Here is a 71,639-nt window from a genome sequence, read left to right on the forward strand (position 1 = left end):
TGACTCATTCTCAGGCATCGTGTCATTTAATGAGTCTCCAAATTATCTCAATCTATCTCTTTAGAGATTGTTTATTCAAACCAGGATCTAACAGAGTCCAAATCCTGCATTCAGTTGTTCTGTTTATAATCTAGCAATACACATACTGTCTCTTTTCACCCCTATCTGAAAGAAATGGGGCTGGTTATCCTACATTAACGGTGACTTTGAGTGTTCAAGATAGAAAGGACCAGAGCTTGGGCTACTGTCATGGAAGACAGATGGGTTTAGTAGAGTATCTTAGAATGAAACCCTATTTCTTGGAGCCATCTGTCACTAGATCCCTCACTTTGCCCTCTGGGATTTGATCAGAAAGAAAGAACATCTGTGAGTGATACAGACTACAGACACTTAGGGAAATCAGGTCCCACACAATTGTAAGAATTTGTTAATTCATCTACATACTATGACAGTTTCCATGCCTGGTGCATAGGTCTTCAAGGCTAGGAGTTGGGAAGGAAAGATGGATGTGAAGTGGACAAAACAAGAACAAACCAGACTCCACAAAGACACTAGCATTCCAAAGACCATTTTGAAGTTCTTTTTATCTCACTGGCCTGTGGTGACCTGTAGGACCAGTTGGTACTCATAGAACCCAATTCAACCTGGCCCAGGACTAGAAGTAACTAAGAGCCAAGGCTATGGACTCAGGCAAGACAGAAGAGCAGCAGCAGCATGCTTGAGCCTGTGACAACTCTCAAGGCTTAAAAAATGGTGGCTGTTTCAAATTCTACAAGTCTCTCTGTGGCCAGCCCCCAAACCTGGGACCACACAGGAATATTCCTTTGTGTTTTTGACTAAGTGACATTAACATAATAAACAGTCATTAAACTGTCTTATACCCCACCCCCGACACCAGTGGTGCTATGGACTAAACACAGCTAGACCATCTCTATACACTGAGCCTCATTCCCAGCCTTAACCTACCATTCTGAGGATGACCTTCATAGAAATGTGGCCAAGCTAATAGACAGTCACCCCTACTTATCATAGGCAATATGTTCTAACACCCCCAATCTTAGGATGCCCAAAACTTCAATCGGTAGCAAACCCTATGGTGTGATGCCTTTTGGTATTTATCATGCAGTGCAGTTGTGATGTTTGCAGGTTGAAGTCTGTTAATTAAAGCTACCATGGATTTCTTCTATTGTCCTTAAAATCTCATGGTGGGAAGATTCATCCTTACCTCAGATCTTAGCAACTTCCGAATGGCTTTTTTAAGTCAACACCTTTCCACATTTTGCATAAAGGATATACTTTCTGACTTCTCTTTGGCATGTCTGGATTCCAGATTGGCCACACCTTAGGGTCGTTATTTAGAAGATTAAGGGTGCTTTAACATCAGCCACTTGTGGGAAAATGGAATACGAAGTGGCGCATTCAACAAGGAGATTCTGCACACATTTGGGCTGGTGGAGCTGGAGGGCACAGGAGCTCCTCACGTGAGTCAGAACGGTGTGTGAATTAAAACATATGAAAGGTTTGTTTCTGGAATTTTCCATCTGACATGTCCGAGTCGGGGTTAACCTCAGGCAATTGAAGCTGCGGGAAGCAAAACAGCAGGTGCTGGAGTAGCTCACAGGTGTGCGGCTGGGGTCTTCAAGGCCCCTTCAGTTCAAACTCCTGCTTCCTTTGCCCTGAGGACTGGCAATGCATGTTACAAATGAACGCTATTAGATGTGCCAGGGCCGTCTTAGTGGAGACATAAGTCACTTTGAGAACTCGTTCCTCTTTCCAGCAGGAACCTGGCCAGCATCCCTGTGACAAGAGAAGTATATAGACACGTGACCAGGCAAGTATATAGACACGTGACCCTTCTTCTAACTCAACTAGGCAGCAAGGACCCTGGGGTGGCTTTCTCCCAGGCAGCAGAATTTTTGGATTTTATTTTTGTTTTTGTTTTGAGACAGCATCTCAATATATAGCTCTGGCTGTCCTAGCACTGACTATGTAGACCAGGCTGGCCACAAACTCACAGAGATCTGCTTGCCTCTGTCTCCTACTCTGCCTGGCTTAAAGCTGTATTTTTAAATCTGCCCATTGCCTCAGTATCTTATTTCCTTCCAGGGCCTCCTTTTGTCAATTAAAAAAAAAAAATCAGGCCTTTCCATGTGCTAGACAAACACTGTACTACTGAGCTATAACCCCAGCCCTAAGGCCCTTTCTGCAAACCAATGGAGTCACCTCTGACCCTTCATGATGGATAGGATTTAAGGAACCCCATTTTAGACAAATTGATTTTCCTCTTTTTAACAAATACAGTTTTTATTCTGAGAGGAAGTCATAGTAAATAAAGAAGACATTAAATAAAAAATAAAGAAACAAGAAACACAATTAAATAATCCACAAAAGGTACAGTTCACATTTATAATTTTTTTTATTTTAGAATATTTTCAACTATGTATAATAGGTAAAATATATAAACATATACGTATTCCACTCTTTCTCTCCACATGATTCTTATACATCCTTGATCATTAAAATTATCACAAGCATAACTTCTAATGAGTATGCCTGACCATCATAAATGCATGTCATTACTGAACTTCCCTTCATGGTAAACATTTATACTGTTCCAGTTGCTTTGCTATCATAAGTGGCAATGACTTGAGTAACTGTATATCTTTGCTCATATTCCTGAGTAGGACGTCAGGAATACAGACTTACTGGGTTAAGCACAGGGAATATTTAGTGCTCTATAGCATATAGAAACCATAATCCAACCGTCTAGGAAGAACGGCTACAGAAAGAAAGGGTTTGTTTAGACACTTGACATTCAAGCATGGAGGGACATTGATTCGTTTGGCTGGGATGATGTCAGAGCTGAGCAGTTGCTGGGTAGCGGGTGAAGCCATGAAGGTATGAGTCTGGGCATTCCATTCCATCCAGGGGCTGCAGCTCGCTGCTCATGGCCGAACTGCTTAAAGACCCCTCTTGGCTCTTCAGCTGTGTTTCTTTAAACTGCAGAGGTAATGAGAAGACCCTGCGCCCGGCTCAGGAGCCCTTTGCTCTCCACCTGGCTTCCCAGCACCTTGTTCTCCCTCCAGCTAGGAGGCCTGCCAGGCACTGAGGAACCGATGTTCCCAAGGCCAGTACATCTGATTTTTGCTCTTGGCTAGAATTCAGAGTAGGGGAGAGTAAACTACAGCTGGATGAAGGTGAGTCTGTCTCGACGCCGTCCTTGGGCTGAGTGGATAAGGTATGAGGGGCTGAAGCCAAGTATGGTGGTGAGGGACTTTGTGAACTTGGTGAACAGCGAAATGCTGAGGTGAACAACAGACATGGGAGCTCTGCTGGAGAGATCCTTCAGCCCCAGATCCCAGTCCTCAGCTGAGGGAGGCTACTCTCTTCTGGGTCCTATCAATGGTGCAGACCTAAACCTCCTTACTGTACACAAAGTTAGTTAGGATCCATTGGAGCATTTGCTCTGTACCAGGCACCTTTTAAAACCCAGAGTCTTGTTATTTTCTGCTTCTCAAAACGAACAAGCCATGAGAAACAAAAGGTTTTGCTTAAGGTTACAGGGCTAATTAATTAGAGTTGAGACTAAAACTGAGTGCTTTTCGATTTCTGGGAACTGAGGCAGATTCATCCGGTAGATCACTAACCTTGGACTCCGTCCAAGCTTTGCCTCTTATGAATTCCTAGAATGTGGGCATGGTTACTCATCTTTCTGAGTTTCAGCTTCTTCTATAAATCCAGCCCCTCTGCCCGCCTTGCAGGATCCTGTCAGAGAGCTTGCAAACGGACTATTGTCATTCTCAGCCTCCAGGAGGACCTCACTATGGTCAGTTGGGTCATACACCACTTTTGCATACACCTGGGTTCTTCCAAGAACCCAGAGGAGGAAACCCATCCAGCTCCCCATCTCAAGGATTTCGGGAGACCTTGCTGTCCGGAGTGAATGCCCCCTCTGACTAATCATGCTCACCATGACTGGATCTGCCTTGACATGCTGGCTGTGTGCTTCTTATGGCAGAATGACTTCTCTGTGAGATATAACCTGCTGGGAACAGCAGCAATAAGGCTCAACACTCTTCAAGCGTTTCCTGGAACCTCAGCTAGAGGAAGGGTGAGGTGATGATGGCTCAGGCCTCGCTCAGACCTGGCAGGGCAGTAACTGTACAACATGTCCTATATCTGGGTGCCAGCTCATCCTGCCTTGCCAGAAAACCCTCCAGTGAGCAGCAGGGGCTCCCTCGGCTCACCTTGCTGGCGTTTTCAGATCCTCCCCAAGTTTCCTCTAGGGGCCTGACTGAGGCCACCTGCTGAATCACTGCACCCTGGTGTTTCCTTTAAAGGCTGTGGACTGAGCACAGCCACCTCAGATGGGACCACAGAGGACTAACCAAGCCAACCAGAGCCGCTTCCCAGCCAGCCTGGGAAACATTTCATTTTCTATTTGCAGAATCACAGATGTTGACTTTTGATCTCTCTCTCTCTCCCTCAGGGCCTCAAATCAGTGGTGACAGCTATTTCGTTTCTCTGTCCCATTTTCTTCTTATAAAGAGAAAATGTCAGGAGGAAAGAGGAAGGTTTCTGAAAATGCTGGAAGAGTTACAGACCAGCTACTGGGTCAAGAAAGAAGGTGCTTGCCATTGAGAGCCTGTGGCAGTCACATGACCACACAGTAGCTGAGCTCTGCAGTTTCTGAGGTCATGCTACTTAACCATTAAGGTGTTTGTAAATCACCTAGTATGATTTTTTTTAAAAAGTATCATTTTTATTACACAGTTCTAAATATAATTAGCACACACACACTCTATTATCTATTATCTGTACATACATACATATATATATATATACATATTCTGCTCAGTCTATATGTTACTTGTATGTATATTTTCAAGGCTGACCACTTGGTATTGGATAACCAGTTGGTGTGTTTTTCTTTGGGACTGACCGTTTCTCCATTTTTCCAGCTCTCAGTGTTCCTTAGTTGTTTGTAGCCCTTTGTCTAATGTTAGGCTTCACGGCCTTTCCCACTTCCACAATAACATGTCTATTAAGGCCAGATCAACCAGTGAGAAATCAAGCCTGCTGCTGGAAACCTAGCTGACTACCTGGGGGCTACTGAAGTCATGTTGGAAAAGAACGTACAGCCACCACTTTACTAAGCCAAATATACTCCAAATATGTATCCTTACACCCACAGATACGTGTGGTCCTCACCCCTCATCAAGGAAACTTCACTTTGCAACAAACAGAGACCGCTATAGGAAACCACAGCTGATCAAGACGCAGAGTTGTGGATCCCAGCCCCAATGGAGACCTCCACAAAACACTCCTGCTCAGGGAACATTACAGAAGAGTCCAGGAGAGCCAGAGGATCAAGAACTGTACTGTGAGACAGTGTCTCTTAGAAACGTCAGAGAAGCTATGCCCGTGAAGTCTCACCAACATGGCTGCCTAAACATAAGTGGAACAAAGGTGACACCAATAAGACACACTGACCTGGGTAATTTCTTGATGTGGGAATGCTAACCCTGCCCTGTCAGTGACAGGAGTCCCTATATAATAATAATAATAATAATAATAATAATAATAATAATAATAATAAAAGTGCAGGTCCCAGTCAGCCTCATCAGCCCCTCCCCCAAGCTCTACTTTCTGAGGTGTCTCCAGCCTCTCAGACACTTTTCTCTCTCTCTCCTCTCAGTACCTCCCTCATTATTTGAAGTCCTAGTCCTTGCAACCTTACCCGCTCCCAAGGACGTTGTATTACTTCTCTTTCTTATTGCTTTCACAAAATGCCAGATGAAAGCAACTTTTGGAAGGAAGGGTTTGTGAGGCTCCAATCCGAGGCAATGACAGCAGTCTGAGGGAGCTGGTCACATTGCCTCCCCAGTCGTGAAGTACGGAAAGGAGTGTGCTGATTCCAGGCTCACTTTCTCCTTTTCCTATAGTCCAGGACCCCAGCCCGTAGAATGGTGCCATTCGCGTTTACGGCTCATCTTCCTAACTCAATTACTCAATTAATTTAATCTAGAGCCCTCCTCCCCACAGAAACATGCTCAGAAGTTTGTCTTTTAGATAATTCCAGATACTTTCAAGTTGAGAATCAATATTAGTCACTGTTGATCTCTTCCAGGATGCAGCTCTCAGCCTTGGTGCTTCAGGTATCTGTTGGCAGGGCTGACACTCACACCCAGAGAGAATGGCAGGCAGCAGCTCACAAACTCTTGATTGGAAGATGGGAGCCTGCTATTCCCAAAGAGACACGAGAGTGGGGAAATTCATAAAGAAATGTATTTTTTATTTTTAAAAATTATTGTTTGAGAATTTCACACAGTATACTTTATCACATTCTTTTCTATCCTCCAACACCCCCAGAAAAAAATCTTTTGTTTTGTTTTGTTTTTTTGTTTTGTTTTGTTTTGTTTTCAAGACAAGGTTTCTCTGTGTAGCTTTGGCTGTTCCAGAACTCACTCTAGTCCAGGCCGCCTCAAACTCATAGAGATCCATCTGCCTCTGCCTCCCTGAGTGCTGGGATTAAAGGCGTGAACCACCTCTGCCCAGCGACAAAATATGTTACCAAATGCAAAATCAGGCAGTCCGCAATCTAAATTCACTCACTGAAGAATGAAGTAGATGGATTTGGAGAGAAAACATCCCATGCCTGCAAGCTTGAAATGCATCCCATGCATGCATGCTTGAAAGCCTGCCCCTGGACCTTACATTTGGGCCTCAGGAGGTGTGGTATGCCCTGCCACAGAGAAAAGAGCTTGCTTGTGGCGTCCTGAGGATGGGGGGTGGGGGGGGGCAGGACTATTGGAGCAGTAAATGAACCTCTAACTTTCCTGGCTTGCCTTTAATTACCTTCCAATCATTTGGACAGAATTCAGGCCTCAGGCAACTGGGTCAGGGAGCCGCAACAACCTCAGAGAACCCTGAATATCAACGCATGTAACCAAGGCTTCTCCTTGGTCCAGGCTCTGTGACACTCCAAATATGCCTCCTCTTCAACCCTCACGTCCACCGCAAAGGGTAAATCTTGTTATACCCATTTTACAATTTTGAAAACAGGCCCATTGAAGCTGAGAGATTAGCCCAATACAACACAAAAGACACGGGGCTGGAAGTGGGGTTTCCTGGCCTTCAGTCTGGAGCGCATAGCGTAATTTGTATTCTGGTCAGATACAGAGGAGAGCTGCTGCATGGTGCTCAGGTTACTAATCTTCAAGCAGCAAAGCGATCTTCATAGGGATTTGTTGGTTGGAGTGCTGTTTGAGCAATGCCCAGGCACTGCCAATAGGGGGCAGGAGCCTGCCACTCCAGAGATTTACGTCCTTCCAAGTCCTGTGGGGGGCGCGAGGCGGGGGTGGGAGTCGGGGAGCGGAGGAGCGCTGAGTCCTCTCCTTCCCTTCAGAGCGGAAGGTGCCAAAATGGGCTGCAGAGTCCCTTGGTCGGAGGAGGTGGAGACCATGCAAGACACTGAAACATTCCTGGAATTTAAACAGGAACAACTCCTCCTGCCCTTTTCTAACCTGAGTCCATTTCCCTCTACACCTGATTCTGCATCCAGGAAGAGAGCATCCTCCCTTCTGCCCTTGGGAGTGTGGGAACACTCAGAGTAAAAACCCTTTGCGGACATGATGGTGCATGCAGGTCAGTCGAGGTGAGTTCAGGGGCATTTAGCATGCAGTTATCTCTCACTAGGACATGAGCTGGTGAAGCAAAGGGATGGCCCAGGGAGTAGGGAAAGGAAGAAGGAAATGCCGCCGTTTCCGTCTGATTGGGTCACTGGGACATCAGCACAACATCCCAGCGTAATCTTCAGGTGGGCTGCCTGTTCTTTGGGGGCCTACGTTGAATCTTACGAGCAGCAGATGAGGGCCCCCAGGGTTTGGAGACATCTTCTGCAGCCAAGACAGTTCAGAACTACAAATACTGCTGTGAGGCTGAGCGCGAGGACCCAGAAACCCAGGAACCCTTCAACTGTCACTCCTAGCCAACACCAAGTCTCAGTGTCCAGGGAGGACACAGCTTATTATTGTTCCCCAAGCCCGCATGCCTGTGAAGCAGGTGAAGACAGAGGTGCTGCTTGGATTGTGTTTGATAAGACCAAGAAGCTTAACAGATTCACAACAGAACCAAACTCTCCCGTCCTGCAGCACTAAAGCTTCAGCGATTTACGTCATCAATTCAGTTATCAGTATTGGATATTCAAAGGCCCCATTTTGGTTTTTTCCCCTCCCCATTTTCTTTCTCTTTCAATCTTTCTTTCCTTTCTTCCCTTTTTCTTTTTTTTCTTTCGTCTTCCTTTTCTTTCTTTCTTTCTTTCTTTCTTTCTTTCTTTCTTTCTCTCTCTTTCTTTCTTTCCTTCTTTTCTCTTTCTCTTTCTTTCTCTCTTTCTTTTCTTTCTGGTTTTTTGAGGCAGGGTTTCTCTGTCTTGGGGCTCGCTTTGTAGACCAGGCTGGCCTCTAACTCAGAGATACACTTGCCTCTGCCTCCTGAGTGCTGGGATTAAGAGGGGATGCAACCACTGCCTGGCATATTTATATATGTGCCTCACATTGTACCTTACGCTGACCTTGAACCCATGACAATTGTTTTTCCTTAGCCTCCCAAACCCTGGGATTGAAGGTGTGAGTCACCATTGCCTGGCCTAATTTGACCTTTTGCAATTGCCCTACATCATTTAACATAGTGGTTCTCAACCTTCTGACCCTTAATGCAGTTCCTTGCATTGTGGTGACCCCAACCATGAAATTATTTTGTTGCTACTTCGTAACTATAATTTGGCTACTGTTAAGAATTATAACATAAATATATGATATCTGATATGTGACCCCTGTGAAAGGGTCTGTAGACCCCAAGGGCTTGCGACCCACTGGTTGAGAACCACTGGGTTAGCATCAAGTCCTTGTGTTCTTCCGTGTTGTAGCATGTGCTAGAGTGTGCTTCTTTTCTAAAGCTGGCTAGTAGTCCAGGGGATGGATACTGGACGGCAAATCTTACCAACCCTCCCATCTTTCTGCAAATGACATAATTTTATTTATTTTTATTTTTTTTGGCTGAAGAAAACATATAACAAATTTACCTATTTTTGTGTCAGGTTATTTGATCCTTTGTTATTGTGCTATAGAAATTCTTTACGTATCCAGATATGAAGTCATCAGATATAATTATATGAAATATATTTGCAAATATCACCTACCACTCCATGTTGTCCTCTCACTCTGTGGATTGCATGCTTTGCTACACACACACACACACACACACACACACACACACACATAAATTTAGTTTGACGGACTCTTAGTTTTATGTTTTGGTTTTGTTACCTGTACTTTTGGTGTTACACCCAAGAAATAGTTGCCAAATTCAATATTGAATTGTATGATAAGCTTTCTTCCAGACATTTTATAATTCGTTAGTTTTGTTGCTTTGTTTTGTTTTTTGGATCAGCCTTTCATTCATTCGAGTTTCGTCTTGAACATGGTGTAAGGTACCGGCCCATCATCACCAACGGTTGTGACACAGTACGGTTAAAGCCAGCTCTTCCCCACTTACCGGTGTTTATGCTTGTGCAACAATGTTTTCATTCATGTATGTTTGCAAAATGTTTTGAAAGTGTGTGTCTTCCAGGCTTGCTCTTCTTCGCAGATTGTTATTTGGGCACCGTAAGATTCCGTGTTAGTTTTGCCATGAATAGAAAATTATTTCTACAGAAAAATACTGTTGGAATTTTGCTAGGGTTACGTTGACTATGTAGATCCCTTTAAGCAACACGACCATCTTAACATTTGAACTGCCAGCATACACACATGTGTCTTTCAATTCCTTTTTAAATTTTTTTCTTTAGCAATATTTTTTAGTTTTTGTGAAAGTAACTTATGCTATCACAGTTAATTTTCTTAGAAATATTTAATGATTTTTGACACTGTGGTAATTGGAATTGATGTTTTAACTTCCTTATCAGATTGCTCATTATTAGTGTATAGAAACACTTTTCTGACTATTGGTTTTTTTTTTTTTTAATGAAATCCCCAATTCATTTTTAAGATGTAATCACATTGATATTGTTACTTCTGACCACTTCCTTGTATGTCACTGTGGGTCTTGGTTCATTTTCCTAGAATTCCTACTCCTGGGTATAGGCCATAAGGAAACATTGCACTTAGCTATAACGGGACACAGACATGTGTCCCTTTCTGGAAGACATTTAAGGTTGCATCACTAAGGGAAGAGACCAGTAGAAAGAGAGGAAAATGAATGAAGACCCACGGTGACATACAAAAAAAAAGGTCAAAAGTTACAACACATACATAAAGATAAAAATAAATTGTGTGAATAGTTTAATTATTCCGTCAAAGAACATACTGTCTTATTTTTCTTCAGGTCTCTCTTACGCCAGTGTAATGCTTTTCTTCTTAAAAGGGGCAACACTTCTTGTAAAGATGACTCCAGATGCACCGGGGTTTGCTTTCATTTTGCATTTACTATTCGGAAAGTCTTGTATGTTTTATATTTTAATATACCTTCTATTGCTGGTATTGAGGAGTGACATTCATCTTTGTAATATGATTGGTATATAGAAAACCTGCTGAAATTTGATTGGCTGGTTGAGTTTTGTTGTAACTAATAGTTTATTGGTTGAGTTTTGATTGTATACCATCAGGCTTTACTTCCTCCATAGAGCTGTTATTATTATTTGTATATTTGGTTTTATTGTTTTGATTAGACCTCTTGAACCGTGGCAGTAAGAACAGGCACCTTTGTTGCAGGCATAAGCCTGAAGTTTTTCCATGTCCCCACTGGGCAGAGACATTCAATAAATAGCCTCATCCAATTAAGATAATAAAATATCGAGTTCTATGATATTTCTTAGAAATCAAAGTTTCTTAAACTTATTAAATTTAAGAGAAAAAAAACTTTACTGAGATAATCATGAACTTTTTATCCATGAGTCCATTAATGGTGAAAAATCATGTTTCTTTCTCATATCAGACTTTCCTATTTAAAAAAAAATAAGCTTTGACTCAGTTATAGCTTTTAAGGTTTATTTATTTTGATTTTATGTGTATGAGTGTTTTGCCTGCATATATGCCTGTGCGTTCAGTGCCCTCAGAGGCCAGAAGAGGGCATCAGATCTCCTGTGACTAAAGTTATTATTGGAGGTTGAGATGGGCTGTGCAGATTCTGGGAATCCAACTTGGGCCCCCTGCAAGAGCAGCAAGCGCTCTAAACCACTGTGCCGTCTCTCCATCTCTAGTTGTAACTATTTTATTTGTATCACTTTTATTACCATTTATTTATTTGTTTGTTTATGTTGAGACCACGTCTCACCGGGTCACTCTGGCTGTCCTGGAGCTTGCTATGCTGTAGACCAGGCCGGCTTAGAACCCACAGATATCTGTGTGCCTCTGCCTCCAGAGCACTGTGATCAAAGGTGTCTGTCAGGATGCCTGGCCTGGCTTATTAGCATTTATTAGCTGTAGAAAATAATGGGTTTCACTATGACATTTCATACATATTTCTGATGCACTTTGATCATCTTCAGTCACCTCATATCACATCCTGCTCCCCCCTACCCCCACCCACTGTTTTCTTTCTGTGCCTCTGAGCACCGATACTTTCATGTATTATCTCTGCTGGACTTTTTTATCTTAGATACATACAGTTAGCTAATATTTTATTTAGAAATTGGAAGCATGAAGTATTTCTTAACCTTTTCTGTTTCTACCATCCTTATCTGACTTTGCAATAAAGGTTTGTCTTACAATGGAGTAACTCAGTTCTCTTTTCTGGAACAGCTTGTGTTTGTCTAGGGATTATCTCTTCCTCTAACAAGAACAGAACTTATCTCTGGCCTGAGTCTAGGGCTTTTCAGGAAGGGGAGGGTCTTTGATTAGACTGCAGTTCTTTATTGAATGCTTGAAAAGTTGGCTTACTATTTAATTCCAATTTTGGAATTTTATAGTTTTCAAAAGAACATCATCAATATTAATAAGCTTCCAAAGTATAATTTTAATAATATTGTCAGCCTAAAACTTTGGTTAGATCTGTGGAAACTTTCAGTATTTAGCATATGGATTTAACTTCTCTTTTTAATCTCTCCAGCAACCTTACCAGGCATTTGTGTACATAAATATGTAATTTAAAGCTTATTATTATCATGCATGTGCATGCATGATTATGATGTATATGTATGGGCTCTCATGTGCCATGGTGTGCATGGAGAGGCCAGAGGACACCTTTGTGAGTTGATTCTCTTCTTGCACCTTTATGTGGGTTCTGGGACTTATACCCAGGTTATTGGGTATGTGGGTATGTGAGTGTGTGTGTGTGTGTGTGTGTGTGTGTGTGTGTGTGTTTTCCAGGAGGACACACATACATGGTTGTGCTGAAATAAGGTTTCACTGTAGCAGCAACTACACAGGCCCTCCATAGTTCAGGCTTCCTTTGAACTCCTGGAGATCCTCCTGCTTTAGCCTCCCAGTTGCTGAAATTGCAGATATGAGCTGCCATACCTGGTTTATGCATATGTTTGCTTTTAGTTTATTCCGGATTTTTTTGTTGTTACTGTTTTGTTTGTCAAAATATGCTTTTGGACATTTAGCTACAAGAATGTTTCCAGAAGAGATTTAGGATAAAGTTATCTAAAACCTTAAATACTTGATTCTGTTAGTGTTTTGCTTTTATTTAAGTGGTGGTTTGTCTGGATATAAAGCTACAGGTATGAAATTCTCTTCCATGAACACCTTAAATATTACTTAATTGCTGCATTCAAATTTATCATCAAGCTTTGTGGTGTCCTGGTGTTTTTCATCTTAAGTTTACCTAGCGTTTATCAGCATTTTGAGAATTCTCTTTGTCATCTATGTTCTCAAATTTCACTACAGAGATCAGGGTTTCTTTTATACCTCTCATATTTAACACTAGGAATCCATTCAATTTAATGCTTCACATTTTGTTTCCAAGACATGCTTAGTCATTATGCCTTCAGATGTATTCTCCCTTCATTATTTGTTTTCTTTCTCTGGCTCCAAAGCCTGTGCTCCTAACCACCACACCCTCTGGAAAGAGCAATCTTTCTAGCATTTGTGGAGGCCTTGCTGCCCTACAAGGCACTGTGAAGGGCAGAAATAGGTCCAACTTGATGTCTGTGTGCACAGTGCTGCCTTGTCTATTGTGTGAGCAAACGTCTTAATGAATGAACCAAGAGAATAGAGGGCTGGAGCAGGAGGTGTGGAGTACACACTGGGAGCCGAGTCATCACTGTAGCCTATACCCACACCCGGGGCATGACCTCTGCCAGGGTGGTAGCTCCTTCAGCAGGCCCCACCCAGAGGGAGGGAGCACCTGAGCCAACCTGCCCAGCCCAATCCTGAGATTATGACCTCCACCAGCTCCTGACTTGGTCCATGTTCCATCCTGACGGTCTGATTTGACTTCTTGGTTTCTTCTTGAACCTTGTTCTCTCTTCTGTAATTGGAGAGGAAACTCGTACTGCCCATGCAGGTCCCAGGGACAAGAGGAAGCAAAAGAGGCCCCCTGTGCTCTATACACACAAAAACGCTGCACACAGTTTGGTGCTGCTCTAACCACAGCCCAGACTGACACAGATACACAGAAACCTCTGCCCTGAAGTCTGAGGGACTAACCAGAAATCCACAGGTGGTGTGGAGCTCTTGCTTTCATCCTGTCTTGTTGGAGGAGGGAGGTAAGGGTACAAGATTTCCCACAGGTCTGCAACTGTTTGGGATTTCTGGAGACTTTCTAGGGACTTAACACTAACGAGAAGTAACTTCATGGCAGTGATCCCAACCACACTTCGACTCTCCTTTTCTGTACTATCATCCATGGTTTCCCGAGCAGCCTCTGCTAATTTCACTGGATCTCCCTCCACTGGCCTTCCCTGATGCTAAAGGGCCCAACACCTTGAGTCTTCCCTTCCCCTCTGCCCAGAAGAACTTGTTATATATGACATTATCATAGCACTGCTCTCTAGGCCCACAGGGAAGAATTCAAACTAAGGCTGTCACGGTGATACATTTCTACCCCGTGTGTGTTTGCGCGTGTGTGCGCGCGCATGCATGCACGTGCGCCCCGTAGACCACTTAGGAGTAATAAAGACTCAGACTTTTCCCTGCTAAGTCTGTTTCTCCAGGACCCCAGCCATCAGCTCTTGAGAAACAAATCCTCCCCTTCTCTCCCAGAAGCCTCCGATCTCTTGTTGATCTGTGCTATTTTATTTCTTCAGTTTGTTTGTTTAAGTAGGTATGATGATCTCTCAAGGTTCCAGCCTTGTTGGTTTTCTCTCATAACCCCTGCCTCTTCTTCAGATTTATCCTAAGGGCTATCAAGCACAAAGCAGGAAATTGGATTAGATGATCTTGAGTGGCCATTTAATCCTGAGCTTGACGAATCTGAAATTCAAAAACATGGTCAAAACCAAGCAAGCACCACTGGGGCTGCTGATGATTACATCAACTCATCAACTGGAGGGACAGAGACCTGCTGCCTATTGAGGAGATTCAGTGCTGGCCAGCACGGCTGTTGGGAGGTAGAGGCAGATGGATCTCTGTGAATTGGAGGCCAGCCGGGTCTGTAAAGTGAGTCTGAGGACAGCCAGGCCTACACAAAGGGGGGAAAAAGATTACTCGATTATTCTGTCATTACCGATGTAAACATTCAAGCTAATCCTATTCTGAGTGTGGATTAGATGCTCTGTCTCAGTAATGATAATGACAGGCAGCACATCAATGGCACCTGTAATGTGCCATTCAGTGTCCCAAGTGCTTGACTCACTTTAACTCTTATTTCCGACAGTTATGAGCACAAGAAAATTAATATTTTCAATACTCCATCACAGGGGGGAAACAGATGCAATGAGGTTATCTATTTTTCCCAAGATCTGATTTGGTAAATGATACAGCTGGAGTTCAGAAGCCCCAGACCACACCCTGGGTGTGTTAAATATAATACAGACTATATTCTAAAGCTTAGAGGGCGTGAATGTGCACCCCTTACATGTCATCACGCTTCTGTATCTCCTCGCCGGGGACTGCCAGAGCTTATTCTTCCCCAACCGTATCATTACTGCATGTCTGGGTTTTATCTCTTGCACACCCAGAAGAGGGAGATGAATGTGGAAACTTCTGAAAGAGATGGATGGTGCCACAAGGAAAGATAAGAAAGCAATAAGAAGAAATTGGACATGATGCTTAAGCCCAAGAAGGGTTGGAAAAAGGAAAGAAGGAAGTTAAGTATCTTTTATAAGCCTAAGAAATCATAAGTGCACACTCCATAAAGGTATTTTCAAAGGAGATTCAAAAAGAAATATCATTTCTTTCGAAATTAACCTATAGAATGTCAGTGGAGTTTAATAGTTTTTGGGGGAGGGTTGTTTTTGTTTGATTTGGAACTAGATAATATCATTACAAAATTCCTTTTGAAAAGCAACGGGCCAAGAATAACTGAGAAGCAATTTTGAAAAGGTACAAGCTAAGAGAACTTGCCATACCAGCTGTCAACATTTAGTCTCAAAATATTTAGTAAGAAGACAACGCGGTTTGAGCACAGGATAGACTAGTAGAGGAGGGTGGAGAAGGCAGCTGCGGCTCATCTGTGTTCAGAAATAGTACAGGGGACCCGTGGCAAAGGTGCTCTGCCGACTAGGAATAGCTTCCATCTATCGGGAAAACACAAAAGTAGATTTCTATGTTAGATTGATCTCAGTAAGATTAAAGAACAAAAAGAGAAAGAAAGAAAGAAAAAGAAAGGGTGAAACTTTAAAGGACAACAACAGCAGCAACAACATAATAATAATGATGATGATGATGCCATCATCTTAAGATAAAAATTTCACTACATAAAAAAACATACAAACAGAAAGTTAGAGGCAAAAAAGTTCACAACTTTAGCTGCATTTAAATCTATGCAAAAAAAAAAAAGTCATTCCGACAAATAGAAAAACAAACTATATTGTCTGGGGAGAAGATAGTTGTAATTACCATAATATGTAAATAAATTTCTCAAACTAACAAAAAGTCAATATGTGGAAGAGGAATGGACAAAGAATTTGGAAAAATAATAGAATAACTCCAGAAGGTCAATAAATACAAAAAGATGCACACTTTCACTATTAGAGAAATACAATGCAAAACAGCAGAGAGTTACTGTTCCACCCACCTGGCCAGTAAAAATATGCAGTGCATGCCAACTATTGGGAAAGAGCAGTTAAATCTCCCAGTCTCCTGCTTCGCTGGTGGGGTTGTCAGTTGATCCAAATGCTCTGTAGAGAGAGATCCGGCAACAACTCATGAAGATGAAAGTGAACATGCCTAGAAATTCCACTCTTAGTCAGTCAGTCAGGAAGACATGTTTGAAGATGTTTGCTGCCACGCTGGAAACAACCGGAATATCCATCAGCAAGAGAACAGATAAGCAAGTTCTATTGTAGTTATACAATGGAATACAATGGCATGTGTCACCAGGGATTATGATCTCACAAGTATAATGCCAAGGCAGAAGCACATTGCAGAAGATTATAATTCTCTCTATGCTTATGGCCTGTGTGATAGAAAGGGTTATAATTCTTTATCGGTAAATAATACTTTACAATGTTTGTGAATATACATACATGCAATAAAAAGAAAAGGCGGGAGAGAAGATGATTAAGGTGAAATTCAAAACCAGTTCTGACAGCTGAGGGAAGAGACTGGGATAAAGTGTTCAGAGAGGAGCCTAGTTGTATCGCTTGTATTTACTGCGTTTCTTACGTGCTTTTGAGAATGCTTTGTTTCAGAGATTGGGTCTCGATGTGTATACTGGCCTGGTAACGCCTTGTAGCTCAGGCTGGCCTTGAACTTGCAGCAAGCAGCCTTTCTGCTTCTGTCTCTGCATGCTGGGATGACAGATGTGCACTACCACTTAAGGCTTTTACTATTTACTTTCTTTGAAATAAAAAGACATGAAGCAAAAAAGGGTAATGTGTTAATATTTGCTAACGCTCATGTGGCCATCATAAATGCTGTCCACTCAGTATTTTCTGGCTTTCTGCCTTCCAGGCAGATGATTGTATTTCCTATCCACTTTGAAGTTAGAGGTGGCCTGGAGGCTTCCTCTACCCAATAAAATATGAGTGTGGCTCATATCTATGACCTCACAGGCTAGTTAGCAAAAAGCTTTGGCCAACATGGCAGCCCAGAGACAAAGCTTTTATCTTCCCTGGCCTCTGAGGAAGCGTGGCACATACAGGCTACTGGTGGAGAACATGAGGATAAGTGAGAAAGGAACCTTTGTTGGATTTGGCCAGAGATTGGGGTGGGGACTTTGTTGTTACTGCAGCACAACCGAGTCCATTCTGTAGCCACTGCAGGATGGAGAAGCCTAGTTTGAAAGCTCAGCTCTGCCCCAGTCTGTGGAGCTCAGGCTGACCTTAGACGTGCAGACATCATTCTGCTTCAGCATCCTAGGTGCTGGGCCCCAGGTGTGTGTTACCATGCACAACTTCTACTAGTTTCTTTAAAAGAAAAGGATGTGAGGTGAATAGGTTGGTGTGTTAATATTTTAAGCAAGAATTATGATGGATGCAATTGCTGTGGACCCTGTGTGGCTTTGGGAAACATCTTTTTACCATTCATTTTCTGTTCTCTGAAAACAACTGGCCCACTGAACACCAAACTATTTGCCAAGTTGTAGTTCACTTCCGAGAGAAATATCAAGGAAACAGCACCTCACCTCCCAGACTGAGGTTCCTTTTCAAGGCTGCTCTCGAGTTCTCTAGAAGGTTAAAGCCCCAGCTGGGGGTGACAGGCAGAGTAGGGGAAGAAGGAAGGGAAACTTGCACCCTTGGCTAGTTCTGTTCCATAGGTACGGTGCAGAGAAACCCAAGCAGTGCCTGGAAGTAGCTGTGACATGCGATGCCTTTGAGAAGTTCCGTGGAAAGAGTGACATCACCACCAACCCCTCTCCCCCACCTTTTTTTCCAGTGGGAGTGAGAAATAAATAGACGGACACATTTTCCAGTCAGGGAGCAATTCTGGAGAGCAAGTTTACCTTGGCAGAGGGGCCCAGGTGGAGTTGTGAGAAACCTTATCTGTGCCTCCCAGTAAACAGGAGCTGCAGTCTCCCCAGAGCCTTGGCTGCTGAGCAGGTGATAGGAGAGGCAGGTGAGCAGAGGGGAGCCTTGGTCTGGACAGAGCCACTGCAGAACCAGCCTGACCTGGGATCACCTGTGTTAGGTCAATATTGTCTCAATTGGATGGGCAGACTCATTTGACTGACTGTTGCCAAGAGATGCACCATTAAACCCACGAGGTTCAAAGGTGAGGCTCCTGATTTTAAATTGACAAGTCTCAAATTGTAATGTACCCAGGACCACCTAGAGAATCCCATTAAAATGCAGGTTCTGAGTCAGTGGGTGATGGACAGGATTGCTAGCAATGTAAGCTGCAGAAAGGGCTGACCTTCAGGCCTCTCTGAAATAGTAAGTATTGAGACTTCAGATGACAGTCTGTGTTTGCAGAAACTGGTTTACCATCTTAAGGAGACAGTGCACAGGTGCCACGCCAGGTGTTTCCTATCATTTCTTTTAACTCTTCACCTCTGCAAGGTGGGTGTTCTTATCCCCACCTCCGCTTGGCAAGCAAAAGGCCTGAAGCTGAGAAAGGTTAATACATGTTTTCAACATGCTATTTCCAAGAGATTTCATTGCTACCTTCGCTCCTTTCCCAGTGATCTAAAATAACCCAGAGACAAAGGGTAATAGACACCCTGTGGCAGACAGGCGTTGTCTGCTCCTGGTGATTGGACCTCTCAACACCTGGGGATGAGTCATCCCTTCAGTATAAAACCCTGGGCCAAACACAGGACTTTAGAGATGCCGGTATCAGCGTTTGGCCTAGGAAGCTTTGGCTTCAAAACCGGCAGAAAGGTGGACACGTCTGGTTTTCAAATCTCTCTGGTGCTGATGTGTTCAGCCTAAGGACATGAAGTTGGAGAAAATTCTTTATACCGGGAGGAGCTGTGTTGATGTGTCAGCTTGGAAAGAATGCCTCAGGCAGGCCATTGAGGATTGCAGGAGAAAAGCAAGAACAGAAGTGCCCAGCCTGTGGAAACGTCAACAGAAAGGCAACGGTGGCCAGATGGAGCATTCTAGACAGACGTAAATGCTGAGAAGATCTGAGATGTGCAAAATAAACGCAGCTGTGCCCAGGGAGAAGCTTCATCATGTGTGGTCCATACCGGGTGAAGCCAGCCTTCCAGATCCTGGCCATGCATTACCTTCTAGATAACTGGGAACTGTAAAACCCTCCCCAAGACACACCCTGGGAGGACCTGACTTGTGCTCCCTGCTGTCCAGCTGCCCTGAGACTCCATTTGCGTTCTAACCTCACTCACAGTGGCTCTCAAGTGCTACCATGATTTGCACTGCAGTGGGAGATGCATGCTCAGGGGCCCCCTAAAAAGTCTAGTACACCATCCCTAAAGAGTGATTCCACAATAGAAAATGAGAGGTTAAACCCCAAGACACATGGAAAGCTTCCCCAAAAGGCATGACTTGATTTTATTACCTACGTATTACATCATTCTGGAAAGTATTCAAGTTTCCAACAACCACAGAGAGCAGAGCACAGGTGTCTAGAAAGTGAGAGACTTTGGAGACCAGGAGACAGAGGAGGCAGGGGCAGAGCAAGCCCAGAGCAGTTGCTCCTTTGGTGTGGCACTTGCACTGGGGTGTTATCAATACAGACCAGATTTCCTGACTTATACAGCAACCTATGGGTCTCCTCATCTAAGTTCAAAGCAGAGCTTCCTCAGGCAAGCATGATCGTTCCAGTGCCCAGGCTCCCAATGGGGCTTCTAAGGAAGAACATTCAATCAGACTGTCATGGAGAGGCCTCAACCACAGCCCTGCAAGAAGCCTCAGAGGGAGTTTCCTAGGATGCATCCCATAATACCTTCCGTGAAGATGAAAGGCCAGGTTTATGCCTACTCCAGCAAGAGCAGTTATGGGATACTCTAGAATGACTTCTCCTAGCTTGGCTTAACACCAGGATAAAAGCCAGAAGAAAGAAGCTGTTTGGGGGCTCCTGGAAACCTGGATTCAGACTTCGCCTGTTCTTGTGCTCACCTTGCTTCAGGAAGAAGGCTGTTGGGGCTTCCTGCAGTGGCTGTACACATGGAAGATGGGACACAGCATCTGCCATTCCACAAATGGGAGCTGTGGCCTTTATGATTCTCAGAGCACTAGACTGTCTCCAACAAGGAGTTGAGAAGAGACTGAGGGGAGGTGGGACCACATGATAGCAGCCCTAGGCTCACCATGCTCTCACTGTTGAACCTGGCTGGGGAAAGCAGAGTTTCCTGGGCTTTTATTCTGTCTGCCGCAAGGTGGGAGAACAAGGTGAACAGATATCAGGTGCTTCCCTGAGGAGCCAATCAGCTACAGGGCTGTGCAGAGCACGGCTATGTGAAGAAAAGCAACGGGGCAGGGCTGCATGCCTTGGGGTCTGTGGAAGACATCAAATGAGCCACCCAGATCTCCTCCTATGGAAGAGTCTGCTGCCTGGCTGCAAGTGTGGGGTCAGCAGACTGCCTACCTGTCACCTTCCAGGTGTGCCTCTCCAATGTTCATACCCTTTCAAGACAGCCCAAACTTTGGACTGAGCGAGACAAGGCAATAAAGGTCCAGTCATTTTGTCATAGGAAGATATTTTGATGAGTAATATTGGCCCCAAAGTTCCTCACAGAGTTACCAGGATTTGGCAAGCCCTCATCACAACCAGACCTCACTCTTTTTTCTGTTGGGAATCTCTTCCCTTCTACAGGTTTGGGTCCCAAGCCATGTCTCCATCTGCAGAACCCAGTCTGTACGACAGTATGAGTATCCATGGTACACATTTGCGGGCTCATGACCTTTATACAGAAGAAATCCTGGTTCCACAGATCCCAGAGCTTGAGAAACAACAAACATGGGTACTTGGACAATAGTATGGCTGCTACTCTGTGAACGCTGGGTGACTTTATGGAAGCTCCATCCGTTAAAATTGACGTGACCTTCCCTCTTCAACCAGCCCCTCTTAACTTAGCTTGTCCAGCTAGAGAAGCTCAAGATCTCCAAGCCTGTTCCATTTCTCTCCCTTCCAACCCCCCATCCCTGCAGCACTGAAATCCTGAAGGTCTGTCTGAGCATCTACTCTGCCTATCACCGCCATCTCCCATCAAAACTCACACCCTTATGGCCTTTGTAGCAACCTGTTGGCTGCCCCTCTTTCTCCCTATCAGGCACTCATGCCCAGTGGCTGGTCCTGTGCTGTGATGCTTCTGTCACCTTCTGTGTGAACCACTGCTCTCCAGGAAAAAGAGAGAGAGAGAGAGAGAGAGAGAGAGAGAGATAGATACCTGTTGGAACCCAGCCTGTCTCTCACACCTGTTTCCCTGAAGTCACTGGCAGGTGTGCGTTGCTACTTGAGAGAAATACTCAAACACAAAAACAAAAGGTGGTAAAACAATGGGAATTGGACAAGCTTCTATTTTGATTGGTGATGGGCATTCTTTCCCCAGCATTGACCCAGAACACAGAGTACTCGTTCAAATATGAGATGCCCTTGGCCTGAAGCGTATGTGCTTGTGTGGACATGCAGAGGTCCCAAGAACAAAAGAACCGAGCAACTTGCTGGCGCTCAATACCGTGGTAGTTAATACCCCTGTCAAACTGACAGCTATGCGATGTTGAAGGGTAGTAGGGTGTGTTATGAGGGCGGGGTCTGTAAACCTGATGACTACCAGACCCTTCGTATTCTGCCACCCAGGTACTCCAGCCCTCAGCACTGTGTGTACTTGTAGACATGGTGCTGGCTCTGTATAAATGCACCCCAAAAGGTGGTTCAAAGAAGCAGAGACAGGATATAGACCACAGTTGCTGGCATTGTTTTCTTCTAGAGCTGGCTGTGCTGGGAGCTCCAGAATAGGTTTCATTTGGTGCTTTTGCTTTTTTTCTACTAATAAGCAATAGTGGAATTATTGATAGGGGTTTCTATTTTCTTCTTTCCTTCCTTCCTTCCTTCCTTCCTTCCTTCCTTCCTTCCTTCCTTCCTTCCTTCCTTCCTTTCTTCCCACTGTTCATCTTCAAACAGACTGATTAAATACCACACCTTTCTGCTAAGAAAGCTGAGCCTGTATGGCTATTGTACCTTTGCTGTGCAGAATAGTTGAGAGCAGGGAGTATTAGACCATTTAACAGATGGATAAACTTTATGATAAGGAAAGCAAACTGATGGTGGCTTAAAAAAAAAAAAAGCCAGGTAACACTATCTCTGCTTCCTCCTCCTTCTAGACCAGGTCCCACTGAGTAACCCAGGCAAATCGTACTAAGAAAGCATCTTGCCCCAGCCCCAAAGTGCTGGGATAACAGGCATGTACCACTATACACTGATGGAAGGGTTTTTTGTTTGTTTGTTTTGTTTTGTTTTTATGGATTGGCAGTGAGCTGAGACTTCCATGATTGTTTTTCCTGCCTCTTCCTCTAATGGATCGGTTCTCAACCTGGGGGTCACAATGCTTTTGGGATCGAATTTCAGATATCCCACATATCAGATATTTACATTAGGATTCATAACACTAGCAAAATTACAGTTATGAGATAGCAACAAAAACAATTTTATGGTTGGGGGGGTCACCAGAACATGAACTGTATTAAAGGGTTGCAGCGTTAGGAGGGTGGAGAAGGAGAGCAGCTGCTCCAAAGACTCTGCTGTTAGTCCTGGGAAAGCTTTTTCTCTCCCAGAGAAGCAGCAGCTCTGAGGGCGCTGCAAGTGCAAGTCCAGGCTTCCAAAGTGGCCTTGAGTCATGAAGGTAAGTAGTGTGGATGTCCAGCTGCCCCATCCCCCTCAGCCGCTGGGGTCAGTCCTGTCGGATGAGCCCCAAACCCCTGCTCTGGGGCTCTGCATTCCTGCATGGACCCTCTGGCACTTCCTCAAGCACTCAAGGAAGCACTTGGCATCTGACATCACTCAGGCTGGCAGTCTGGGTCTTCCTCACTGAGACGATGGACACCTCTGCTGGTGCACATCTATGCAGGGTCATTAAGTTTCCCTGGGTCCAGCTAGAGGAGTCACTTTTGGCCTGAGTCTCTGTCTCTTCTTAGAAGGAAGAACATGGTCTTCTATGACCCATTAATCATTGAAGCTGGTCAACTAAAATGCTGTCATCACATATGAATGAGGGTCAGGGGATTCCAGTCAGATGTCCTCTAGAGGGATGTGACAGAGGGGGATGGAGACAGCTGTCCCCTATGGGTGCCAGCTGGTGGCATCCATCCCAGACCTCCTGCCAGTTCTCTCCTTCCTATGTCACTGTGGCCCTGCAGTGCCTTCTATACTTACCTGCCTGAAATGCTACCCTAGGAGAAGCAGCCTTGACTGGTGCCACGCATCATTCATCCTTGTAGCAGTGAGAATTTATGTGTCCGGTTAAGTTCTTGACTTCTGGGACTCACAGAGTCACAGGACAGATGGTTGAGGGAGGAAATACAGGAGGCTTAAGATCTTGGAAAACAGCCGGGAAGTGCTGGGTTCCTAGGGCAGGAACAGAGGGACAGAGGGGAAGCCTCCAAAGACTTATGGCATATAAACTAAATGCTCATTTATACCCAGCTGGTCACTTGCCTGTGGAGGATTGGTTTGGCTAACAGAAGAGAAAGACTTTTTTTTTTCTTCCAAGAAATTCTGTGCAGCCCCTCTGCAGAGCACAAGGCCCTTTTCAGCCACAGATATTAATTCTGTTTACAGAGTTGGATTTATAGGAAACTTCAATATCTCCTCTCAAGATCTATCCAGCATTCTCGGCCTATAGCCTGTGGGCTTCATGCTGCGGAGGCTAGCCATAAATGTATCCCAATACAAAATAATAAACTTACTTAAGACATTGAAATTTGCTTGATTTGGAATTCAAGTACATGTTTTTGTTGGTTTGTTGTTGTTGGTGGTGGTGTTTTTATTGTTTTTGTTTTGTTTCTCCTTGAACTTTGTAGGTTTTAGTTCCTAGCATTCTCTTGGTACTTTCCTACCCTTTGCTAGCACTGTTCCTGTTAGCAAGATTGTCTTTCTCTGGCTTTTCTTCATCCTTTGAGATGAACTATATTCGTATGGGCTCTGTCTTCCAGCTACTCTTCATCTAACAGCTATGTATGGAGTACCTACTATGTGCCAGCTGTCAAGGGACAGTAGTACACAGCTAGGCACAATCCTTGTTCTGGTAGCGCTTAGATTCAGTGCCCCTCTACATGGCCTGCAGCTTATGACAGAACCGACCATATCCCTATCACGGTCCTGTTGTCTCTCTTGTGGCATTTATCACATAGTATTAGAGGAAACTGGTATCTCACTCCTGCCTTCCCAGTGTCTGACACACAACCCAGCATCTGAGACAGCACCTCATTTCTTTGTAACAGAAACTCAAATAGCCAGGGGAGAGGTCATGGACCTCAGCACACTGCATTCGTGTCAGTGTGTGAACCATGTCTCTAGAGCAGAGGTTCTCAACCTGTGGGTCGTGATCCCCTGGGGGTTGCACATCAGCTATCCTCTACATCAGATGTTTATATTACAGTTTGTAACTGTAGCAAAATTACAGTGATGAGGGAGCAACAAAAATGATCTTATGGTTGCGGGGGTCACCAGGACATGAGGAACTGTACTAAAGGGTCACAGCTCTAGGAAGGTTGAGAACGACCGCTCTAGAGCTTTCGGATTCATTGGGAGTCTTTGATGCTGGGTAGGGAATTCTTATAGTTGTGTTCACTTGCAGATGAGGGTGCTCCTAGGGAGTGGCTTTGTCCAGGTAAGGGTGAAGATGGGACAGACCCGAAGTCCTCTTAGCCTGGTTTCTTGCAAACGCAGCTACCCCCCTTAGTACAAAATAGGTGCTAATGCTTGCTGGAACTGTTGAAAGGGCAGAAGGGTGTAAGATGGACCCAGCTATCTGATTCCAAGGCGTGCCTTGTGGGTGTGAAGTACACCGGGGCCTCCAGCAGGCTCGAGCTGGCTCAGGTTACCCACTCAGAGGCAGCAAAGGGCTCAGAAGCCATTCTCTGGGGCAGCACAGAGTGCCTGCTCCTCCAAGGAAGAGCAGTAGGTGGGAAGTCTGCCCTGATCAGTTGCTCCTGGGAAGACGCTAGCTGACATTCCATCTATTTGAAAAAACCAAAACCAAAACCAAAACAAAACAAACAAAAAAAACTGGAAGTGTGTTTCTACCCATCGAAGCTACTGGAGTGGTTTCTTCCCTTTTCTTAACTGCACAGGTATGGTGAAGTTTCTCTGGGGTCTCTGGGCTGGTTAGGAGCAGGTTTGGGTTGGCACGAAGGTATCTCCATTGTTCGGTAGTCCCTGCTCTTTGTCTGTAGCCTTGACAGGCCCAACCCACCAGAGGAGCCCTCTGCTATTCCAGCAGTGTCCCCATGATAGTAACCTCTTGTTCTGGCTGCGGAAGTGCATTCCTGTGTGGATGTGGAGGGAGAGAAAGAAAGACAGAGCCAGAGTTGGCGCAGGAATTCGAGTGTTTCCTTAATTGGACACGAGGACCTTGAACCAGTTCCAGTTGGAGTGTTTTCTTTTAGGGCCTGGTCCCTCAAGATTCTGTAGTGTTTTTATTCTCAGAAAGAAAAAAAAATTCCTTTGATTCAAAGGCCCCTTGATAGAAATAAAGAAAAAGCCAGGCCCAAGTCTCTTTGATATTTGGGAAGGCAAGAGTTTATGGGCAGCTAGCTCCCAGGCCTCTTTTAGAGTGAGGGGATTCTGGCTGGAAAGAAGGAGGCATTTTCTCATACAGTGTGGGGCAAGGAAGACCACAGGCTTTGTGTGGGGCTGCAGAGTCCCAGGGAAAAAGGGCTTTGCTCCCAGTTATTTCTAGACTCAGTTTCTCAACCTCATTATCTCCCTGAGACCTTCAAAGGAGACTGATACCTAGTGAGTGCTTTGATTGCTTTAGGAGCCAGAGGCAAGCTTGATTGTCTGTTTATTTAGTTAATTTTGACAGCATCTCACTGTGTAACTCTGGCTGTCCTGGAACTCACTATGTAGGTAAGGCTGCCTGAACTTACAGAGATCTGCCTGCCTCTTCCCCCTGAGAGCTGGGATTAGCATCTTACTTGAGGCACAGCAAAGTAAATCAAAGACTGAAGGATTTGTGTCTCATGGGTTTGAGGTTTTTGTATGGTTGTGTTCATTCCACAATGAGCAAAATGAGAAGGTAGATTCACATTGCCTTTGGCCTCGGTATTCATCATTGCTGAGCTGGGCATGTCTTGGAGGTGTGATGCTGGTTGAGAGATATGAAACACTGGAGCCAACAGTAGGGACCACCAGACAGAGCATCACTTCTGAATTGTATTCCCTAACAGCTGAAAACATCAGACGGGGGGGGGGGGGAATGGAAACATCAGTCAGAGGGTGAAATCCTAAAATGTAAAAGACTTTGTAGCAGATGCAATGGACTCCACTGAACTTGTCTTCTTCCTCAAACCCCTTAAAAGCAAGTCCTGCATCTGCTCAGTGCTTTCCAAAGTACCAAGTGTTTTCACAGCACTCTCACTTATCCTCACATCAGCCCACACACGTTCTTGCTGTTTAGATTTCTTATGCACCCAAATGAGTTTCACTGAAAAAATGGCCCCAAACTTCCAATCTACTCATATATATATATTTTTTAAACTGACATCTTTAAGAAGTTCCCAAAGTTCCCAGGTTACCAGCGTGGGTAACATGTTTATTCTTCCTGCCCTGCCCTACTGGATAGCCACCAAGAGTCCTGTCTTTACTGTTGCTGTATGAAGCTCACAGCTCAGCTGTTAAAACAAACAAAGGCACAGAGGCTATGGTAAGTGTGATATTGTAGAGGATACAGGCTTTGGAACTAGCAAGCCCCAGAGTTACATTTTCGGTTAGTCACTTGGAAGGCCTTGTGACTATGGCCAGGACACCTAATCCCTGGAGACTGGATTTCTTCATTCATCTATAAAGTGTAGTCACAGAGCCCGTGACTAAGGCATTCTGAGGCATAAACACGAGAACACCCCCACAAGTGCGGCTCCTTGACTTCCCCCAGCTCTCCTTGAACACAGGACATATTAAATATACTTGGTAAAGACCCATGTAACTAAACAAAATGCCAGCCTCACCACCACTAGCCAACTTACAAGCAATACTGTCCTCGGCCAAAAGAAAGGAGACCTCAGGTGGGACGCGCTCCTGGATGAGTTTAGAGGGAGGCTTCCTAATTACATGAATGGTTAGCTACGTGCCTCCTCTATACACCGTGACAGCTGAGACAGTCAACTCTAACAAGAGTTTAAGTTCAGCTGGCCGTGGCGGCTCACACCTGTTATTCCCAGTACTTGGGAGGCTGAAGTAGGAGGATTACTTCAAGCTCCAGGACAGCCTGGGCTATAGAGTGATACCCTTTCTCAAAAACAAAACAAAACAAAACAAAATACCAAAAAAAACCCCAAAACTCACGAGTTCACACCGTATTTATGTACATATGTACACATATCACGATATATGCATATCTTAAGTTCATTTTCCTCATTCTTTTTTTTTTTTCAAACTAATTTTAGGCAAAAGCGAAAAGGAGCTAAGAAACTGGACTTATGTGAGACTGGAAAGCAAAAATAATTTTAATTGTATCTAGTTTTTTTTTAATTATTATGATTCAAGCTGAATTGCAATTCAGCCCTTTGGTTCCTCAAGACAAAGACAGTGCAGGGAGCTCAGCTGAGCTGCCCAGAGCAGGTGAAGCTCAGTGAATGTTGGCTGATGGTCTGGGGTGGTTTAGCGAGCCCAGGTCTCTCACTTTATCTCCGCTGTGGACTTCTTGGCAAACAGGGTGACGCTGTGGTGTGATCACGGAAAAAGCACTTGACCACTGTTCTGAAAGTGCAGTTTCCATCTCCATCACTTAACAGCCTGGTGACCTTGAACATGCCATTTAATCTGTTAAGTGTCTTCTCATCTGTAAAACGAGGAGCCTGGAATCCTCGGTTTGGAAGGTCTCTTTCGGCTGTAAGGTTCTGGAGCTTGAAGTCATTCCATTGCTGGTGTTTCTGTTTCTTCATTTATTCAAAGGCAGTAAGGGTAGAAACCTGTCTCAGAGCAGAGAGAAGAAATGTTAAGTATGTGCCTTAAAATTGCCTGGTTTTTTTTTTGTTGTTGTTGTTTTGTTTGTTTGTTTGAGACAGGGTTTCTCAACGTAACTGTGACTGTCCTGGAATTGATCTGTAGACCAGGCTCAAACGCCCAGGGATCTGCCTGCCTCTGCCTCATCCCAGTGCTGGAATTACAGACATAAGCCACCACTACCTGGCCAATGTCCTGTAACTAAAAGGAACTAGGAACTTAAAGGAACAGGGAATCAGTGTAAGGGACGGTGAAGCTCAATGAGTCCGTACCTCGAGGTCCAGCTCCAACCTAACCTTGTCCAGCTGTGGCAAGCTTCCTAACTTATTTCAGCTATGGTTTGTACATCTGTAAACTGGGGGGCTGTCAGCTGTTAGGCTGTGTCTTTTAATCTCCTCACATTCGGTTGAAAGCCAGCACAGTGTCAATGTTATGGAAAACTGCAGGGAGCTGCATAAATATAGTGGCATTGAGAACTGGAATAGTATAGATTTGGGAGTCACGATCCGAGACTGGTTTTCTGCTCTAATTTACTGACAGATGAAACTGAGCTAAACTGTTCATTCATACAGTTTTCCAAAGAGCAGTCAGTCACCTGGCACTACCTCAGTGTCTTCCAGTACAGGACATTTTCCACGAGGCCAAGTTGTTATTCACAGAGTAAGAATCACAAAATGTGTCTGTGATAGGTCACAGTGGTAGGAGCCTTTTATCTCAGCCCTTGTGAGGACTTGCTATGGGCAAACATGGCTTCCTTCTGCCCATCTGAGGGCCTGCCTCAGGGACCACCCTCAGAAGGTTTCCAGGAGATCTCAGCCTAGAACATAGCTCTCCAAATTTTGGCTCCTCTTTGGCTACCCAGGGGGCAACATGTGTCACGTACCAGCCAAAGGCACTGAGACACTTTCCCACCCTGTTACAAAGTACAAGCGGTTAACAAAAACACGCCATGGACTATTTTCCCCTGACAACTGTTGGAAAAGCCTGGCCCCCCACCAGACCTCTGTCCCCTGGCCAGAAGCAGAAGCAAGACGTTGTGAAGAGCACAGACAGCCCTTGATTTGTCTCAAGGAGTAGGGGCGGCCTCCTGCATTTTTCTGATTACAGGGCTTACAAAATACTGCTCTTTTTAGTTAGTTCCAGCTTTTACTCAGGTTGCATGTATGAAAACACAGTTATTGCAAAATCGCTCTTATAGCTTATTTTATTTGGGGGGTTATTTCGAGGGAAAGAGTAGATGCTGAAAATTATGAGGTCCCTTTCCCAACATCCTCACGGCCCTGCCACTGAGAACCCCTCTCTTGATCCTAGCAGCCTTTTGCTGGAAAGAACCGGTGTAGCTCCACTTTTCTTTCAGGGTGCAGACTTATTTTAAATCCCATTTTAACTGTGCTTAGTCTTCGAATACAACTGTCTCTTTCCCCAGCCTCTTTATGCACGTAGGTCAAGGTTATGGAGCTGTTTTACAAGAGTAATTGAAACAGAGGCCACAGAGGGGCAGCGCTGTGTCCTGAGTCCGACTCCTGTCTTCCTGGCTCTGGGGGCTGCGCAGCGTGTTAGTCCCAGAGATGGACACTGGAACTGCAGTTCCTGGGCAGTGAAGGAGTCAGTCTCTTGAAGCTCCGCATTTGCCATCAGAATGCGCTCTGCTCTAGAAGCTAAGGCGAAAGGGGTGTATTTGCATTCCGCCCGTCCTTACCCCCTACTCCCAACGCAAGCCCCAGTGTGCAACAGTGTGTGTAAAGTGTGTGTGTGTACACGCGCGCGCGTGCACCAAAGCCCTCTCGCGCAATGGAAAAACCCTAGTAAGACACCGCATCCTTTCTCCCACAAACAGACCCCTCCACGGACCCCAAGGCTGCAGACTTTTAGAAAGCCAACATGCCCCAGCCGGCAGTGGGTGCACCCAGCTCTCTGACTCTACAGAGGCGTAGAGAGTCTCCAAAATCCTTTTCCCGTCTTTTTCTTTTCCCTGTTCTCGCCCTGGGCGCCGCGATCAGGGTGCCACGAGCGATGGACCCCCAAGAGAGGCCTGTTTGCATCGATGACCAATGAAGAGGGTCCTGAGATGCGGGAGTCCCAGTGAACGCGGCAGCAGACTCTCGGGTGGAGGAATGGCGCCCTCCCCCGGCGAGCTGTTATGTCCCGCGTGGGCCCCAACGCATCCCTCACGCCCATCCGTCCCCTCACCCTTTAGAGTCCCGGGGTGTGCGTGGGGAGGGGGCTGCGGACGCGGCGGGTTTGCGGGCAGGAAGCGACGTTGACATTGAACTCTAGCTCGGGAACGCGCGCGCGTGTGTGAACGGTGGGGAGGGGGCCGGGCTCCGTAGCCGCTGCAAACCGGCTCAGGCGGGGTGCAGAGCCAGGCTGGTCCCTGCCGCCGCCCGCGGGAGCCGGAGCGCTGAAGCCATTCATGATTTTGGTGACGTTATTCTAAGAGTGGGCGAGGGGAGGCGGGGCCGCTCGCGGACAAGCCCCGCCCCGTCCCTATAAAGGCGGCTTCCCGGGCTCTTTGTGGGACCCGGAGCTCGGTGGAGAGCGGGGAGCTTGGTCTGCAGTGCCGACGCCGCCAGCAGCCGGGCTGTCTCGGAAAGGCGGACCGGCGATCGCCCAGCGCCCGCTCTCAGCTGCCCGCTGCTCTCCTCTGTGGCCCTGCCATCCTCCTTCAGGACGCAGTGACCTGTTTTTATTTTGATTGTTTTTTGTTTGTTTGTTTGCTTTTTTTTTTTTTTTTAAATCACAAGGGCGTGGGTCATCCTCCCCTAGGACTTCATGTCTGTATATTTCCCCATTCACTGGTGAGTATCCTGCGCCTGCGGCGGACGCCCGTTTAACCCAGGTGCCTGCGGGGCCCGGCAGCCTCCTAGTGCCGGCTCCGGGTGCGAGGCCACAGAGCGGCACGGACACCCAGCGCGGGCTGACCTGCCCTGCCGCCTCAGCCCCTGCAGGAGTCGACGTCAAGGTTGCAAAGCTGGGGGTTGGGGGGAGGCAGTGCTGAGAGCATCCAGACAAAGGAAGTGAACTCGAAACCTTCACTTAAGCGGCGGCCAGAGGGTGTGGATCTGGAGGCGGTGGGTGGGGAGAGCCTGGGGGGTCCCTCCTGAAGCCCCCCGAGGAAGCCCTGTCCTCTGAGGGCAGCAGGAGAGGAGCCCTGCCTGGTGCAGGGGGCTCCGGCTCACCCGGCCCCTCCCCTTTTCCTTTTTGTTTGCGCGTAAGTCTCGGCGCTGAGGACCGCTGCAGCGGGGCTGAGCTGGTGCAGCCTCTGGGTTTGCAGAGCTTGGGGAGGGGGAGACCGGGGTGACGCTCTTCCCGCAGGCAAAATCACAAGCAGCGGGGTTCACGCTACACCTTCTCAACCCCGTAGCCCCTAAAATCCAATGCGCCTTTCTGGAGGGCTGGGGCAGTGACAGATGGAAGAAGCCGGCCACAGCTGGGTTGGGGGCTGCAGAGGTTTGCCTCCAACCGGGGAGGATCAGGTTGTGTGTGTGTGTGTGGTGGTGTGTGTGTGTGTGGGGGGGGGGGTCAGAGCCGGGAAGGATACGGGGAGAGGCCCCTAGCTGCTGGAACGTGAGCGCCAGCTGCTTCTTCCTTCCTGCTGTGGGGTAGAGGAGGGGCCAGGACCACGGGCGTTTGTCTCCCCGTAGCGCGCTTTGCAGGTGCTGGCCTTGCCGAGCCAGGCCCGGGGTCCAAGGCAAGCTCTGAGCCTGGGAAAAGTGGGCCCTGACCACAGCGCTGCTCAGCTGAGCCCAGGAACTCTGAAAGTTCATGTTTCTTCTTTTTAACTTTTTGGGCCCGAGCCACAGTTCCAAGAAAGAACAGAAAGCCGCTACAGGAGGCGAAGAGCCTGGTTACAGCCCTGTGGATGTCTACTGGCTCCCCTCTTTGGGGGTTGGAGGCGGCTTTTCCAGACCCAGGGGCGGGGTGGGGTGATTGTCAAAGTCTAGGCTCTAAATGTAAACTTGCCCCCCCAAGCCAGTCAGGCTTTCTTAGTCTCTTGTCTCCTTCCCAGTTTAGAGAGGCCACGGACTTTCAAAAGAAAGTAAGAAAAAATCCAGACACCTGAAGCTAGTGTACCCCCTCATGTCCAGACAAGTTAGGTGCTATATGGGTGAGTCTTTGAAGAGTGGTGAAGGCCTTCCCCCAACTCCACCCCATCAAAATTTAGTAAGGTAGATGTTGGGAGCCCTCGGGGATATTACCCACCCCACTCCCACTCACCCATTAAGGTTTATGATTATTTTGTTAATTAGCACTTCCTGCGATGTCTGCAGCATTTCCCCCTCCAGATGTAACCATGAGATATGCATTATTAGCGATTATTAGCATCTTGGTAATAAACAGGGCTCCTGCGGCTCAGAGAGGTTCTATGATCTGTTTTTAAAAAGATGCTTGTCTTCCTGTTTTCTTAGATGTAGTTTCTCTAAAGCCTGCCCTGCCTTTTACCTTTTTAAAACTGTGCGTGGATGTGATAGCGAAAACACTGGGTGTTGTGTTGTGGGTACCCTGGATTCAGTATGTATGTTTGGGGCTATGCACACTGAACTCTGTGTATGCCCATGGCCAGTGCAAGGATAATGGGCTGTTTGTACCCTGCTTAGAGAATACAAAGTACTTTCACATGTCAGCCATTGGTAGGCCAACTTGGCCCCTCTGGAAATTTCCTTGCACTCAGAATCTGTGTGTCCTTAAGGTTTTAATCCTGGGATGTTTTTTCATGCTGGGAGCTAGTAGCAGCTGCTGCTAGCACCACAGAAGTGGGTAGGATGGCAGAGGTGACGCTTACAGAAAAGCTGACCTCTTGGGGTGGGACATTTTGCCTAAAGGGGCACTAGACAGACAGAGACAGTTAGGAAGACACCATGATTAGACTCTGTTTCCCTGAGGCTGGACTGTTACTGTTATTATGTAATTCTACTGTGAAGTTCCCAGTGGAAATTCATGGGCAAGATTACTCTTATCATTAGTGGGAGGATAAAGAAAAACCTAGCTGCATTCATTTCATATAGACACACAGACTCCTCTCTCCCCCTCCTCTATGTGTGTGTAGAAGTGTATGTGTGTGTGTGTGTGTGGGGGGGGGGGTTTTTTATTTTTTTTTTTTTTTTTTTTTTTTTAAAGAAAATCCAAGCTTGCTTTGTGTAAGGGTTGGAGGCAAGGGAAGAAGTTGCAGAGAGCAGGCTTTGTTTTGTCGCTGGTCTTTGGAGATGAGCAAGCCACAGTGCTGCCAGCTTGAGCTTGCTTTGCTGTGAGCCCTTTGAGCATCTCTCGTCCAGTCTTTAGCCAGTCCCATGATCTCAGGGCCACGAAGTCACTAAGGGAAGGAATGTGCCCGTGGGAACACGTGCTGACTTCTGGTGTGGATTTCTCCACAGCCCTGACTATCTGAGATCGGCTGAGATGACTGAGGTGATGATGAACACCCCATCCATGGAAGAGATTGGCCTCAGCCCCCGGAAGGATGGCCTTTCCTACCAGGTGAGTTCAAACTTGGAGCCTTGTGAGTTTTCACTGGGACTGGAATTAGTCTTGGTTTGGGGATCCACGTTTCACCTGTGAGAGTTTGGGGAATCCAATATCATCTGTAAGAGCTGTGTCACCTTGAGAAATCCTTGACTGCCAGTGAGCCTCAGTTTCTTCGTTTGTAAAATGAGGTGGCAGTGGTCCACATCCTATAGGATTGTGATGAAGAGTCAACACAATGAGAGGTTCAAGGCATTTACAGTGCGTGGGACGCCGAGGGGTTCAGTAAACATTAATGACATCATTAGCTAGCCATGACCATTCTCCCAATAACAGCGGACTGGGCCTCCCCAGCCAGGCGTCATGCAGTAAAATAATGTAGCTGTGGGAAAGGGTGGCCTGAGGGGGTATGGCTACCTGTCTTCTTCGGGTGACAACCAACTGGCTTGGTTCAGAGTTCATGCTTCAACTCTACAGAGCTGAAGAGGACACTCCCTCAGCAATGATGATGCTAGAATATAGCCTAGGGATCATCCTGTCAAGTGGAGATAAATATAGAGTGGAAGGCCTCCTGTGTAATTCTTTAAGTGTGGCGAAGCTTCACTTCACCATGATGGGGAGGTGTGGAGGGGTTGGGGGATATCATCCCAGACAGCAAGAGAGCACCGTTGCTTACCTCTGGGATAGGCAACTGGATCACCAGAGAGTCCCTAGATTGCCAGTTTGGGAAGAGAGAAGTATCTGTAAGGGGATATTTTGAGGGTGAGCATAGTGTATACAGTGGCTAGCCCAGGCAGATGAACGGAGCATGGAGTACAAAAACACTTCATGTACATTGCTTTGTTCGCTCTACGTTGTCACTCCCAAAGGAATGCCAGCTCGCCTCTACACAGAGACCCTATCCTGCCCGTATTTGGGGACTCGGCTCTCTACTCCTGATGGTTTTGATCTTCTGACATATGCTGTGTCTTCACGCTGGGCTAGTTCTGGCCTGAGTCTGGACCTCCTCCAGCTGCTTGTTCCTTAGAGCTGTTTCAGGGACACTTATTCTGTAAGGAATGAAACAAATAGAAAAGCTTGGATGGGTGCCACGTGACAGGAGGGGAGTAATCAAAGAGAAGCCTAGATAAAAGTTAATGTTGGGAACATGCCTTCAGATACCAGACATGCTTGGGAGATTCAGGAGGTCCTTTGTTCTGTGTCAACATATCAGGCCTCACTTGCTAGCTGCAAATAAACATCCCATTGGCCTTCAGGGAGTGAGGGGCCTAAGGAAAAAAAAAAAAAAAAGGCCTTTCAAGCCTGTTCTAACCTTCTTTCCCTGGAGAAAGGCTGAGGAAGGCAACACTGGGCCCCATGGCCAGGTGGGAGATTCGGAAGTTTCCGGGCCTGCCGAGGTAGTTTTGGATAGCAGTTTCCAAGCCCATGAGTCACGCTCAATGTCTTGGTTACAGGTGAGGGTGCATTTCACTTCTGGGTTGTAGATTTCCACCACAGAACCTTTCTAGACGTAGTTTTCTCTCTCTCTCTCTCTCTCTCTCTCTCTGTGTGTGTGTGTGTGTGTGTGTGTATTATTTTTTAAACATGTCCCAGGCAAAAGAGTCAGGCAGTCTTCTCAGACCCTCAGAGAACATGGTGATGGAGACGTACCCCAGGTAACCATGGAGGAAGGGACTATCATGCTAGATGAAAAGGCCTGAATGAGGCTGAGGTGGCTGGAGAAAAATAAAAGCATTTCTGGGTTCTTACAATACAACACTGGATACTTCCAAAAACAAAACAAAACACCTTCAAGGCTTTCTTTCTCATCCCGCTGTAGTCAGGGCCTAGTTCCCAAAGCCCCCAGGAAACCTACCTCTGTCCCCAGGATGGGGACCACTGCCCTGTGTCCAAATATCTTACCTGGAACTCTTTGTCATAGATGATTTCAGAAAAGACTCTTGGTTGTCTGGTGAAGAGAAACGGGAAACTAAAAATGTTTAGCAAAGCAGCATTTACTAGGCACTTTCTACTTTTAACCTGATATACTGGTTGCTGCATCCATGGCCTAGGGCTTATAGAAACCAGCATGTACATGTACTTCTGGAATATATGCAGCTTGGCCAAAACATATGAACATTTATGTGAACTCACAGAATCTGAGATGTCATGAAACAGAATCAGCAAGGGCTGGGCTTTGAAGGAAAATGAGAGCCTTGATGGGGTAACCCCATCTCCCACATGTAATTCTGCTGCAGCTTCAGATACCCCTTGGCTGCCTGTTTATGCAAAGTATGGGGCTCTGCTGTGAACTGGTCTGGCAACTATCAAGTGATGGGTACTCTCTGGGCCCCCACAAAGCTGGTGTTGTCAAATTAAAAGCTTTCCCACCAACGCCCTGGGGATTGGCTGGGCCTGCTTCTTGGCTAAAGCCTGTTTGTCCTGCATGCTTGGGCTTCTGCTTGGAGCTAAGGGTGGGAACTCGGTGCTCTGTTCTTGGCTTTACTCCTGAGGATAATAATAGTATGTGGCTTTTACTGAGACCTGCTTTTCCAAGGAACGAAGCAAGGGCAGGAGACATCAATCTGGGCTTGGCAGATGAAATAGAATCTCAGGCTTGTGATTTGACCTTGAAACAAGGTCATCATATAAGCGGCCCATTAGACTTTTAAGCCATCCCCCTAGCTTCCAGACACACCTAGAGTTAGGCTTTCCTGAGTTCTCTGTATTGTATATGGCCATTCTTTCAATGCCTGTGGAACTTTGTACGCTCCAATGATGCCGTGATGGGTTTTCAGCACTTGGGTACCACATTACCTTCCCATTTCCAGGTCTTTAGTGGCAGTGGTGCCTTGCTATCAACTTTGTATCCTCTAGCCATCATCCTTTCCTGACTCGTGTACCTATATGCTTACAGAGAAGGTGTGAAGGGGAAGAGTCTCTTGATTTGGAATTAGCCACCTTTACCTCTGTGATAGCCTCTGAATGTATGTCCCACTGTAGGTCCCACTGAATTTATGTCCATTTTATCCCCCAAAGGACTCAGTCTAGCCCTCTTATTGTTGTTAAGAAACCCATACCAATAGTTTTGTGTTTTGTTTTACTTTATTTTATTTTGAGACAGGGTCTCGTGTATCCTAGACTAGCAGGGGATTAAGATTTTAATCCTCTTTCAGCCACCTCTCAAGTGCTGGGATTATAAAACAGAGTCCTATGCCCAGTCTATGTAGTGCTGGGGCTCAAACCTGGGGCCTCACGTCAGGCATGCACCGTACCAACTCAGCTACATCCTCAGCTCATACCATTTTGTGGGCATGTATCAGAATCTGGAGCCAGTGCCTAGCTTTGTCTCCATATCAATCTGGAGAGTGATTCAAATGAGTGAAACCCACGTAACACATTTATTTGTCAGGAATTATCACACCCCATAGGGTGGGTGAGTGGTTACTAGAAAGCCTAGTACATTTAGCTCAGGCTGTGGGTGGCAGCAAGTTCTTGGAGCCATGTGGAAGGGTCTCCGTGAGGATATTTATGTCCTGAAGGGCTGTAGCTCCATCCCTATGCCTCATCTGTGGGTTTCCTGATCAGTCACCAGCCTATGGGACAGGAATGTCTGCCATCCAGTGAAGAGAAGTCACTGGCTGCCTGGGAGAGCCTGCTCTTTCTATGGGCCTACTGCTGTAAGAATGGCTATCTGTGAGGGTCTCCTCTCAAATTAGCCAGACTTCTGTATAGGGACGGGTTCTAGCAATTTCCCTATGAGTTCTTATACTGATGAACCCCAAGGGGCCCTGGCATTTCGGCCTTACCCCCTACCTTCTCCTGGTAGAGTGCACACAGACTGTCCTATTTTTATCACTGTGCTTATGTCTACACATAGTTTTTGGTACCCTTACATTTAAACCTGTTCCTTCCTCGCTTCTGGTCCGAGGTTTGATACCTTTTCTTTCCTTAGGCTCCTTTCACTTTTATGTCATTTATTTATAGGCAAGGCATCTCGCTCAGGCTGGCTTAGAACTCTCTGCAGAGCTGAGGGTGACCTTAAGCTTTTGATGGTCTCACCCCAAGTGCTGGGGTAACAAGCTCTGTCACCATGTCCTGCCTTTGTGGTGCTGGAGCCCCCTACACTCTAGACTAGCACTCTGCCAACTGAGCTACACTTGCAGCCCCTCCCAAGGCTTCTTTGGTTGCTGCTGCTAGTCCACCTGCTGTTACTTTTGGTCATGCCTGCCTGCCTTTGACATCATCTCTCAGTCAGACAGATACCTAGGCTCTGCTTTCCAGAGGGTCATTCTGAAACACACACGCACGCACGCACGCATGCACGCACGTGCCCTGTGCTTTCCTTTTGATCTAGAGAGCTAAGAGCATCCTGCATCTTCCCTTCATCATCTCAGGGTAAAGAGAGGGGTGGTGGTGGGTTGACCTTTCTTGTCACCCCTTACTGTTTGCTTCTTGCAGGCTCAGAGCCTTAGTTGTACCTCTGTCGTGGAGAGAGGACTGGAAGACTCAAAGGCTGTGCATGACACTGTCCTGAAGGTTCCATGGTCACCAGCAAATCATCTTTCACAAACATCAGACTTTAAAAAAACTTCGGTTGTCTCCAGAGAGACATAAAGCTAAAATCCCAAAAGTCTGTGCAGGGGATGGCCTGCCAGAGACATGACACATTGCTGGAGTCATGGCAAGTGTTTTTTCTCCTGACCCTCCTTCCACTACTCTCATAATGATGAAATGCACAGCAGTCATCTGTACATTGGATTTAGAAGCATGAGCTGCCTCCTCTGAGTGACACTGGCTCTCTCTAAGCCACCCCACATCCTTACACTGCAAGTCTTCTTTGCAGGAGCCCAGCCCCTTCCCTTCTATGTTAGAAGCCTAGACACAAAGGTCATGTTCACTGTTGTGGAAAGTCCCTGGATTAGGGGCTGCAGATGGCTGGATTTGTTCCCATGGGAGACTTCTTCTTCTTCTTCTTCTTCTTCCCTACCCCCATGGGCACAACAGTGTGTTTGTGCCTGGCCATACAGAGAGCAGGATATTTTTTTCACAGCCAGCCAGCCTTCTGTACACTGGCTTCATACAGCTCCTCTCAAAAGGCCTGTGTTGGGGCTCACCCTCCCTTTCCCGCTGGCCATGTGTTCATCATGCTGCAGAGCCAGGGGCTATGACTGCTCTTTGTTCCCAGAGTCCTACAAATAGATGCTTAATGAGTACTGAATGATGGATTGGGCCCTTCCTCTTTCCCTTTCCTGGGCTGAGACTATCTCTGTACCTTGGCAATCCCTTGGTGAAATGTTTTAACAAGATCAGCATTTTCTCCCAGTCAACCCAGTCTCTTACGTTGGATAGAAAAGGAGGGTTGTACTGTACCGTGAGGAAAAGGAATGCATTTGGGTGGTGAATCTTGTGACTGAAGCCAAGAGCTATTCCTGGGTGTCTGGCGAATGTCCTGAGATGATCTTTCAGGCCTGAGTCTGAAATAATCCTTAGAGGATATGAAGACAGGACCTCATTCACACAGGGCTGCAGCAGCATGCGGAGCTTCCTTCCTTTCCAGCCTGGGTAGGCATAGAGCTGCCTCTGCTTGCCTCTTGCCACTTGCCCTTCCTGCCCAGTTGAGATCTGTGTCAACCAATCAAATCCTGTGTCATGCAGTTTGTCTTTGGCTTGTGACTGGCCTCTTGACTGCACAAACCCATCTCAGAAACAACAGCTGTCACTTCCAAGAGTTTCTCCAAAGTGTTACTGAGGTAGTATTGTGACCTGAGGAGACTGGTAGGGACAGCTTCCACCCCCACCCCTGCCCTGTCTTCATTACCTTGCATTGGTACACCATTTTTAGGTTAGGCCTTGTAGTAGAAGCCCGCAACCGTTTAACTCAAACTGTGTTGACTGCTGGCTTCTTTGCCAGGGATTTTATTTGGAAGCCAACGGAGGGAAAAAATAAGGCTCTAGATATTTTATGCGAAGTAGCACAGACCAAGCCAAGATAAAGAACAGCACAAACTTTGTTGTATCGGGTACTTGGTTCCCATGTCTTGAATTCATCCTCTGCTTTTACTTTGGAGACCATAAAACACCTGCCCAGGACCATCGTTGTGGCTGGAGCGGGTGTAAGTGCTGCCCCTGCCCCATGCTCCTACCCCCACTGTACCACACAGCCAAGACAGCAGAATGTTTGTACACTGCTGCGTCTTATTTTTCCAGTCAGAGCGTTGTAGTTATAGGAAAGTTCTTCCTTCCTTCTTTGTCAGTCGTTTCCTGTTTTCATCGAGAAAGTATACATTTTGATATTTTCATGCTTTTCAAAACTGGGTGACTACTAGAAAATGTTCGTTTTCTTCTTTAATTTTTTTTCTAATTTTCATACTCCTACAGGGAGTATCATTTTTTACAACCCTGTGTCTTTCACCTTCTTTTCTAGTGCACTGCATGCAGTTAGAGTTTATACTTCATTCTGGTCTGAAGTTTTAAATAACATTGGTCACCAGCGTCATGGTGTCACTACAATTTATATTCAGAATAATCTACAGTTATCTTTCTTTATCTCTCTGGTCCTGGGTGCTGAATATAAGGCTTTGTGTGTCCTGGGCAATAGCTTTATCATTGAGCTACATTTTCTTTCTTAATTTTGATTTTGAGATAATTTCTTGCTATGTTGACTAAGTTGTTGTACTTGCTATGCAGCCCAAGCTTGCCCTGAACTCTCAACAGTCCTCCTCTCTCAGCCTCCCTAGTAGGCTAGGAAAAGCTAACATTATATCATGAGGTTAGATGATTAGTTGTTTCATTATTGGCTTATTGTTGAAATTTTTAGGTCATTTATTTTTCTCCTATACTGTGATAGTTTACATTACAATTTTAATATAAATCTTAGTGAATAATTTATATTATTTCTTTAGAATAGTTTTACAAATAGGATTTCTGAGTAAAAGGGCAAAAGTGTGAGTGGATGTGTATGTGTTATCATTATAAAGATAATATTTATTCTTCATAGAATGTAGCAAAGTGGACTCGACCAAAGAGGAAAAACCTATTCACATTCCTAGCACTGGTATATTTTGGTGTGTTTACTTTCAACAGTTTTCTGTGCACATTTCTCAATGCATAACTAATCCTTTTTTCATTTACCATAATACTGTGACTATGTTCTTGTCGTTGGGTTATCTTTGTAAGACAGCCTTTCAGTCTGTATGTTCCACTTCTTCTTGCTGAGCGTCCAGGTTGTGGCATCCTTTGTTCTTGAGACAAACACTGCTCTGCACATCATTTTACGTAAATCTCTGCACAGCCGTGATTTGTTTCTCTGAAATGGATTCCTAGAAATAGAACTACCGATTCAAAGAGATCCAACAACATCAGGCCTCTTGATTATACGGTACCTTGAAAACAGATGCATAAACAAGTTTGTCAGAATGTAATATGCCAGCGTCCACAGAGATGGGATAATGCTGGGACCTGAAGATGGAGTCAGAAAGGCATTTTGTTATTTTAGTATGTTCATCTTTAGTAGAACGTCTTCCTGTAGCTTACTTACCACATGCATGATGATAACAGTTAATGGTGCTTAAGCAACATTTAGCCAGTATTGGAAAAATGGCCAGTTATCATAATCTTGACCCATAGCTAGTAAAAGATACACTCTCTTGATTACAAATGTATATAAGCTAGCCATCGTCCTATTTGTTTCTCTTACTCTATTAATGATATCAAAGCACCATGTAACCTTGAAAAGACCTGTACAGACACACGAAGTTTGGCCAAAGGCATGCTTAGCGTTAGGAACCATTTTGGGGTTCCTCCCTTGGTTTGTCTCTCAGCTCCTGGTTGAGAAACTTTGCTTCTCTGAATGTTAGACTAGGACACTTAGAGGTAGGTCTAAACTTAGCGGGCACTTTGCATCTACCCAACAAGTTGGCAAGGCTTTTGGTCATGGAAGTAACGTAGGCCGGTGTTCACGCAGAGCCCAACATGCCTGTTGGTTTATGAAAATGCCGGTGCTTTGCATGGCATATGCTAGTTTTCTATTTCTGTGGTGATGGTCTGGTTTTAAAGCAAGTATGTTTGAAAGAAGCGAGTAAAGAAGGAGCATGACACTTACATGGACGTAACAGAGAAGCGAAGGTGTTGTTGCAAAGCTGGCAGATGTCCATTCTCATGAGTGGGAGGTTTTGCAGCATGGTTCTTTAGGAGGCTATCACTGGGAATGACCACAAAGGAATTTATTTTCTTCAAAGGTTGAGTACCTGCTTTGGTAGAAACACTATGACAATTAGTACTCAGTTATGATTTTTGTATTCCTTTGTTATTTACCCACCAAAGTATGATTCACCACCTCCAGGTGCTTCCTGCTGTTTTCCTCAGCACTACAGTGTGAGAGCAGTTCATGGTGAATCGTTGCTCTAGTGATGCCCTGTGTAGACACTACTTCCCAGCTCACAAAGTGTTAAGGCAGAAAGGCAGCTGTTCCAGGCAGGTCACAGAAACTCTCCAGGGTTCTAAGGAAATCCATGCTCTCATCTTCAGCTTCCTTATGCAGCAAATTACCGTTCTGAGGAAGGCCTCGCCAGCTCTCTTTCTCTACCTTCCTGTCCAGGTTGTCTTTTTGTCTCTTTACAAGGGAGATCAGCTGGCTGTGGGGTAGTAACCTTAGGGGCATTAGAGAAACAGACCATTCACAACGCATCTCCAGGTAGCCTTCCTCCCTTCATAGTGAGACACGTGTGCAATAAAAATTAGCCTCTGTTTTGAGTAATGACTTGTGATATTTGTATTGATTAGTTAGTACTAATGGCCACATTAAGCCAATACAGAAAATTTGAACTTATACAACCTTAAGGTCATCAGACTTTTAAAACGCCGATTTACAGACATAATAGATCTTTTGTTGAAGTGACATATGCAAAACCAATGGCTAAAACCTTGAAAATATAAAAAGATGTTAAGAAAATATCCAGTCAGATGTGGTGGTGCATGTCTATAATCTCAGCTGTGACAAGGCTATGGCAGAAAGATCATGGGTTTGAGGCAAGCCTTGGGTACTCAGTGTGTTTCAGGCTAGCCTGGGCTACATAGTGAAATATTGTATAAATTTTAAAATAAAGCAAGAATAAATCACATTTAGAAAATAGAGTAAAAATATGGTTTCAAATAAAGAAAGCAATAATATAAGGTTGACTTAAGGTTGACTTAGTTATGAATGTCTTAGTAGAAAATGGTTGATATAAAATTGATATAGTTCTCATAATACAGAGTATAGTTTTTGTTGGTGTATTGGGGATTTTTTTTGGGGGGGCAAGGTCTGGCTGTGTAGCCCAGACTGGCCTGTAGTTCAGTGTGTAGCTTGGGCTGGTGTCCCTGCCCCAGCTTCCTACGTGCTGGATTTATAAGGATGCACTACTGTGCTGAGCCTAATGCTTAGTATAGTTAAAAGATCAGTATATATATATATATATATATATCCTGGTTTAAGATGTCAACATTCATGATATAGCAGGAGTGTTTGGGCATGCAGAAGTAGGTGCAGTTGTTTGAATTTCTTCTAGTGATTATGTCAATAAAAATATATACATACCCATAGACCCTCTAACCCCTTCCTCCCAGAACAAGCACCAAAGAACCAAACCAGCATCTGAGTGGAAGGCAAATGAGGATGGACCAGTCACCTTGACATGAGTCCTCCTCTTACATAACATGGTTCACATTTCCCACAGGTCCTTTGGGTACCACCAGAAACACAGAGCTCATAACCCTCAACTCATAGGGGTTAAGGGCATCTGGATAACTACTTTCTACTCTCAGTTTTGTGTTAGTTGTGCCAGCTCAGGCAGTTCACGACACCACTGTGGGCCTCGATTTCCTCATCCATAGTAAGAATTAATCTCTATTAATTTTGTTGTCTTCAGCATTGACTTCTCTGGCCATCTTTCTGAGAATATGCTTTTTCTCTCAGGGCAATGGTTCTAAACTTTGGGTTTTAGTTTATATTTTAAAAAAATCAATTTATGAGCTTTTGTTTATGTGTCCTATGTCTTTATATTTATCGTTTTAGGAATTAGAACAGATTTTTTCAATTTTTACTTATTAGTTTATTTAGAACAACAATGAAACAATTATATGTTGATATAAATAATAGTTTTCATAAAGTAACTGTATTATCCAAAACAGAAAATCTTAGTGAGAAGAAAAGCATTGTTTTTACGTTTTTAATAGCTCTTATGTCTGTTCTAGTAGAAGATGGTGATATTCTCATGTGTGCTTCTCATGAGCAAATTTGTTGCAGTATGTGTTAGTTGAAGTAAATAAATAAAATCTGGGTTATACCGGTTATGCAGTTAGGAATGGGAGAAGTATTTTTACGTATTTTCCTGATTGTTTTGGTACATCACCAAAATGTTAACATGTAGTAGGCTTTTTTTCTTTTCTTTCCCTTTCTTTCCTCTCCCCTTCTCTCCTCTTCTCATTCCTTCTCTCCCTATTCCCTCATCTCTTCTTTTCTATTCTCCTCCTTCCCCTCCTCTCCATTCTCCTCCCCTTCTCCCCTGACATTCTTTTGAGACAAGACCTCATGTGGCCTGTGGCCTAGGCTGGCCTCCAATTTGTTATGTAGCAGAAGATGACCTTGAATTTCAAGTTCTCCTTGCTTCCAACTCCCAAGGGCTAGGATTACACACTCAACAAGTGTTAGTTTCTGAAATGTTATGTATTTCCAGGTGAAACATTGTGCATGAACTTTTTGTAGTCTTACATTGAAATTTATTAGTCTGGCTGTACTTTGCTTGAATCTTTTCCTCAAGTTTAGTTTTGTAGTATATTATACTGATCATTTGGAAAATAAGTTATTCAGATCCTCCAAATGGTGACACATTTCATTATGTAATATCAAAAAAGCATATTTGTTAATATCACTGCTATTCTCATCAGAAAGCTGGCAAGTATTAGAAAGTTATCAAGCTCATAGTGGTCAATATAAATTTTCCAAAATTCTGATTTTTCACTTGAAAGGTCTATTTTTTTTAAACTTGGTGTCTGATACCATCAGCCATCTGCCTTGAAATGACCATCTGCTTTTCATTTTTGAGAAATTATCCATTTGGGAATAATCACAATTTGTTTTTCAAGTACAATGGCTTTCCATTGAAAATGGCTAGTTTAGCTGGCAACTCAACCATAAGTGCTTTTATTTGGGATAACTCTGGGTATCTTAATAAGCAGCAGAAATTTTTTATTTTTAACTTGGCATTTTACCACCGCTAATACGAAAATGTTATATAAATCAGTATATGATGACTATGAAGTATGTGAAGGATTGTCTTTATTTTAATCATGTGAGGTGAGAGATGATAAATTATGACAAGTACAAATTTCAGGTTACTTGTGAAGGTGTCAGTGGTTGCAGTAACTGTGGCTTTTTATATCATCAGTGTAAGTGTCAACATGGTGTAAAAAGAAAATGGAATCTGAGCATTACTGAAAATATTTTTATTTCATCTGTGCTTCCTCCCTAAAAGAATCTCAAAAGTGGCTTCTCTAGACTAAACAGAGTGTGGCTGAGGAAAGCAGTAGGGCTATCAGATAAGTATTGCTATCAGGAAGATTTTGTTGGGGGGGGTGCACTTTTTATGGTACCCTTAAAGATGGGTCTTCAGTAGATGACTTACTTTTGGAGCAAGGCAAGTTGATCTAGTAATGTGTGGTAGTGAGTGAAACCTGGCAAAGCCTTGACACAGGACAGCAGAGTTGTCCTGGGAGAGTTGAAAGAGTTTTCATTAAGGGTTTAGAAGCGTTAGGGTAGGGTTTCAAAGCAAGGTCCAGACAAGAATGCCAGGACTGAAGAATCAAGATTTTTGTCTCTAAAATGAAGAAGGAAGGGATAGTTGAAATGACAACTGGGTCACTGGACTTGTGGGTAGTGCTGGTGGAGGAGGATGGAAAGAGGAACTGGGAATGCTAGACAAGAGGCTGTCCTTTCAAAGGGGTAATGATGATACACGTTTGATAAAAGTAGATATTTGAAATCATCTATGCCCCAGAGAACTTTGGGGAAATCCTCTAATATCCCCCAAAGCTTCATCTATTTTTGGGTCCAGCATTATCAGGAGCCATTAGTACTAATTGATTGGAATTTGGAACCCCCTGACTTGAAGAATGGGTATGTGTTTGAGAGCTGTTTATGAAAGATGGTGTTTATCCCAAGGATTTCCTTTTCCTTCCAGTTTCAAGGCTTAGGCTCTTAAGCATCTTTGATCCAAAGGAAGGAGGTTCAGAGTTGAAATAAAACCCAAATCTCTGTTCATGTGCCCTGAAGGATTAGAAGCATCAGGGAAGGGTAGGATGGGGCTGGGTGTCCCATAGCCCTTGATTCAGAGAAGAGTTGAGAGGTGAGATGAACAGCGCAAAACTGGATAGCATTAGGGCTTCCTTGAGCCCCCTCTGTAACCCTTTGCCCCTAAGAATCTTTGTGTTTTTCCCAGCTGATTGCCACATTGAAAAGTCAATAAGATGCTAATAGTACTAACATGATAAGAGAGCAGGAGGTCAGACTTCAAAGACTATAGTTCTTGCCATCACATACAGTTAAGGACCAAAGTGCAGTGTATATTGTTTACCTGAATTAGCTTCTGCTCATTCATTCCACCCTCAACAGAGCAGGATGCTGGGAGAGATCTTCTCCCTGTTGAAGAGCAGCCCCTCCTAGGAAGAAATAAACACACAAGGCAAATCCATTGTTGTTGTCACGGAAAATTAAGAATTGCAGGCTTTGGGAAGCTAGGCTTCAAGAGGGATCTGACTTCTCTGGGTGATGGTCCCTAGAGTAGGCCCAGTGAGGAGGGTCAGAGGCTTTCCAGGGAGAGACCAGGTCCTGTGTCAAGAGTGTGGTTTCCATTCCATCTGGCCTAATCCATGCTCTAGGGGATCCAGTGGCTTTGAGAGGGAGGCAGTAACATCATGGGCCTTTCTCCAAAGAACCTGGCCTGGGATTTGTGAGTACAAACCCAGAGTGTGGTTCATTTGCTCCTTTCCCAAGCTACAGATGCTGGCTTTCCAGACCCTCAGTCTAAATGCTCCTCCGGGACCCTTGCTTCACTTAATAAGGACCAGCATTAGCAATTTAAGAGTTTCCAGAGCATGTTCACACATACCTGGATTTGACTCTCTCCCAAGCCCTGTAAGATCAGCATTAGTATAAATCCAAATTTATAGAAGGGGAGGGAGGAGAGGGCTGGCTCGCCATCAGGACCCTGCACCCTCCCCAAGAACCCTGGAGAGTCCAAACCATTTCCTCATTTCGTTCAAGGAGCTCAAAGAAACTAAGTGACCCAACGAAGGTCACAGGAATGGTAAACGTTAGTGGCTAGACCTTTTGAAGTCCCGGTCCACCTGTAGGCATGATGGTATTTTTCCCATAGCTGGCTTGGCGGTTGGCTCTTTGTTGCCCTCTGCAGCTGGAGAGAGTCAAGGCTTACTGTGTGGTTTTGTGCACTAGCCTCTCTCCCATGCCCTCTGCCCTCCTTCCAGCCCCAGCTTCTCCTGCTCTCTGCTCCTCCCCTAGCAAAGAAGAGCAGGGTATCTGGGCTGCCAGACATCTCAGCTTGCGTGGCTGGTAATTAGCCCTTTGTGTCCAGCTAAGCACCTTTCATCTACCCCACCTGCTGGTGTCTGCTTTCCCCATTAGCATCTCCCGGCTCCTTGCTGAGCCCTCCACCCTCTCTGTGGCCAGATCATCTTGTTTGTCAGAGATGATGGCCACGCAGTGCACAGATGGGGAAGGGCCACAAAGTCTACACTTGCTCACATTTTCCATGGTAGGTGCCAGGCAGCTCTTTCTTATCCCCACCCCAGAGGCAGTTTGGTTTGGGTCACCTGGCTTAAAGGCAGACAGCTGATAGCTAGGCCTCTAAATTTGGGGCCTTCGGAGGCCTAGTTTTGTCTTTCAGTTCTTCTCTGTGAAATGGGAGCTGGCTCATCAGCAACTCTCTAGCTCAATCAAAAAAAAAAAAAAAAAAAAAAAAGGCTAACGATGAGTTTATGGTCTTTAGAAACCTGGCCTCAGCCCCACAGCTCTCTGCTCTGAGGCCTCTAGTATGGTCAGCCAATCCAACGACTCTAGTCTTCTTGAAAACCCTGTTTTCATGGTCTTCATGATTAATTATGTAGCTTGAGTACGGTAGCTGTTTAAAGTTTTATTAAATTTATGTTTATTTGAGTCACATGTAAAATTTGGCCACCTTTCAAGGGCTCAGTTAGCCACCCATGATGAGTGGCCACTGTACTGGACAGCGCAGAGAACATTTTCGTTACAGCAGAGCATTCTCTTGACCACACTAAGCCTTCACAGCCAGAAACTCCAGTATGTTGGCATCTAAATCACATTACTCAGACTGCCTCCTAAATCATTCTAAAGCCCTCTTTAGCCTTCAGTGGGATCATCTCAAGTCCCCAGAATGTCAGGACCTGTTGTGATGAGAGGGGACCTGGCAAAAGGGCACAACTGCGTGAGTGCTGCTCATGTCACACTCAAGATGTTCTTGGAGTGTGTGTGACTGACAGATTTTGTTCATTAGTGTAGGTGGGCACTTGGTGCTCATTGGTTCTGTCCTTGCCATCATGGTGGGCATCTCCCATGTGACACCTGCTTGTGGAGGTAGTGATGGCAGGGATAGGGAGGCATAGGAAGAGCTGAAGGAAACACAGCTGGCTGCTGGTTGCTTCTGGACTTGCCCTGCCAGGGATGAGGGTAGGAGATACCCGTCAGAGCCTCCAATAGCTCCTTCTAAGAAGCCTTTGCTGTTGTTTTGTTTGTTTACAGCCCAGAGAGAAGATGGGGCTCTTTGGGCTTGAAGGTTTAACCAGAAACAGTTTGTTTCTGGAACAGGGCATTTCTTTGTTCGCAGCCAGCTTCTGCTGGGCAGCCCAGGATGCAGAACACTGCTTGCCTGCCACCCCAACTATACCTGTCATGTGTTTGGCAAGTCGGACGACAGAGTTCTTTCTTTTTTTTTTTTTCCATTCCTTCTCCACCCCATCAAATTGTAGCTGCAACCTCTCATTTTTCTGCTGCCTAGATGATTAAAAACCATGACTTAGTGGGAAAATGCTGACCTCCTTGAGGTCAGCCTCTTAAGCAGCTGCTGGAGATAAGATCGTGCTGGAAAAGACTCAGAAACACTGTGCAAGGCTTTCTGTCTTTTCCCTAAGAAACTAACGAGGCTTTTTTTTGGTGCAGGATGTGTTTTGTTGTTGTTGTTTATTTTTGGAGAGAGCTACAGTTCTCAGAGGCACACATTTGTGTGACCTGATAGTAAAATCACAGATGGAAGGGGTAGAATAATATGATGATGAAATATAAGCTTTGTAAAATAACTTTTCTCTTTAATGGTTCCTGCCTTGAGTAGGTCACAGTTCAAAGGTCTTTGACAACTACTGCAGTATCAGATGTTCAATGCTTAGATTGCCCCCAAGACTTAAAAGGCCTGACTGTGGAGCCCTTGGTGTGAAAGCCATTGATTGACATTATTTTCACGACTGTGTTAGGAGGATGACCGTACGCTTGGAGAGTGGAAGCTAGCTTTAGACTTGTAGGGGTTGCTGCAAAGAAGACACCGTGATTTGAACTTTGCTTCTGTCCTCAGAGCATTGTATCACTTCTATACTTGCCAAGAACTTCTTATCCCATCTAGTGTGATAGGAGGCAACTTAATTTCTCTGGAGGAGAAACTGGGGTGGGAGTTTGATAGGACTTGACAGGGGTCATGCAACTGATGTCAAGGGGAAACTAAGGATCCAGATTCGGTGGCTCAGCCCAGTGGCCTCAAATGAATGCTTCATTAAGTCCCATAGACATCTGGGTCCAGGAGTAGCTGATTCTTAGGAATGTGGCCATGGCCGTCATTTTCTGCCCTTAGGAATCTACCACTACCTACTTTGTACACTTACCAGGAAGATGGAGGTTCTGCTCAGCCATGGCCTCATCCATCATCAGCATCACCCTTCATCCATCACCAGCACCTTCTTTCTAGCTTGTAGTAGAATCAGCTGTTCTGCTTCTGCTGGCCTGGAATACTCTCATTCTTTCTGTTATTATGTGGCTTGAGAGATCATAATAAGAATCAAGAGCTTACATCTCCTGCAGCTGTGCTGTAGGCTGTCTTGTGGAAGGTAGAAGGATGGTCCAAGGGCTTCTTTTTAGCTCCCAAGACTATGTCTAAGGTCCAGAAGGATGAGAGTCTGAGCTGGGAAGGTTATGGGCTTCTGTTTTTTGCTGGCCAGACCATCATTCTTGTATGTGAGCTGCAGCCTGTGTCAGCCAATAGGACAGTGGCTCCCTGCGTTCTGTTCCCCCTGGGCGGTTTTCCGTCTGGTAAACTGAAGTGATAATATTAACCCAGATGGATCCTACCTAGTTTAGGATGAGGTCTGAATCTGAAGGCCTTGTGACCTTCAGAGTCTCAGACTCTTACTATCCCCAGGGTGGTAGTGATGTCTCAGTGAAGTGATATCTGATAGTGCTTTGTAAACTGAAGTGTGCTCTCTACTCTTTGGGGAACACTTACATCGCACCTTAGAGCTCATGCTTGGAAGAAGGTGCCTCATAGCCTCACTATGAAAGGGCTCAGCTCCATTGATGTGAGCAAAGGACACTGCCCCCCCGCCAAAGCCTGGCAGACCCAGCCTCCACTCACACTTGTTAGTGTGAATGCACCATGCTAGAGGTACATCAAGGGTAAATATCAGAGTGGCATGACAGGAGACGGTGGCCAGTTTCTCCAGGCCTCCCTGACCTGCCTGGGCCCAGCCCCCTCCCCCACTGTTTTTCTTCTGGCAGCTATTACAATACTTTTTATGAGCCCTTTTAAGTCTTTAACGATGCACACTTGCTTAAGGCTTAATCCCAAGCAATAGGCCTTTATTGGATAAATGGTTAATAATCACTGGTCTGCAGGGATCGGGACGCGTTATGAGGCCCTTGATTCTCAGAAGCCCAGCGAGGCCTGTGATGGGGTCTGAGTGTGCATGGGAAGATCAGACACCCTCTGGGTACCACAGAAGTCGGGAGAGATAAGCAGTTCTACACTCTGTGTATAGCAAAGCAGGCAGCTTCCCAGGATTTCTCCAGATGTCCACTTGAATTTGACTCGAACATACTGTGTGACCTTCAGTGAAGTCTCCTTTCCCCTCTGGGGCCTAGGTTTCCTGTCTGTCAGACAGAGAGGTGGGAAGAGATGGCCTTGAAGGTGCCAAGTGTCAGTGATCTGGTGAGCCCCAGGTTTCCCAGACCAAAGCTCCTCTCTCGTCTTGGGTGTGTCACTGAGGGCTATGAATGGCAAGGGACCAGCAGCCCAGAGGATTAAGTGCTTAGCTACTGGGCAAAGAATTGGGTCAGCTGTAGTCACAGGGCAGTATGTGCAAAGGGAAGCCAGACTTGGCCCTTAGTTTTATAGCCTGGCTCGATGTTTCAGTCAGCACTGGGCAGAACCCGCAGCGGGCATTAATAAGTGAAGCCTCTTCCACGGGACTCTGGAAGGAGATTTGGAGTCTTCGAGGTGTACCACCAGCAGGACATCAGGAGTCGTTCAAGGGTGAAAAAGGAAGGCACCGTGGATGCTGTTCCCAGCTAGCTTGTGACTGGAGGCCTTACCTTGATCTGGCTTTGGCTTTGGTTTGGCAGTTGCAATGAGCTCCAAAAGGGCAGGAGCATGGGAGAAAGCACACCCGAGTTTTAGCCTCAGTTACTTTCAGGCTAAAAGGGCCTGGACAACTAGCTTGCCCAAGCCTAGGATGTTTAACACAGTGTGACCAAGACTTGTTTTTGACTCTTAGTTTCAAACGATGAAGGACCTGGTTGTTCTTCTCTGCACCAGTAATTCTTCTGGCAGGAACGTAGTGTTTTAGGGCCTGCTGTACAATGTGGATTGTAGGTATAAAGTGCTTCTTCTAAAGCAAGGCCTGGCATACCGTGAGTACGTGATTTTTTATTCTTTTATCTATTCTTTTACACCACAAGCAGAGTTACACCCACCCTTTTGTTCGGTGGTATGGTCCACAAATTTTTAGCTTCAGGATTAGAAAAAAAATAGTCTGGCTGAGAGATCGTTTTCCCTAGAACGTACTCCCCCTGGATCCTGTCTTACACCCACAGTGTCTAGAAGGCAGAACATAATCCTTGGAAGACAGCCAGTGTGCTGTGTGTGTGTGTGTGTGTGTGTGTGTGTGTGTGTAAGAAAAGAGCCAAGTTTCTCTTTTCAGATATGTATGTGACCAGATGTCTGTCTTGTTCTTGAAAATTTCAGATCTTTCCCGACCCATCAGACTTTGACCGTTGCTGTAAACTGAAGGACCGCCTGCCCTCCATAGTGGTGGAACCCACGGAGGGAGAGGTGGAGAGTGGGGAGCTCCGGTGGCCCCCTGAGGAATTCCTGGTCCAGGAGGGTGAGCAAGACAACTGTGAAGAGACAACAAACGAAAAGAAGGAGCAGTAGAGTCCCCGCGGGCTCGCCTGGGTCACGCTAGCCTGCCTGCCTGAACTGTGTTTCCCATCGGGATGGAACAAGAGAGTGAGCCGCAATCATTCTGAAAATGTCAAATGAGGCTTCCGTTTTTTTGCACCTGAAAATCACCGAGTCGGTTTTCTTTTCTTGTCTTTTTTTTTTTTTTTTTTTTTAATTCGTTGAGCAATGGAGCCCTCCGACAACTTGCAAAGCTGAGAAAGGAAGCTGCTGAGAACAGGGGTGGGGGTGGGGTGGGGAAGGGGTGCTGCTTCTAAGATCTCTATCTGAACTCCAGTGCCAGAGGCAGTGTGTGTGTGTGTGTGTGTGTGTGTGTGTGTGTGTGTGTGTTTGGGGGCAGTTTCTGGCTAAGGAGGGTGAGCAAATGAGCAAGAAACATTTTGGGCTAAAAAAAAAAAAAAAGAAAACAAAACAAACCGAACACTTTTTAAATTAAAGAGAACTACAGTCAGGAAGTGATTGCCAGCATTTGCTCTGGCTACCGGGGCATCTGACGACAGAGTCTTTATATCTGTAGCTCTGTTGCTCACGGGCACCAGCCTCTGCTTCCAGTTCAAGTATGTTTGGTCACCCACAGAGAACAGGAAACACTGCCCAGGAAGCCAGCTGGAGGGATACACAGGAAAGAAAGAACCCACCTGTCCTTCCCATGGTCTCTGCCCAGCTGCTTCAGGCCCGCAGAGCCCCCAGGGACCTGGAGGGTTTTAAGGCATAGAACTTTGAGCTTTTCTTCCCATTTATACCCATCTCTGCTCCCCCCACCCCAACATATTGGGGAAAAGCCAGAGCACTTCCTGTCCTGGCAGAACATTTGAGGCTGCAGCCTGGACATGGATTGCCTCCTTCTGCTGTGGGTCTCTCCAGAATTCTTACCGAGTCTCCTTGGAGCAGCAAGTTGCAAGAATCAGCCCTCTCAGGCCTACCCTTCCTTCTCCTTTGAGCACAGCAATGAGGTGGATGGTCCCCAGCTCTGCTGTGGGCTATTGCCCATCTGGCATGCAGCAGTGAGGGTTCCCAGTCTGGCTCCCATGGGAGCTAAAAGCAGACCATGTTTCCTGGTTGGGCAGTTGGCTTAGTGGGTTTTCATGCAGGAGTCCGGATGGCGCTGCACGGGTATGCTGAGGTTCCCATGAGGTACCAGGCCTCCAGTGGGGCAGCTGTAGGATCCAGTTTGAGACCCTAGATATTATGAGATCGCTGCTTCTCCTCAGGTTGTTCCTGAGCACAGGCTGGGCTAAGATACAGGGTGCACTGGGGTATCCTTGTAGAACGGCAGCCTTTGTCCCTTTGCCACCTTACCTGTTTCTGGAAAGGGCAGCAGTTGCATGGGGAAGTTAACATCTGGACTTACCCTCAGATCATAGCTCAGAACCTTCTGGAATGGCAGGTTAGAGGACAGAATTTTCAGAGCGGGACTGTTTGATCGAGAGGTGGACTTCCTTGGGCTTCACTCAGCTAACTGAGGCACTCCATGCCGCCCCCTTCCCGCCCCCGTGTCTCTGTCTGCCAGGTTGACCCCCATCTTTGGACTAGTGTGTGTCTAGCTCTATTTAATACCTCAAAGTCAGTGTGGCTCTGAGGCACGTTGGGGCAAGAGCGTAGGGGTGAGCTGTTGACGCGGCATTCGGCAAGGTCTGGTTCTGGGATGCCGATGGTCACCCCCTCCCCCTGCCTCTTCCCTCTGTCGTCTGCCTGTGATACACACCGATGGCAATAACTTTTTCCGGCTCCTCGCGGAAGTGGGAGAGGGCTGCAGCCAACCCCACTATGGGGGAGCTTCTCTCTCTTGTTCCCACTCTGCTCTGTTTTGGCTACAGAGATCTGTTCATCCTACTCTCTCTCCTGCAGCATTTCTCATCCCTCGCCTCCCTTTTCAATTCCTGTGTTTTGGTGTCGTCTCACCCCTTATCCCAAATATCTGTCTTGGTCTTGCCGTGTGATGGGGACGTGCTTGTAAATCTAGTATCAAACCTACTTGTGTATATGTGTGTTTATGGGGTGGTTTCTTCCTTTTCGCTGGTCAAGAGACCACGTTGTACCGTGTGTAGTCTGAGCAGGCCAGGGGCTGACAGCTGACGTCAGTCCCCTCAGCGGTTGAGCCTGTTGGGGGGCGGGCACCCAGCTGCTCTTGGACAAGTGGCTGAGCTCCAATCTGGCCTCCTCTTTTTTTTTTTCTTTTCTTCTTCTCCTCCTCCTCTTCCTTCTTCTTCTTCTTGTAAACTTGTGTGTATTTCTAACTGATCGTATTGAAAAAAAAAAAAAATCCTAGTATTTCAGTGACATGCCTGTTGTGAGATGAACCTCCTGTGACTTCTGTCTGTTCTGTTTTGAGGCTCAGGGAGAAACTAGCATTTTTTTTTCCAAACTACTTTTTGTCACTGTGACAGTTGTAAATAAAGTTTGAAAATGCTTTCCATTCTGTTTTGGGTTCCTTTCATCCCCCCTGTTCATTCAACAGATGGGATGGAGCCGGCTCAGGAGTAAGGGGACACTGGCTGGAAAGGTCTCCGTGAATATCTCCTGCTGGCCCCTTACACTATCTCTTCTCAGGGGACACGACTGAAAGCCTGTTCATCCAAGTCCAGTGTGGTGAACTGATGAGTTTATTGATTTTTTTTTTTAAACAGAAACATGAGTGACCCTGAAGTAGGCATATTACTGAAAAGTCTCATTCTAGAATGATTGACAGCTTCCTCAGCTGAATAGACTCAGCCCTCTTCATTTAGCTTCTCACGCTCTGTGTACTCCAGTACCACCACTGACCACATGCAGCTGGAGTGGAAGTACAGAAAACTGGGAAGGAAGCACAGGGCCGGGAGAGGGTGTTTGGAATCTAAGAGAAAGGTATAATGATGGTCTTCTTCCCTCCCTCTGTGAAGAACATAAGCAAGCCTGACCTTGAGGGTCTCTCTGTGACCGAAACTGCTCCAGGGAAGGTGGTGGTAGCTGTTCTACTCAGAGGGCAGCATTCTACAACGTGGCCTTTCCACTGGAGTTCATCTAACACCTCGATGAATGGAAACAGCCACTCCTCTCTGTTAGCCGTTCTCAATTCCTGATGTGTGTCAGAATCCTTTGGAGAATTCCACAAGCTAATGCTTGGCCCCTGCCCCAAGAAACCTGGATTTCAATAGTTTGAAGTGGACTGGGCAGCTTCATTTTCTAGAGTCACTTGGGGATATTTTTAACATGAACCCAAAGATCTGAACTAACCTTTTAAAGGAAGAGAAGCTCATAAGATGGGGAAGGGGCTGCACCTCGATATGAGAATAGAGAAACAGAACATGGCCCCAGCCATCCATGAGTGCCCACTGCTCACAGTAGAAAAGTACACAATCCAGCGGTGGCCCAGGCTCTCATGGTTTGTCACTGTGCTGGTGTCAAGAAACAAACTGAGTCCGAGGTCAGGAAAGGGCTGGGTGCTCTGAGAGTGGCCATCATTAGGTTGGTGGCAACATTAGGAAGGACCTCCCAGGAGACCTGACAAGGAATTGGTCGGATAATGAATAGCAGAGAGGTTTAATGTGTGTGTGTGTGTGGAGGGGGAAGCTGCACAGAGAAAGGCTTGGAATGAACTTGACCAGCATAGGCGGAGAGAAATGATGTGCGGAGGACTGCTCAGGAATGGGAAAGTTTGGGTTTCATTCCAAGTAGAGGATCCATATTTTGACATGTTCTGATTCAGTGGTAAAGAAATTGGAGGAAGGAGGCAAGGAGAGGCTCTCAGAGACCAGAAAAGGCTTTGTGGATGCCAGAGGGAAAGAAAGTGATGCTTTATAGAAGGATTTGTTTGTTTAGCATTTTCTACCCTGACGCTGTGTATCTTTGCCTTCAGTAAGCCTTCAATTAGAAACAATCACATGATCTGTGCTGAACTGTCATCAATACTAATGGAATATCAATCCATACAGACGTTAGCCATAATGAAGCTACCAGATCAATGTATAGATTGCCCTGAGGGTAACTGGAAAAATCCATCCCATCTCCATGTCAGATTGTCTCTCCAAAATTCTGTAGAGTTCGTCTAATGTGGACTTCTTGAACACAAACTCTCAAAAGTCTCTCTTTACTTGCATATGACAACATATATGTGGAAAATACCATGAAACTACAAAAAAGGAGAGAGAATTGATATATAATTTTTGCATGGTTATAGCACCTCAACTCAGTATATAAAAATTTATTGGATTTCCATATAGCAATAAACAACTAGAAATTTAAATTTAACTAGTATAACATTTATACTAGTATCTAAAATATATTATTTAGGGATAAATGCTAGGTTTATAAAACTTGGGCAACAAAATCTACAAAACTGAGAGAAATTGAAGAAGTCATATGTACATGATAGATACACCATGTTCATGGACTCGAAGACTTGATGTAATGAAGTCAGTACTTTCTTGGTTCAATTATAGATTAAAGACAATAAAAATCTCAAGAAACGTCTTTTCTTAAATACTGATGGTCTATCAGATGCTGACATTTCTATAAAATTGCAAAAGATCCAGAAGGGCCAAAGCAATGTTAGAAGAGAAAACTTTGAAGACTGCAATTCTTGATTTCAAAATGAATCAACAGCCATGAAGACAGCACAGTATTTGCATCAAGATAAACAAATAGATTAATAAGAGAGATTGGAGTCCAGAAATCAGCTGACATATGCCAAATGATTTTTTTTAAATAAAGGTTCTAAGGCAACTCAGTAGAGAATAATAGTCTTCTCAATATCTGTGGCACCAGTGGCTTTCTAAAGGTCCCTAGATTCTGGTCACAGAGCCCTGACTCTTCTGTCTCATGTGACCTTCTAGAAGATGGAGTCTTTGTTTGAAAATAGCTCCTTTATCCTTTCTCACGGCTGGCACATCTCTTCAACACTGTCCGACTTTTCAAACCTCCTGATGGCTGAATGGTGACTGGCAAACTTGGCTGTGTTCCACAGGCTGATAGAATTTGGCTCCTCCATTTGTATTTTGGGCCAGTTTCTTACTGTCTAGACTCCTCAGTGTGTTCTTGCCTGGAGACTGGAGACAAGACAGGCAGCTCTTGCACAGGAGTGTGAAGCCTAACACACTTAGCTGACCCCTACACTCAGGAGTTTCTCTACCCTCCTTTTGAATATCCTGTGGCTAACAAGTAGCTCCTATCTTCTGGGCCCTGCTTTTTTTACTCCTTTGTATACACAGTTTGAGAGTAACCTCACAGCAAAATGCTCCTCTCCCTTCAAGTGCAACTCCCACCCCGACACCTTTCATTCATCATCCTGAGACTGGAAAAGCCATGAGAAGTAGGACATTTTTAAGCTTTATTATTCAGTATCTTGCCAGTTAGTGCATTGCAAAACTGCAGGTGATAGAGTGTGATCATAGAACTCAGGAGGGTCAGACATTCGAGGACATATTTAGTCTACGTAGCTACTGATGGTTGAACTTGGTGTGAACAGAGGAGAAAAAAAAATCCAGGGGAGGGATACAGTGAGTAGAAAGGCCCTGCAGTAGAATTTGAGTTGGTCTTTTTGAGACATGTCTGTAAGGAAAGAGAAATGTGGCAGAGGGGGAGGAAGGGGGGCTCAGATAGATACCACATGTGGTGCCTGTGCCTCCTAGACGCTATGGACCTGCCGATTTAGAGTTGTGTGACCCTCTGTGAGCAGCTGCATCAGGCAGCTGTAGACATCTACAGGTCTTCCCAGCCAAAACCGAGCAAACCAGTGGCCTATGTTGGCAATGTGCATGGACCTGAGGAACTGCCCCATCCTAAAAGGGATCCTAGATCTTCAAAGAAGAATGAAATCAGGTAAGATTCAGTGGTTCATCTGTCCCTAAATAACTCTGATTATGACCAGAATGTGAACTCTGTTATAAGACTGCTGGATCTTTAGATCAGCCCTTCCTCTTAAAAGCTGTTTGACCTTAAGCAAGTTACCTTTTCTTCTCTTTGCTTCACTTCCCTCACTTATAAGCCATTATGGATGATGGCTGGGATAAGCTTAAATGTGCTACTAAAAGTAGCTTGCTTAGAACTGCACAAGACCCTAAAGAAATGCTTAAGAGACATTAGCTATTGAGACAGACAGAATAATGTTCCCAACCCCAATGATGTGCACATTCTGGTCTCAGGAGCTTGTGAATAGGTTATGTTACATGGTAGCAAGCAGGACAGGATGCAGATGGAATTAAAGTTGCTAGTTGGCTGACTTACTTCTGAGGCTCCTATACTCTAAGTATAAGGGTGCTTTCACTGAAAGAGGGAAAAGGAGGATGGCTAAGGCAGCAAAGTGCTTGCCTTGCATGCACCAGGACCTGACTTTAATCTTTAGGACCCCTCCAAAAAAAGCTGGGTGTACATATGGATCAAATATACCATAGCCCCCTCTCCTAAGGCCTAGAGACCATTTCAAAAGAGGGGGAAGAAAGACTGTAAGAGGTAGAGGAGCCCCCAAGCCAAACAGTATTTTCTGGACATGACTTCTGCACCCGTGAACTCACAGCAGCTGTGGCTGTGTGTATGAGCTGAAGCCAGTCAACACCAGCATTGGTCAGGGAGTGAATCATGAACTCCTCCCCTCAGCATGAAGTGGGAAGGGAGTGGAGAGGAATGAGTAGATCTGGAGAAGGTAGGGGCAGGGCTGGAAGTGAATATAATAATATGCATGTAGGAAATTCTCAAAGTAATTATATATACATGTATTCATATAGATATAAATGTATATTAAGTTGGGTGTACTGGTGCACATGTCGTTCCAGTGGCTGGAGGGCAGGTGCAGGCAGATTCTCTGACCTCTAGAAGTGTAACATGAGAGTGAATTTACTTTGTTTAAGCTACTGACTCTGTAGTATAGTCACAGCCACAACCAGAAACTAACACATCCCTGGCCACCTCTGTGTGGCAGTAACAAAGTTATGGACCTTGTCTGTGTGGCTTCGGAGAACAATGAGTGGACAGAGGCCCTGACTTCCTCAGGCTCAATGTCTTCTGTCCCCAGGCAAAGACATCTGTTGGGTGGAGGGGCTCTCCGGGGCTGGGACTGGGTTGCTGTGGGGACCATAAAGCCTTTGCACTAGACACTGGAGAATCGGTGACCTGAAATACTCATTTAATAAACAGCCCTTCCCTCTCATTGCCTGGATGGAAGTCTTACATTGAAAGACCATTGATTTGCAATGCTTCTCTGCCATTTTCTACGAGAAGAAAAACCAGCTGAACAAAAAAACAAACAAACAAAATGAACTTACTCTTCTCTGTGTCTGGCTCCTATTTACAGAGCTCTGGCCTCCCTCCATTTCTTCTGTTTCTCACCACACTTCTGCAAATTGTGGCTTTTTTATGTAGGAAATGATTTTGTTTCACACAACTAGCAACAATGGAGATGATAAAAAACAGCGGAATTTGAGGGCTTCATCTTTCAAATCCCATTAGGCAGAAAATTGATTATTCACATTTCATTTTCCTTCCAGTTGACTTCCTTCCTGCTCTCCAAAAGGACTCCACAAATGTATGTTTTCCCCCTGTGAAGAGGACGTTTTTAATGTATTTCATCACTGAGGAAGCTGATGCCAGAGAGCTTTGCAATACACTGTTTGCAACCAAAAAGAGCTGCACTAGAATCAATTATATACTAGTAAATCTGTTAACAGCCAGTTGGCTGAGAGAAAAGCCAAGTAAGAAAAGCAATGGCTCTAGTATTTTCCTATTACCATGGTGTAAATGCTTTCTCTGTGGCCAATTTCATAAAACTGACATGGGAACAAATTTGACTCCACTGAACATATCTCTGGAATCCCAAATTTTCCTCTCCAAAATCATAAGAACACAGAATTAGCTTCCTTTTCTAAAGGGTATACATCAAAAGCTAGAACAATCCTTAGCTCAGGAAAGAAAAACTACTGCAAAAAGAAAGTATCTGTTCAGAATTTTTCTGAGTGATGACTCACAAGAGTTGTGAAATCAACTTATTTGTGGGTTGCAACCAAAAATTTTTCAAGGAAGGAAAAAAGTTTAGAAGAAAAGGGGTCAGAGGGCAACAGAAGAAGGAACAGCAAATACTTTGGGGGCAGGGTAAAACGTTTGTTTTCTACCTAGGTATGGGTGGATATCTGTACTAGGCCATGAACAAAATATTTTTCTTGCTATTGCTCTCAGTCAAACGTTTGAGCACCAAGCTGGTAAACCTGGCTTTCTAGAAAGCTGTACTTTTTATGTAACAGGGTCATGAGTAGGAGTGGGGAAATGAGGAGCAGTACCTTGAGAGCTCTCTCTACACAGGAAGTGGAGCTGGGGCACCAAAGTGTAGGCCTACAGGGTATAGGTGGAAACCCCAGAAGGCCTCTGTGCCCCTGTTCGACTCAGAGACCAAGGGTGAACTCCAGGAAGCAGGTGCCACCTGAGCCTGGAGGGGAGAGAGAGCATGCATGAGAAAGAAGAAAGGCATGCAGCCGGAAACTCGCTGCAAGCAAGCTGCCAGTGGAGCCCACCACAGCCTCTACCAGACAAGCCGCACCATGAGATAAAAATAACCCCAGGGTCCCAGCCCTGCTGTGCAGCGGCAAAGAAGGCCATGCTATGTAGAGGGTTCCAATGTCAACGGGTTGGAGTTGGGGTCACACCATTGACACTGTGGGGAAATTGTAAGGCCACAAATTTCCTATTCTCTAATTAGGAGTCAGTTTTTCTGCCCAAGGCCATTAGGACTGGTGCCACGAATAGGATTCTCTGATGGCATGGTTTCTGCTCCCCTGTTCCTTTGCATAGGTTAATATTAAAAACAAACAAACAAAAACCAACTCACTCTTTGGACAGGAAAAATGGTAGTGTTTGTCTCACAAATATGAAGACCTGAGTTTGGAATCTCAGTACCTACATAAAATACTAGGCATGACTTCTACAATCCCAGAGCTGAGAAGGTAGAGACAGGAGGCTCCCGGAAGCTCCCCAAGGCTTCCTGAGTATCCCCGAGAATCCCTAAGCTCCCTGCCGGCTAGTCTAGATGAATTGGTGAGGGCCATGTTCCCTGAGAGACCCTGATTCAAAAACTACACTGGAGAAGCAATCGAGGAAACCATTCAGCAACAACCTGTGGTTTCCACATGCATGTTTGTACATAGACACACACACGCACACACACACACACACACACAGAGAGACAGAGAGAGAGAGAGAGAGAATAAAAATTACTCATGTCAAGGCCTTGTGGTTGGAATGCACCCTTACCTCCTAGGGGCAAGCAAGGGCTAGCAGTTTTTAACTCAAAGAATAGCCTCTCCAGGGTGCTCTGGGACCTGTGAGAAGCCCTCTCCTTGGCTAATGCCTGCTCAGACTCTAACCCTAAGGCCCATAGACAACTTACCAAAAGACTCCACACTCAGCTCGGAAAGCAAAGGGCTAGAATTTTCATTCCTGTCTGGACTCACAGTACCCTGGCTCATAAATAATCTGGTTTGAGCCTTTCTCTCAACCTGTCTTGCCCATCTTAGAAACCATCACATCCCTCAGTGCCTAAGGACATTGCACTTAACAGTTTTCAGGAAACATTTTCCTATTTTTCATTAGTTTCTGTGGCATTTCTTAGACAAGGGTCCACACAATTCAGGAGCTGAGTGAGAGAACAAAATGGCATGTATATTTTCACACACAACTAAGTGAAGTTTGGCATTTCCTGCCAGCAGTGGTGTAGAGGACAAAGCACAGTAATGTCAGCGGGACCCATTCTTTTTACCAGCAGAAGCCACAAGTGTTTTTATCGTTTATTTTGTACAGCACACTTGTTGCAGATATTGTGAAATAACATTTGCCATCATGGTGACCTCAAAATACACCTGCTGCTGGACCATACTGTGCATGCTTTAAGGAAGAAGGAGATTTATGGCTTTTCCATGAATCTAGGTGCTTTTGGAAAACTTTTCAACAGATTCAGAATGGATGTTCTTTGCAACTCTCTGTATCTTATTATATTTAAAGCATTATTCTGAAAAGAGAATCAAAACATCTCCAAGTCTCTGAAGTGAATCACAACACAAAAAGAGTCCCTCCCTCCCTGCCTAGGAACTGGCGGCCCTGTGGCTCTGAGCAGAGCTATAGCTGTGCACAAAGGCAAGGAGGATGTACCCCTATCTCAAAGGCCTCACAGCCCAAGGATATACAAGCAAATTGCTCAGTGACCCAGAGGTAATGTATGTGTGGTACTTGCACAAGAAGCATAGCTGGGAAAGCCTGTGAGAGCTGGGGCGGTGAGGAATAGGTAGCTACCACCTTGTTTCTTACTCAGGATGTCTGGTCTGCTTCTAATCAAGATGACAGAGCCCCTCTACCAAAGCAACGTAAACTGCTGAGGGAGCAGTGCCTTCCTAGGCCTATGTGGTGTATATCAGTTTCTCTAGAATTGAGATGGGGAAGGAGGGGAGACTCATGGGATTCAGGGGCAAATAAAACATGCAAGATCTGAGCCCCCTCCTCTCAGCTTAATGGACTGCTGGAGAGGGGACCTGACCAGCTGGGCTGTAGAGAGGAGATTCACAGACCTGTAGAGCTGCCTGAAAGTTGTGCAGAGAGCTCCAGCTCTGCAGCCTTGGTGAGTTGTTACCTGTGATGGGGTGGAGTGGGGTGGCCATGTTGCTGCTTCTTGAGTCATTTCTGTCCCTGTAAGTAGCCCTTCATTCATACCATGTTGGAAATCCCTACTAAATCCAATGGCTCGCCAAGTTGGACTTTGGTACAGTGGCTACTTTGATTGGTTGTGGGTTCCCTTTCTGGGGTAAGTCAGCCTATCTGTTGTTGCCTTTCCTGGGGGAAAAGCCTGTTGCATAGAGCTGTCTAAATGCCACCCACAGCTCCAGGCCTGGGGATCGGGTGATGAACTGTAGCCTGTTTATTCTGACCTAAGAGGCTTCTTGAAACACAAAGTTTGACTGAGGAAACAAGGATAGTACCAGATCAGGCCAGTATGGCTTTTCACTCTACTTGGAAGCCAAACCCATTCTTTCACCTAGAACTAATTTGGCTGCCTAGAACTGGAGTGATGTTAGCTTCTCCATCTATCTCTTCATCTCTGTCCATGCTTGTCCGGGTCTCTGGCTCTCACTCACATTCCCTCCTCCCAACTTTTGCTTTAATTCTCAAGCTTGCCTAAGTCTCCTGCAACTGCACTGAAGACTCATCTTGAGCTCCATTCACTCTCTGTTTATAATTGATGGAGAGTTTACATAAAGTGCTTGGTTCCTGGTTGACTATTACAATCACCATTTATTCACCATGAAACCACCACAAGAGACAGATACAGAATGTTATACCCTCAGCATCCTTTTCCAGTTATTGACACTGCCAATGGGGGAAATGCTTGGCTGGTCCTTGTTGCCCTGGCTAAGAATGGTCTTCATGTTGGAACAAGTCAGGCCCTCTAAAACCTTCAGGAGCACAGCTGGGTGCCACTTCCTCAGAACCATGAGACAGGGAAGGGGCAGAGTGGGTGGGGAAGCACCAGGTGTCATGATTGGAGAAAATCTCCAGGCTCATTTTCAAGCAAGAAGACTAAAGATTCAGACAGGACAGAGGGCTCGGTCCTGTTTGGCTATCACTGGCTGGTTTGAGGAACACATGAACAGTTGGTGAGGCAGAGCTGAGATTAGAATTGGAAGGCAAAGGTCATATGAACCTTCTGGAGATCTTGTAAAGATGTAAATTCTGCTTCAGTAGGGCAGGGTTGGGCCTGAGTTCTGCAGTTTTAAGCTTCTAGGTGATGCTAATGCCAATGTTGGTATGGTTCACAAACCACATTTTGAGTGGCAAAGACCTAGAAAAGCATTCTGCTCTTTCCTTTTCCATCCCAAGTGCCTTTCACAGAAATACATTCTGCAACAATTTGCAGATTTTAAGATAAGCATAAGTCTCGCAGCCCAGTCTAGTAATTGCTGATCTACCCCTTGGTGGCTCATCTTAATTGTCAGCTTGATTGTGCTATTAGGGATGGTCCTCTCGAGGGAACACCAAGTTTCTTCCTGTGATGGACAAAGACTTGCATCTCTGGGAAAGTAGCTCCATACAGAAAACAAGTGTGACAGGGCAAGAGAGGCAGGCCTCTAAGGCAGAGAATGCAGGAATGGACACCACCGTCCAGTGTGCTGACAGGGGCAGAAAGAAGGGAGGCAGATGCAGGGGGCACAGGAGAAGCCACAGAGAGGGGAGAACGCAAAAAAAGAAAATGTCATTTAAACAGAGGAACAGCCTCCATCGGGGTTATCGGAGGAGCCCAGAAGTGGGAATCTCCTGGAGGACTATGGATTAAATGTTTTATAGGTTCCTTTCCTTTCAGCCAGCTCCTTCTTTGCATCTTTAGGAGCAACGAACAGCCCCCTTTAAAGGGGCCAGTCAATGTTTTCTGGATCAGCCCAAGTTTCCCTGACCCTTTCTTGTTGGACCTCAAATCAACGAAGAGATATGTCTGGGTGGGTTTGTGATGTTGTTTTCAGGAAGGATTAAGGAATGGGTAGCCTCTTCCTGTACAGGTAGACAGAAGTCAGCTTCTTCCTGGTAGGTGCATGTACTGTGGCTGGGGTCCTTCCTTCCCATCAGAATCCAGATTCCTTGGCTTTCCAGCATGGGCTGAAGACCAGTGGCTCCCCAGGCGTCCTCGGAGTCTTTCTGTTCCTCTGTAGAGAGCCCTGACTAATATACTAGCTTGTACTTAAAAAGGCACAATGATCAATCACATGCTTTCTGAGTGTTAAATATTGTCCCCAATGACTGAGGAATTCAGGGCCCTATTTAAATGGTGAGAAAGGGCAGCTCAGAATCCCAAGGTATTAGCAGCAGTTTTAGTTCCAAGCCTCCATGGCTTCCCTGCCTCCCAAGGCTCATTTGACTAAATTACCTGCCCCTCCTTTTCAACCCTTAAAAAAAAAAAAAAAAAAAAAAAAAAAGCTCTTGGGTCTAATTAAAATTTAAGCTTGGTGGGGAGGCTGGAGAGATGTGCCTGTGCTCACACAGTACACAGACAAGCAGACACATACACATACATAAAAATAAGCTTCTAATTGTTTGAGCTTGGACATTCAAGCCCCAACTGGCCTATAGTGTAACGTGGGCTAGAAAAAAAGGTGCTTCCGTTTTTCTAGTCTTTGCTTCAGGTCACTAGTTTGCTGATTTCCATAATTTCTTGCTCTGCCCAGTATGATTGACATTCACCTAAATGTTCTTCCTCAATGGCACTTCCAGCCCTCACTGCCACCCAGCCATCCAACATCGAGACCATGGCAAGGATCAAGAAGCATAGAGAGAAGCCGAGCAAGAAGTCCCCAAGGACCCCAGGTCTTCTGGTTTCTTCATTCTTCACCCAACACCAACACTGGCATCTGGGCTTTGGCATCATGGCCTGGGAGTTGTCCAGGAGTCCTCTGTGTTGCTGTTCTCAGAGACATTCCCCCATGAAGGCAAAGGCTGTATCTCAGGATTGTTGTAATGGTTAACTTTGTGTATCAACTTGACTGGGCTAAAGGATGTTTGGATAGCAGGTTACACGTGATTCCTAGGTGTATCTAGGAGGGTGTTTCTGGAAGAAATTAGCATTTGGATGGATAAACTAAACACAGCCTTCTGCATGTGGGTGGCTTCATGCTGTTCATTAGGGGCCTGAGCAGAAACAGAAGGTCTGAATTATACCTCCCTTGTCCTCCAGGCTGCAGAAGGCAGCTGGTGGGATGCCTCAATCTTTACAGCCAGGTGACAGAATTCTTATAATAGTCTCCTTTAATCCATATAGGTTGTATTTCTCTGGAGAACTCTAATTAAAGCAATTGTGTTGCCACTCTGAGGAGCCCTAGTGCCCCTTTGCCTCTGAGACCATAGAGAAAACAGATATTGGTGACAAACAGCTGGGCTGGCTCCCCAGCCAATTTTGCCTCTGGTCACTCCCTAGAACATCTGTTCCCCAGTGACCAGTTCATGGGTAGAGCATCTTTTTGTTAGCGGTGGGCGTCTTGGTAGCTGGTAGAGAATTACTGCCTGGGGCTCTCCCAGGTTGCTTGTAGTTGTGGATTTAAGATTTTCTTCTTTACAAGGATACTGGGGTCCAGCAAGACCCACTCCTGATGGGAAGCAGCCTTTGCTGGGGTGAGAAAACATATTTTGGAATTATATGGTCTTGTTTCCAAACCTGATTCCCTCACTGCTCACTGAGAAGCCATGTGCTCCTCATCTGCACATTGGAAGGAAGCAGTGAATCAGTTCCCAGTGCCCTCTTCTGCCACATACCAAATATGAAGATGCTCTAGTCTCTTGAATACAATGGTGATGTATTTGTATAGAATCTGTACAAGCCATTCTATACTCTTTAAGTCAATTCTGAACTACTTAAAACTCTTCACATGAAGAAAGTGCTATGTAAATGATTGTTATACTATATTAGCTAGTGAATAATGTCAGGAAACAGATGTATATCCAGATTCAGTACAGATGCAATTTTAAAAGTATTTTCAATCCATAGTTGATTGAATCTGAGGATGTGGCACTTAGAAATGCAAAAGGTGAACTATTAGTTGTAAAATCAGGTATAAATATGCATTAGCCACTTCTTTGCTGTTGTGGGGTGATGGGAAATGAAGCCTGTGGGAAGAGTTGGTTAGCAGAGCTGCTGGTCTACAAAAGATTCTTGCCAAGTGTTGCTTTCTGTCTCTTTTCTGATAGCTATGCCAACCCAAGCATCTCTGTATTCATTCTTATTCTAGGCAACAAAGGAGTGTGGGATGGGGGAGTGTAGGAAAAGGGGAGTGTGGGATGGGGGAGCGTGGAATGGGGGGAGTTTAGGATGGGGGGGACGGGTCAGAATCCTCAAGCTCCCAACTCTCTACTTTCCCACTCTTTACAACAAACTTCTCTCAACACCTGCAGCCTGAACCCTTGCTAAAACCACTAGGATCAAGAATACAGAAATCCCAGACTTGTGCCGTTGTCTTAGGTATTGTGGGTAGGAGAGAGAAATGCTGGCACGTGGACTGTTCTTGATGGCCCCAGTTCATAATCCACCATGGATAATCATTGTTTATCAACGCTGGAAAAAATGACGACAATTACATTTCACACATCAACACAAAGGAGAAAGAAAAGCTTCAGTGGAATGTCTGAGTCATCCTCTGGAATCTTTAAATTACATTCATCATTGCCCTCTCCTTCCTGTATCCTTGCCCTGCAGGAGGAAGGGCAGGGCCATGTGCCTGCTGCTTGCCAACCTGGCCAGACCCTGCAGACCACCCCATGCAGACCACACAAGACTCACTTTGCAGCTTAAAAGAACCCATAAAAAAATTATTGGAGGCACCAGAGGGGACTGGAAGACCATCCTCTTATTGCCAGGTGCACCAGAGGGGACTGGAAAACCATCCTCTTATTGCCAGGTACTCTACATTCAGGGAGAAACTGGACACTTGGGCATGTCACTCACACATATCTGAAAGCTCTGTGGAATGAAAAGGAACAGAGGTCAACAAGGAGACACTGCTGTCATATGAAACTGCACCTTCACTGATATATCGCTTGGGCTGGAGAGATGGCTTCATTCATAGATTCTTTCTTACACAAGCATGAACACTTGAGTCTAATACCCCAGAACCCATGCACAAAAGGCTAGGTGTTCAGGGCTGGGGCAATAGAATCAGCATATCATTTGAGGCACTCCAACAAGGTCTCTGGCACCTGAACGCTGGGCAGAGGTTAAAAAGCTGATCTCCAGGGTCACATTGTAAATGCACAAAGCATTTTAAAGCATTTGGGCCATGTAGCCACTTGAGAATTGGATGGAACTTATAGACATCCTCTCCACAGATGGCAACAGGTTGATTACAGATTTCAGGGGAATCATGGGCTGGGACGGTGGAACGTATAGGGAACCCAAATTACACCAGATACACTTGCTGTCTGAGAACCCCTGTAGTGAGTGTGCCCGTGGCCTACCCTTGGTTCCTGGAGTACTTTGTCACACTCTACACTTCCTGTGTGTCCTAAAGACTTGATCTTTGAAAATAGGTTTGCTTGGCTAAATGAGAAGCTGTTCATATACTCAGGCCAATGGGTTCCTGTCTCAGGTCGTAGGTATTACATAGCTTCCCCAGGGCCGCCCTTTCTTGGTCCAGAAAACTGGAGCAGGCTAACCTCAGAACAAGTGCCCATGGTTGGGGCTTGGTGGGGCCTTGGCCTCTTGCGAGTGGATCTTTTCTTTCAATGCTAGGACCATCTTACATCCTTCAGTCAAGACTGTAATCCCTGGTCCCCAAAGGGAATTCTTTCAGAGAGTAAGAAGCAAGAGGCTTTCAGGATGAAATGGTCATGGCTCTGTGATGCTCTGTGTTTCCAGAATCCTGGTCATCGTCCATTCATTCTTCAACTTGATCATCGAATTGTTTGGCTAGAGCAGGTGGTGAGCAACAGGTCTGGGCCAGAACAGGGTGTGTTTACACGGCACCTTTATGCCTGCCAATCTGCCTGTGAACTTTGGAACACTTGTCCATCATAGCAATAGTGTAATTATCAATGATGATTGGTCTGTCTTTTTATCCCATATAAAGTACTTACGTAGATACTTTTTATTGTGGAAAACATACATAAAGCCTACCAGCTTAACTATTTTAAGTATGTGAGTCAGTGGCTTCAAGTACATCCATATTATTGTGCAACCTTCATACTTATCAATTTCCAAAACATTCTTATTATTTGAAACAGAATCAGCTACTGTCTGTCTCTGCAAACTTGCCTGTTCCGGGGACCTCTACAAGTAAAACCACGTCGTTTCTGTCCTTTTATCAATGGTTTATTGTCACTCAGGATAATGTGTTTTAGTTATTTTGTGTTATGTTCCAGCTCACAACATAATCCACTCACTTTTATTGCTAATAATAAATATCCCATTGTTTGGCTATTCAATGTTTTGTTTACTCATTCAAGGCTATTGATAGACATGAAGCTAGAGTACAAGTATCTGGTTAAATCGTGCTTTTAATTCTGTCCCTGCTTTTAATTTCCAAGCCAGGAAACTGGACTTAGCACAAGCATCCACAGTCAGGAACTAATGTGTTACCAGGCCTCTTATGTAACAGAATTATTGAACCAGAAATAAAGTAAAGGAGGTAGGTTTGGGGGGAGCTGTCTACTTCTGGGGACCCCGCATGCTTCAGGGTCTTGGATGCCCCAAACCCAGACTCCCTGAGCTTTTAGATCTTTGTACCAGCTGTCAGCTGACCACACACATGGCTCATGGGTACCAGAGACTCAACATGGTCAAACTTAAATTCATGCTATGGACTCCACAAGTGGCATTTCCCCAGGGTTTTGTCTCTACTTAAACCTTGTGTGTATGCGCGGGTACGTGTGCGTGTGTGTGTCTGTGTGTTCTTCTCTAGCACATTACTCTAGGTCCAGCTACCATCCAGGGCACAGACACATTCTTTATCCTCTTCTCCTTTTTCCTCCTCTTCTTCCTCACTCTCCTCCTCTCTTTTCTTCTTCCTCCTCCTGCCTCCTTTATCTCCCCCTACTTCTTAGCAATGTCTTTCTAACTCAAGCTTTGTGGCTGTTCATTTATGTCTCCTGTCGGTCTTTAAGTAATTTCCACTCCTCAAGCCACATCTCAAAGTAAGGAAAGCAGGACTCCCTGGAGTGGGCTCCAGCCAGCCTTACTAAATCTCCATAGGCAACTTCAACCTGAACAAAGGTCTGGTACCCTAGGTCTGGCTGGTCCCCCACCCTACCAACTGCTCCTTTGTCTCCATGACAGATGATTTTCCTAACACATACCTCACTCCCTGATTGCTAACATCAAGCTTCCTCTGCTTCCGATAGCCACTGCCTTACTCCTCTCCTCTCCTGCAAACCCGGGGCTCCATCCATCTCCAATTACTTGATGATGATTTGAAGCTGCCTTCCTGCCTGCGGACCCACAGTGCTTTGCGGTTTCCTGAATGCCTTGTCACAAGAGTGCTCCTCAGCCTTGGGAGTCAGCTCAGACAGGCTGTTCCTGATCTCAGTATCAATGTTGCTCGCTCAACTACTCATGCCTATAGCCCCTTCCCTTTCACAGACTGCTGCCACTGAGAACATCTAGCCATGTAGTGTCATATAGGCTTTTGTCCATTTGGTTGATGCTTTTCTAAAAGAAAGAGAGAGACATCATCTGCTTCGTGCTTTTGTGCATCTCTGGCTCTTACCAATGACCCAGCACTGGGCACTATTTAGCAAACCTTTAAGGAAAACAATGAAAGAGCATGAGTTCCTTATACCCCATAGCTTGACACACTCTCCCTTCTACCCAAAACCTACCAAGCCTGGCTATAGTCTCTCTTCACCACCACCCTCCCTTGCCCTGCAAACTCCTACTGATTCTTCATGACCTAATTTAAAAAGCCTTTCTCCATGGTTCCTTTGGGCAGCATTGGTTTTCCTCATTGATAAGCAGATGGCCTGTTTCTCTTTTGGCTTTTTAGTGGCTTGCTGGGCTTCATGATCACCTCTCTCCTAGAGTTGGCAACTTGCTTGCTGGATGACTGAAAACATGAATCAGCTTATGGGGATAGAGTTACTTAACTGTGCGGTGAGGAACACACACACAAGAGATCACTCTAAAGCAGTGGTCCTCAAACTTCATAATGCTGGAACCCTTTAAAACGGTTTCTCATTTTGTGGTGACCCCAACTATAAATTATTTTCATTGCTACTTCGTAATTGTAATTTTTTTCTACTGTCATGAACCATTACATAAATATCTGATATGTAGGATATCTGATATGTGACCTCTATGAAAGGGTCATTCGATCTCCTGAAGGGGTCAGGACCCACAGGTTGAGAACAACTGCTCTACAGACGTGTACTAAACTCTTAAGTCACACACCCAGTTCCCTCTGGACACAGCATTTGGATTTTGCCTCTCGATCTCTCCAGTCAGTTCCGGAGCAGCTCAAGTCAGGCCCCAGAAAGGGATTCGAGTCGGGGAGGCAATGGGACTCTCTGCTCCTAAAAGAAGGAAGTCCATTTACTGATGATTTCCCAAGTACCACAGGTGTCTCTGGTCGGGAGCAGCCTGACTGCTTTGAAGCCCCAGTTGGAAACACTTGCTCAAGCTGGAGGTGTCCTTCCAGACCAGGGGTCATGAGTGGAGAGTGCTGCCGAGCTGGCGAGATAGCATGAGGAGGTCTGGATTGCGGGTGAGGCAATGAGAACTGGATGCTAACGATAGACTACCTCAAAGGGGAGCTCCTAGCATTTTTCCACACCTCATTGAGCTTGACCACAAAGCCCGCCGCCCCTATGGTGCACAGCTGAGGAAGAATCCAGAGCCCCCAACCTCCAGCCCCCACCCCTCCGCATGCTTCATTTCAGTGCACCAGAGGGGCCCAGCTGGGGCAGGTGGGCAGAAGAGCCACTGAGTCGGTTCACCTCTGCTGACCAAGTGGAGAGGAACGAGGGTGGGCAGGTGGGGCTGGGCCAGAGGAAGCCTTCGGGGTGTGTGTGTGTGTGTGTGTGTGTGTGTGTGTGTGTGTGTGTGTGTGTG

General features: G+C 45.5%; 1 protein-coding gene across 1 annotated transcript; it reads left to right on the plus strand.

The window, feature by feature from the left end:
- The first annotated feature begins 30,676 nt into the window (after window positions 1–30,676).
- Window positions 30,677–54,533, plus strand: Lbh (LBH regulator of WNT signaling pathway). The gene is made up of 3 exons (XM_055627301.1): window positions 30,677–30,967; window positions 33,542–33,644; window positions 51,902–54,533. The coding sequence occupies exons 1-3, from the start codon at window positions 30,942–30,944 to the stop codon at window positions 52,088–52,090; spliced, it is 318 nt and encodes a 105-aa protein (XP_055483276.1). The 5' UTR covers window positions 30,677–30,941; the 3' UTR covers window positions 52,091–54,533.
- The last annotated feature ends 17,106 nt before the right edge of the window (window positions 54,534–71,639 follow it).

The sequence above is a fragment of the Psammomys obesus genome, unplaced genomic scaffold (genome assembly GCF_907164565.1).
Source record: "Psammomys obesus unplaced genomic scaffold, mPsaObe1.curated_primary_1811, whole genome shotgun sequence".
Classification (NCBI taxonomy): Eukaryota; Metazoa; Chordata; class Mammalia; order Rodentia; family Muridae; genus Psammomys; species Psammomys obesus.

Coding starts and splice junctions, on each gene's coding strand:
- Lbh (XM_055627301.1), top strand. CDS start 30,942: ATGTCTGTATATTTCCCCATTCACTG. Junction 30,968..33,541: donor GTATATTTCCCCATTCACTG/GTGAGTATCCTG, acceptor ATTTCTCCACAG/CCCTGACTATCTGAGATCGG. Junction 33,645..51,901: donor AGGATGGCCTTTCCTACCAG/GTGAGTTCAAAC, acceptor TGAAAATTTCAG/ATCTTTCCCGACCCATCAGA.